The following is a 60948-nucleotide window of genomic DNA, read 5'->3' on the forward strand; positions in this document are numbered from 1 at the left end:
CACCCGGCTAATGCAGTAACTCCCCCATTATATCCTGGAATGCAGGGAGGGATAAGCCAATTTACCCCAGGGCAGTGGCCTGGTTCTCCGATGCCCGTATTAAGTCCACAGGGAGGGGAGAACCCAGTTTGGACTCCTAATTGTCACACACCCCCCATCCCGTCCTTAATGCCATACTCTCCGGGGGTTGATGAGAAAACAGGATGTTCAAAGGACAAATTGGATAGTGCAAGGAAGAATTTAATAAACCAATTGGGTGAAGAGGAACAGGTTAAGCAATTTCCTCTAAGAGAGACCCCGAATGGAGTAAATGCCCAAGGGGCCCCAATTATAACATATGTACACGAACCGCTAAGGGCAACGGAGGTTCGGGCATTTAAAAAGGAAATGAAAAACTTCATTGAGGATCCATTAACAGCTAGCGATCAATTGGATTCCCTATTAGGACCTAACATATATACTTGGGAAGAAATACAAAATATAATGGGTATTTTGTTTAGCCCCGAAGAGAGAAATTTAATCAGAGTAGCCGCCATGGCAGTGTGGGAAAGAGAAAACCCTGTGGTGGCGGGAGGGAATCAAGATAGAGGAGATACTAAATATCCCCTGGTAAAGCCAAATTGGAATAATAATGAAGCAGAGGGGAGAAGAAACATGCAAGATTTAAGATCAATAATTATAAAGGGGATGAGGGAAGCAATACCAAGAACTCAGAACATGGCTAAAGCCATGGATATAGAGCAGGGAAAGGAAGAAGCACCAGCTACATTTTTGCAACGTCTCAAGGACGGAATGCGAAAGTATGCGGGGGCGGATCCTGACGATGCCCTAAATGTACAGATAGTTAAAATTCAATTTGTAACTAAAGCATGGCCAGACATTGCAAGGAAATTACAAAAGAGAGAGAATTGGGCTACAGAATCTTTAGAAGTTTTGTTAAAGGAAGCGCAGAAAATATATGTGAATAGGGAAGAGGAAAAAGTAAAAAGGGACGGACAGAGGACAAGTCGAATGATGGCTATAGCAGTAAGGGGGGCTATGCAAACACAGCCCGAGCAAGGAAGGGGGCGGGGCTGGGTGCCACACGGACGAGGGAGAGACGATACCGGACTTAGAGGGAAGCTCGGAATGAGAGGCAGAGGCGGAGTTAACCGAGGAATGATGAGAAGGGGAACAATGGGAGAAAGAGGAACTTGCTTCCATTGTGGCAAGACAGGACATTTTAAGAGAGAATGTCCCACTCTGGCCGGGGAGGAGCAAATTAACCGATTGATGGAGGAAGATGAAGATATATATTAGGGAAGTCAGGGGCCCTTCATTAGGAGTTCCCGCCGGGAGCCCTTGATAAATTTGGAGGTGGGAACCCAGGAATATACCTTCTTAGTGGACACTGGAGCATCTCGCACCTCTATGTGTGTGATGCCAAAGGAGGGAAAAATTGATGATCAAGCAAAAATAAAAGTTAGTGGGGTAAAGGGGGAAGCTTTTAATGTGAAGCAGTTAGAACCAGTGAAAATAAGATATGGGAAAAATGAGATCCGGACTCTAAAATTATTGTATGTGCCTGAAGCAGGAATTAACATCATGGGAAGAGACCTGATGTCTGCCTTGGGAATTACAATAAGCTTTGACAAAAGTGAAACAGTTTATGTTCTAACAGAAGATAAAGAACAAAAGATCGACCCTTTAGTGTGGGTGCAACCGGGAAATAGGGGCGGGTTAGAGATAGAGCCTCTAAAGATAAAATTGAAACCCAATAGTGAGGTAGTAAGCCAAAGACAGTATAATATTCCGATGGAAGGAAGAAAAGGTCTTCAACCAGTGATAGACCAACTAATAAACGACGGATTATTAGAAGGAACTATGTCACCTTACAATACCCCTATATTGCCTGTGAGAAAACCAGATGGTACTTACAGGATGGTGCAGGACCTGAGACTTTTAAATAAAATAGTAGAAACCAGACATCCGGTGGTCCCAAATCCCTATACTATCTTGAGCAAAATACCTGTAGAACACCGCTGGTTTAGTGTAATAGATTTAAAAGATGCTTTTTGGTCCTGTCCTTTAGACAAAGACAGTAGGGCTCTATTTGCATTCGAATGGGAGAACCCTTTCACTGGGAGGAAACAGCAGTATCAATGGACAGTGTTGCCTCAAGGGTTTACAGAATCTCCAAATTTGTTTGGACAAGTATTAGAACAGACCTTAGAAAAGTTTAAGTTACCAAAAGGAATAAACATGATCCAATATGTAGATGATCTTTTAGTGTCAGGCAAGAAGAAAATAGATACCGAGGAAGGAACAGTGGCTTTATTGAATTTTTTGGCCCAACAGGGTCTGAGAGTAAGTAAAGGGAAACTTCAGTTTGTAGAACCAGAAGTAAAATATTTGGGACATTTAATTAGTCAGGGCTCAAGAAAGATCAGTGCTGAAAGAATTCAAGGGATTATAGAACAACCAAGGCCTAAAACGCAAAAAGAGTTGAGAAAGTTTTTAGGATTAATTGGATATTGTAGGTTATGGATAGAAGATTATGCCAAATGGACCAAAGGATTATATGAACAGTTAACTCAAACAAAACCATTTAAAATTGGGTGGACCAAGAGGTTGGATGAGGACTTTCAGAGACTTAAGCACTTGTTAGTCAGTGCCCCAGTCTTAAGTCTTCCCAATTTAGAGAAACCATTTCACCTTTTTGCGTCAGTGGAAGGAGGGACAGCCCTGGGGATTTTGACACAAAGTTGGGCAGGGCAAAAGAAACCAGTAGCATATTTGTCCGAAAACCTTGACCCTGTAGCTCAAGGATGGCCCACATGTATTCAAGCCATAGCAGCAGTAGCGTTATTAGTAAAGAAGAGTGAGAAAATCACAATGGGAGGGGCGCTAATTGTAAGCAGCCCACATCAAGTGAGAACATTGTTGAAACAAAAAGCTGGGAGGTGGTTGACTGATTCAAGGTTGCTAAAATATGAGGGGATGTTACTGGATCATGCTGACTTAGTCCTGACAACTGACTCAGCATTGAATCCAGCCCAATTCCTCAATAAAACCAGTTCATCTGAAAGTGAAGAAATTGAACACTGGTGTAGTGAAATAGTAGATTTAGAAACAAAAATCAGGCCAGATTTACAGGATACCCCTTTGGAAAAAGGAGAAAGATGGTACATTGATGGTTCTTCACGAGTGGTAGAAGGGAAAAGACAAAATGGATACGCTATAATCCAGGAGGGCACATGGGCTCTTCTAGAAGGGGGGAGATTGCCAAACCATTGGTCTGCACAGGCAGCCGAATTGTATGCCTTGAAAAGAGCTCTCATATTGGGGGAAAAATCAAATTTAACGATTTACACCGACTCTAAATATGCGTTTGGAGTGGTGCAGACCTTTGGGAAGATTTGGAGGGAAAGGGGATATGTGACAAGTCAGGGAAAGGACCTGATCCACCAGCAATTAATCGAGAAGGTGTTATCAGCCCTTGCCCTGCCCCATAGAATTGCTGTAGTGCATTTGAGAGCACACCAAAAGGGAGATGAGGTTGAGAAGAAGGGAAACAGGTTGGCAGACCAGGAAGCTAAGGAAGCTGGTATGAATGAAGTTATTGAACAAATTAAAATTATGATTCCCCATGTATTTGAAATGAAGGAGATACCAATTTTTAATGAGAAAGAGGAAAACAAAATTAAACAGATGGGGGGAACGAAAGATGAAGATGGGAAATGGTGGTTACCAGATGGGAGACAAATTCTCAATTACCCCCTCATGAGACAAATCTTTGAAAGACTACACGAGGGGAGTCATTGGGGAACTCAAGCCTTGATTGATGAAGTATTAAAAAAATATGCAGGAGTAAAAGTCTATACGGCAGCACAACAAGTAACTCAAAAATGTATAATTTGTCAAAGGGTAAATAGAAATCAATTAAGGGAAAAACAAAAGGGAGGGAGGCCTTTAGCGCTCTATCCTTTCCAAAATATACAAATAGACTTCACCGAAATGCCACAAGTGGGAAGATATAAATATTTGTTAGTTATTATAGATCATTTGACAGGATGGGTAGAAGCCTACCCATGTTTTGATGAAACTGCTAGAACTGTTGTTAGATTATTATTAGAACATATTATACCAAGATATGGGATTGTTCAGAGAGTTGATAGTGACCAGGGAAGACACTTCACGGGGAAAATTACTCAAGGAGTGGCTAACGTATTGGGAATAAAATGGGACTTACACAGTCCATGGCATCCGCCCTCTAGTGGGAAGGTGGAAAATATGAATGGAAAGATTAAAACAATGTTGACAAAATTGTATTTGGAAACAGGAGTGAATTGGATAAAAGCGTTGCCGATAGCCTTATTTAGAATAAGAACACAACCCAGGAGGGATGTGGGAGTCTCACCTTATGAAATGTTATTTGGAATGCCACTAAGGAATGCTGGGATACGAATGGGGAATTTACCTAGTAAAGACAAAGGATTGATACAATACTTGCAAATACTGTCCCAGACTTTTGACTCTTTCAGGAAAGCGGGCTATTTAATACAGACTCCTCCATTGAGCTTCAAAGTACATTCCATTGAAGTGGGAGACCAGGTGTGGATAAAAACTTGGAAGGACGATTCCCTAAAGCCGAAGTGGGATGGACCATTCCTGGTGTTGCTGACCACAGACACTGCCATCCGGACGGAAGAAAAAGGCTGGACCCACTACACCAGAGCGAAGAGAGCCAACTTGGAGGAGTCGGAAACTTGGAAGGCCTTTCAGAAGGAGCCATTGAAGTTGGTGTTGAAAAGGCAGTAATTCTTCTAAAGGAAAAGGCCCGTGAGTTCTTGGCTTGTGACCAATGTGCTGGTTCTGTTCTTGTCCGTGTGAAGCCTGCTGCTGTTCTCATTGTCATTACTGTGTGCTTTGCACTCACTGCAGGATCCCGTGTGACATTGTGATAATTGAACAGTATCTTGAGGAATATTTTTCCTATACCAATCCTTCTCACACTGAACTCCGTATCACACCAACAGTACAACAAGCTATTGACAATCCTTTTTATAACCACTATCACCAAGGGTCTCTTGACCCCTCTTTTGATATCTAGTACTCAAGATGAAAATCCGTCCGGAACAGGTCGTTGGCCGGTCATATGTTCCCAGAGTACGTCAGCCCCGATGCCCATTTTTCAGAGGACCTTCGCCTGGACAGGAAATGGGATTTTGGGACTATTGGGCTCCTCGACCATCTTGCAAGTATTTCCTGTTGCATTTTCTAGGCATGACAATAATGATGGGTGTGTTACTTTTGGTGGTGTGGGGAGCATGTGAATATCAAAATAAGGAGGGAATAGTAGAGGATTTCTATGGACCTTCCTCTAAACAGAATCGCTCAAAAAGAGCGATCATTCCATACTTCAATGGGGAAAACTGTAATTCTCAAGGGATATGCATCTACCCTCACAATACATACGGAGAAGCCAATACACAAGTTACCTTAACTTGTTATTTGAAAAATCCAGCTGCAGCGTGTTTAATTACATGGCAATTTTTGCCTGCAAAATACAAAAAGGCAATCCAAAATGTGAGAGGTATTTCACACCCGAAAGAGAATGGCTGCTCTTCACATATTAGAATAAGAATCACAGAAAATTCTATAGGTTGGTATCAATGCATACAATACCAAAAAGGGTTACCAAGGTGGCGCAGTGGTTAAATGCAGCACTGCAGGCTACTGCTAGATCAGCAGGTCAGCGGTTCAAATCTCACCGGCTCAGGGTTGACTCAGCCTTCCATCCTTCCGAGGTGGGTAAAATGAGGACCCAGATTGTTGGGGGCAATATGCTGACTCTCTGTAAACCGCTTAGAGAGGCCTGAAAGGCCTATGAAGCGGTATATAAGTCTACTGCTATTGCTATTGCTATTACCTAATAAAATGAAAAAAACAGAAGTAACTTCAAGAGCAAGTATAAAATTTCCCCCGGTTAGTGAGTGGTTTTTAACATTATTGAGTTATCAACAAGAGATAGGAGGAGACAGCTCTCACCACCTTACAAAAAGAGAGATAAAAGAGGACATTTGCACAGCCTGTTTACAAAAAACCAAACAAGGCACAAAAATTTCCATGACCTTAATATATTATACTATGAAGCCTGAATGTAATGGAACTATAATACCACCATGCACACATAACAATACACAATACAATCAGTGTTATACATCAAATGGGATACAATGTTATGAACCAAAGGCGGTAGGACCTATAACAAATAGCATCTATGTTTATGGCTATAAAGGAGGATCATCTAATTTAAGAGATCAATTTATTCAAGCACAAAAATCATCAGGGTACATAGCCCATAATGTTTCAAAGGGAATAGCACCTGTTACTGTTTGTTTTGATGCATGTTTAGCAATTGATATAGGGCAAGGAACAGGATCCGATGGAGTAACCTGTGGAGGACAGTCATGGGAACAATCATATATCCAAAACCGTAAATATCTATTTACTCGCTCAACACTTTCATCGCATGGAGGCTATACCCAACCGAGTGTATATTGGTACACAAGTGGCCGAGGACCTAATAATTTCAATCTTTCAATTACTCCGGCCACTACTGATTGTCAATCCCATCACTGTACACCACTCTGCCTTTCCGCGCACGTAGCAGGTACTTTAGGCACCCGATACTATCATTATGGTATTGGTATAGATAAAGCAGGAAAGGATCCTTATGGATACATCATTGTAAAGACTGAAGCAACAAAATTGACAAATCAACCTGTAAAGTTTTTTTGGAGTTATGAGCAGGAGATTGCTAAACTTAATGATCTACCTACACCTCCAAAAGCAAAAAAATATGTTTATTAATTTGGCTCAAGAAGTTGCTACAGAACTTATGTTAAAAAATTGTTTTGTATGTGGAGGAACCACTATGGGAGATCGCTGGCCATGGCATGTACAAGAAGCAAACTATACTGAAATAGCACAATGGAAAGGGAACTTCACCTTTAATAACAACTTCAATGAAACCTGGCAAGTTACCTCTCATATAATAGGTCACATATGTTATACCAGAAATAAAAATAATCAGATTAAAAGAAATAAACCTATGGGATTTTTAAAATGTTCTAATGAGTGGGAAAATAGCACTTGGGTTTCACAAACTAATATGACCAAACCTGAAAACTCATTGCTGGAAGTAACTAAGTTACGAGGACTTTCAGACCCTGAAAATGATACTATTGTGTGGAATTCACCTGATGGGTTATATTGGATATGTGGTAATTTTGCCTATAATATGTTACCCGCAGGGTGGTATGGGTCATGCATCTTGGGGGCGATTCAACCATCATTCTTCCTAATGCCTATAGAGAAAAAACAAAAATTGGGAGTCCCTGTATATGATACTCTTGAAAGACGTAAACGTACAATAAATCTTTCCAAAGGGATAAAAATAGGTAACTGGAAGGATGATGAGTGGCCCCCTGAGAGAATTATTGCATATTATGATCCTGCGACGTGGGCACAAGACGGTTCGTGGGGATATAGAACGCCTATATACATGATAAATCGCATTATTAGATTACAAGCTGTATTAGAAATAATTACAAATGAAACTGCATTGGCATTAACTAAGCTTGCAAAAGAAAGTGTATTGTCAAGAACTTATATTATGCAAAATCGTTTAGCCTTAGACTATTTGCTTGCTGCCGAAGGCGGAGTGTGTGGTAAATTTAATCTTAGTAATTGTTGTATACAAATTGATGATTCTGGAATTGTGATAGAAAAAATAACTCGAACTATGATACAAACTGCACATGTTCCTGTACAAACTTGGAAAGGCATATTGGACACTGATGGTTGGCTTGGAGGTATTTTTAACAATTGGAAACAAGCATTGTTCATGGTTGGTATAATTTTTATTGGATTAATGATGCTACCATGTTTAATTCCCATAATAAGAAATGTTGTCACCTCCACGGTGGGAAGCATAATACAAGCTCAGCAACATGAAAAGTCAATGATGGTATTAAAAGAAATTGGGGATCAGATCCAATTATTGGAAAGTATGAATACATTCCCTATGGAAAGTACAATAATAGAAAGAGAAAGGTTGAAAGAAATAAGGGAAAATATTAAGAAAATTGCCATATAAGAGATGGGGGAATTGATGGAATGAAATTGAAAAAGAGTTAATATTTTGTATGAACACTAGAGGGAGCCAAGAGAGAGAGTTTTAGAAGAGAACTGTATAATCATTTAATTGGTTAAAGAAAAACAATGTTAGAAGTTGATTGGTTAAATGTCATAATTCTATATAAGGTAATAGTTAGGGCGTTACTGTCGCTGACTGGTTTGTGACCGCCCCGATCAGGCTAGCTGATATGGGAGTAGGAGGAGTTAGGGAGGGTATAACTGCTGTCTCACTTTCATTGTGGGTGTGGCTCTCCTTTGTGACTCAGGTGAAGTCAGGGTGAGACCCACCAACGCTTTGCAAACCGTTTTCAAATTAGCTTTGATTTTTGATAATAAAGAGAATTTTATTACTCTACTCTACTCTATTCTTTTAAATTCTGCAAACACTTCAATGTTGGTGGAGAAGAAGAGATGGGCTGAGGGAGGGGCTTGTTAGGCTTTTTATAACCTGTTCAGTCCCACCTCTGTTTCCTGTTCCTGTGTAAGAAATGTATTCTGATTGGTTGTCAGACTCCCATGGGTCCATGCAGGGGCTACTCTCTAGGCTGTGTTTTGAAGGCAGGTTTGGTTGAGTTCTCAGATGCCATGTGGTCAGTTGAGTAAAGGGCCAATATTATCATGCTTTTACTCCCATCCCCCTGGAGCTGCAGTGGAGAAGTCTTTATTATGTAAAGAGACTAGCTTGGCCTTCTTAATGGCCCATTGATAAAGTGGGGATGGGCAGGAAACTACAGGCAGCTATTCTGTCTTTTAAAACATGTTTCTTTCTTTTTACATCCAGAGAAATATTCTGCCTTTTCAATATTTCCTAGGATATTTCATTTTTCTGGGAAAGGGCTGGGTGATAACTTTCTGCAATACCAATAAGGGACAAATATTGGTTTTAGGAACAAATCTATTACCAGCTCGTGATCTGTCTGTATTTTGCGCCTCAGGCACAGTATCCCTATTTTAACACATCCCCACCCCCATGGAATCGGAGATCCTGAGGGCTGGTAAACTCATTAAAAACTACAAGCCCCAGTATGCACCACAGCATCGGTACACCCTAATGACAAGCCTCGTGAAAAGACACCGGCGCATATAGAGTTATAGCGCTAAGACTCAACCATGGATTACAATATATTATCGCCTTTAGAAGCCGTTCCTTATAGATGTGGATCCCTGGGGAGGCTGACTAGAAAAAACGCTTTTAATGCTGCAAGCCGTCCAGAGTGGCTTCGCAAAGGAATCTAATAAATGAAAAAGTATAAATAATGCATCGAGTAGCATCGTATCTTGCCTCCTGGTTAAAATGTATTACAGATTAATACATAATATACCGCCACTTTAAAATGGCAATCATGGAGAAAATCTATGCGGTCGTCAGGAAAAAGGACTCCGATGGCACGTAAATTAATGTTGTAAAGCACATAAGACACACGAGTGTGTGCAATTCGGCACGGACGACCGATTTTCACGTTCTGGGCGTGGAACACGAGGTTGGGCCGAGGAAGTCAAAAAGGCTGCTTTCGTTTGAGGCCTTTGACATTGCAGCGGCTTCAGCGTCTAATTCGAGAAAAGCATTGCCTAGTAGGCTGCTTTAATTTTTTTTTAAAAAGCATTTCCTCAAGTAATTCCTAAGCAATCCCTTCTTGGTTGCTGTCTTTGAGTTTGCACGAGAGGGCGGGGGGGATGGGGGAGAGGGAGAAGGTGGGGTTATGAAAGGAGGGGGCGGCAGAGGGAGACCCAATGGGCCAGTGGCTCTTCCACCCCACAGACGGGGGTCTCAGAAGGGAAGGGGGAGGGAATCAAACCCCAGGTCAGCGTTCCCCAAATTTCATGGGGGCAGGAGGGGGACATTGAACACTGGAGGGTCACCAGAGAATCAATTGTTTCTAAAACTCCAACTTTTAATTCACTGGGGTGGGGGTGTTTAAGAAAAGATTGGACAGCCATCTGGCATAGGATGGCATAGGATCTCCTGCTTGAGCAAGGGGTTGGACTAGAAGACCTCCCAAAGTCCCTTCCATCTCTATTCTGATTCAAAATAAACCCAAGTCCATTTAAGATTCTAAATTTTAGAAGCATCGTTTCACGATCCTGTTCCGAAGGAAGGCTAGAGGAAAAGGAGAACGAGCGAACGGTCGTTTCTCAGACGTTTTTCTGTTGGCAGACAAGGTAGATTTCCACTTTTTCCTACGTCTATGCAAACCACGGCGGTCCTCCTGATCGGAAAAGCCCTTTGATCGAGATAGCCGAGCGAGACTTACTCCGCAGCCGCGTTGAACTCGGAAGTGCAAGAAGCCTGGCGTTGCAAAGTCGCAAAGAAAGCCAAGCGGCGGCAGAAAAGCTTTGCGGGTATGTTTGGGACTGGCCAGCTATAACGGAGGGTGGAGTGAAAGCCTGATACAAATATCGCCCGGAGCCCCCGGCCAAGAAGGTTGTAGGATGCTCGCGGTCGCAGCCTGGGCGTCACGAGACGTGGGGAAAACCCCTGCAGGAGTTAATCCTCGTGACGGTGGGAGCTGGGTGGGGAGGGAAGAGGCGCTTCTGATCCGTGCGGTCAGAAAGCCCCGTTAGGCTTTATTGAGGGGGGGGGGGGCGCGGCGGAGGGCTGCGCCTTTGAGTCAGTCTTGGTGACCATACAGAAAAGCCCCTCAAGATTATAATTGGGGGTAGGGTGGGGTGTCAAGCTTTTGGAAGCGACTTGCTCGTGTCTCCTTCCTCCTATACGTCCCAAAGGTGCTTTATTTTAATTTTCCAAGAGGCAACTCGACTTTCTGGTTTTACTTTGAAGACGTTTCGCTTCGCATCCGAGAATCTTCCACAGTTCTGACTGGATGGTGGTGGGGAATGGAAAAATTTATACTCCTTGCAGACAGCTCCTCATTTGCATCCTTGAGAGTCCTTGTGGCCACCTGGAGGTTTATCTGTGTCCTCAGGGTCACTGGTGCAAATGAATGTGGAGCCTTCTTGGGACTGTTGAAAGGACTCTGTGGTAGACTGGAGATAAATGATCTAGGGTTTAGAGTGTGTGTGACTGGCCCAGGGTCACCTGGTTGACTTTCTGCTAAGGAATCTGGTTAGACTAAATTGATATTAGTATGATTATTAGACAGTCCAAACAAAAAAAAAATGTGAAAGTTACTCTTTACAACTCTTGCTTCTGTGCTCCCCAGTCTAAAATTGCTAGGATCACCTCATGGAGGTTTAGCCCCTTAATTGCTGCCTGCTTATCAAGTAAGGGCTGTGCAACTTGGTCCAGATCGCCAGAGCACCTCCCCAGCTGCTGGCCTCCTTCCCCTTTTCCTGCCAATCATTCTTTACTTAGGATGGCAGCACAAACACACAGCCCCAAAATGTTCCACCTGAAGCCTTCAGCCTTGCAATCTGAAGGGAGGAGTGTCTGTGTTGTGGTCCCAAAGAAAGAACTGTGTGTGTGTGTGTGTGAGAGAGAGAGAGAGAGAAATCCGATCCAACCTCCAGGAGTTATCCAGAGCTGCCAGCAATGTTCTTTCCGTGCCCCCCCCCCTCAAACACACACACACACAACCCTCCCAAGGCAGCCACATCCCTTCACTATCCTGCTTTCCAGCTCCGTCCTGTGCATCTATTAGGCCTCCTGACCCACCAGTCAATATCACGTGGCCTTAAAAGGCAAAAATGTTAACTATCTTTTCTTAACTGTCTTTGGTGAGAAGTCTTTTGTCCTAGCATCCCTATAATCCAGAGGGAGGTGTCCTAATTATGATTTTTCTTCGCTTTTCCCTCCCAGTAAAAATGATTTCTGCAAAGCAGCTGGCTGACCTTGGCTACAAAACATTTTCGAGCTCCATGATGCTTCTTACTCTATATGGTGGCTACCTCCTGAGTAATGGTGTATATCAAGCATATCAGAGAAATAAGCGACTGAAGGAACAAGGGATAAGTGCTGATGATGCTAAGCAATGAAAACATCTCATATGGAATGGAAGACTGGTGTGCTTTATCAGAAACCTCTGGGATTTTCTGCCGTGAAGAATGGGAATTTCAAATTGTGTTGAAAAAGTGGAAGTATCTGTTTGATTCTAGTCATTTGATTCTTCGCTCAGTTACTCTCAATCCTACAGTAGAAATTGTTAAGCAACCACATTAAAGATTTATTTACAGATAATTTACATTATTTCTTTCTGGCCTTAAACCCGCCCCCCCCCCCTCAAATAGAATCATTAGACCAGAGTAAGGTTTTCATTCTTACCCACTTCCTGTCCCAATTTTAAAACAATGTCTATTTCACATCTCAAACAAGTTGTTTCTTCTGGCATAGGGAATAGCTTAAGTAGCTCTTGAAAGATGTGAATTTCTTGGATGGTTTATTCCCTGACCATTCTTCAGTTGATTATAGCTGGATCCTTCTATTCCATCAGTCCTTTAAATCTATGTGCTACCTAGCATGCAAATGGTTTTGCTATCCATTTCCATTGCACCAGAATAAAAATAAAAAGTAATGAAGAAAATTATATTTAAACAGTCTGAGAGCCAATATAGGATCATCATCCACAGCAGCAGAAGCTCATGCTTAGGTTTAGATCAGCAATCATACCTACTGAGACACAAACATGAGCTATTTGTTTTTCAAAGTCAAAATAAGTTCTTTTTCGTCACTGAATCTTAACAACAGCAAGCAATGTTGTCAAGACCACAGTGAAAATTACCTTTTTCAATAAAACAAAATCCATAGATCCTATTCATCAAGGATTTTTTAATCACAGAGTAAACAATAATATAAAATGATAATTCAGGGGATTTCCAAAGCCCAAGTCCTATCAACACTTCCCCATCTTCCATCTTCTTTGAAGTACCATTGAATAAAAGGCAAGTGGGGGCAGGAGACCCATCCAGTCCCTGTGAGATAGCCATTGCATCCCAGCAGTATCATACAAGATTGAGGTTCATCCAGGGTATCACTTTTCTGAAAACATGGGAACGTTTACAACTTAGCTTTATGGGACAATCACCAACAAACACTGGTCATCCCTATCTATAATACTATTGCCGAAAACTACTCGTTTTGTAATTTTTAAATGAACTCAAATCCAGAATTGGTACGAAAAGCAGGATTGTGTAAGAAATCACAATGAAGACTTTGGAAATGCTGTACCACTCAAGGAAAATAAATGTCAGCTTCATCTTTCTTATCACTCGGTAAGATGACATGAAGAAAAAAATATTGGTCATTGATATGCCATGCTCTAATAAGTAAACCGTTCACTCTATCTGTACCACAATCCCCAGGTTGTTTAGGTGTAGCCCAGTAGATCCTAGAAGAAATATGGATTGATAGATCGTTGTCCAAAAATTCTGGAATATCATAAAACAAAGAATCTGTTGATGATCAAGCTTAACTCCCCCCAAAAACCCCACCTGAAGCCTACTTTTTCTCCTCTTACATATTTCAACAAACATTAAATACAAAATGGCTTATTTTTTTAAACATTAAAGTTGAAAAAGGTTTTGCACTAGTAAACAGCTTCTTCATCCTGTGCAAAACTGCCTGTGTTGTCCTGTTTCAGATTCGTTGGAGGGTTTGGGAATAAAGAGACAGTTGATTAAAAATTTCTTGTAACTGGGCATTTCTAGATAATTGAGTTCAAATCTTTGGATTGTGGAGCAGCTGTCCCCTGTTTTTATTCTTCTGCCCATTGGTCACTAGTTACATGGCCATTGATCCGATTGTGATCATTGCTTGAAGTGTTAATAATTCCTTTTCTGTTGTTTGATGTCCCACCATCATCTTCAGAGCTGCTCTCCACATCGCTGCGCTCATCTTTTGATACCTGATAAAAAGAAGCAGAAATATACCACAAATAAGGACTTTAAAAAAATAGCTAAAACAAGCTCATATACAGTAGATACGTTCTTTAAATGGTATGGTTTAGACATTTAATTATGGAACTAAAGAACTTTTTAAAAAACCAACAGCACCAGGAAGCTAGATGTCCTCAGAAATAACCTTTCTTTGAGAGCAAGGTTTGCCCAAAAAATGAATTTTTTTTTGAGGGAGGCAGAATCATAGAGGTACATGCTAGTTTAGATCATTCTATTATAGTGAACAGAGCAGATAGCATTAATTATAGCTAACAATCAAAATGTTAATATACTAGTAATAAATGTACTACTACTAAAAATTAGCCTTAAAAAATAAATAGATTTAATGTTCTTAAGTATATTTAAAGTATCTTTAAAATAGCTGATACTAAAATTAAAGGCGTCAGATTGATTTGCCTAAGATACAGCGTTCCATAACCTGCCCGACAAAACATTTCAGATGAAAGAGAGGATACTCCAGAATTTATCTTGAAAAAAAGCAGTATCATAAGAGAAGATAGGTAATTTCTAACCATTATTCTGAGTTGAACTCATCTCTTTCACCGTAGGGTATTCAAACAAAGTTATGGAAAAAATAGCCCATCTCCTGACACTTATCTTTTCCCATTTCTATATTAAGCAAGAGTCAATGAAAGAATCATGGGAACCGCAGAGCAATGTTGCCATAAAATAATCAGATACAAAGCAAATGAGAAAAGACTGGCCTGAAACAGAGAACATATCTCAGCTTGAAATACAAAAAAAGCAAGAAGCTGTAGAATAATAAATAACTGTTGAAGAATTTGTTAATGACAGCCTAGAACTACAGAAAAATATCTGATAGTATTTCTATTCTTATCATGTTTGTATTATCAGAATACCCTGGAGTATAATTTTTTATTAGGTATACATGATCAGTTCATAATCAACATGCATTAAATTGGGAAAGGAAAAAGAACTCAACATCCACCAAATTTACTGTATTTTTCAGACTATAAATACTACCGCATTTTTCGGGCCCGTTTTTCACAAAAATGGGAGCATTTTTGCCTTGTCCCAGTCCTGAAACCTGCAGTGCGCTGCTGGAGGCTGAGAGAAGGCAAAAAAGCCTCTGTTTTTGTGAAAAGTGGCCTGTTTTTCACAAAAATTGGGGCATTTTTGCCTTGTCCCAGCCCTGCTGAATGAAGCCTGCAGAGTGCTGCTAGGGGCTGAGAGAAGGCAAAAAAAAAGGCTCTGTTTTTGCAAAAAAAAAAAAAAAAAAAGTCAGTTTTTCACAAAAATGGGATGCGGGGGTAGGGCTTCGGGAAGCCAAAAATGGCTGTATTCTATGTATAAGATGCACCAATATTTCCACATTCTTTTAGGGGGGGAAAGGTGTGTCTTATACTCCAAAAATATGGTAATTTAAAGCTGAACAGAAATATTCTGCAATAAATTCACAGCTATCAAATTCACAAATCTGAAAATAATTTACATGATAGGATATATTTAGCATGATCAGCTCCTGGCTGACCCTGGTGATGAAGAAGTTGTCTCTTCTTCTAATTCTCACTATAATATCACTTTGATAATTACTTTATCTCAAAGAAATTGCAAAAATGTGAATAACTGAGACAGTTAAGATAAACTATAAGACACCAATATTTTGATATAATAAAGATAAACACAATAAAGAGACCAAGAGAGACATTTAACTGAAATGGAAACAACCTGAATAAAATAGAAACATTATGCATGCCATTTATTTTCCTGAATATCATCTTTTATGAATGAATTTGATAGTCCTTATTGTAAATGGTGCCATATGATGTAAGAAAATGTAACCTGCTAATAAAATTATAATGTCAGTTGTATCAAATGTTGGAGGAAATAGGCTTTGCATTCCAAATAACTAAAAATGATCTAAATATAGCAATGTTTCCCAGTATAGTAATTCAAAAGTGATTATATTGCACTGAAAGAGGGAAAGAAAGCAGAATTCCATAAGCCTCATAGTTTTAGCAGTTGGTTTGCCACAAGGTGGCAATATATCACTGCTGAAAGAAAAGGAAAATCATTAATTGAGATTAATAAGCAAGGCTGAACTGCTAAGATCCTAAAGAGCCAACAATGATTTTATATTATCATTTGAACACTTGCCAAGGGCAGGTATACCTCTGATTTAGTAAGGCTAAGAAGGGTAGGATATGTTCAGACTAGCCTCACCCCGGATTACTGTTAGCCAGGTGTATGCACTTTGAACAGCCTAAGCAAGGCACATAAAAATCAGAATAAGGCCCTACCAGTGGCAAGTTAATGATTGTTTAGGCCAATTGGAGAGACCTACTTGAGCTGTAAATATCCTGCTCTTGCCTGACATTTTTTGCACAAGAGAAAATAGAAAAAAATGGACTGTGATCGATTGTTAATTTATGAGTATTGTTTTCCTGAAGCAACTGTAAGAAAGCTATTGGAAAATGCTTTAAAGCATTTATATTCTGGATTTCTGTGCCAATTCCAATTACAAGCTGTCCCAATTTTAACTTTTAAATGCCATGTTCCCTTGGTCCAATGTGCTGAGGGCATTATGATAGTTCCCACACCTTCTTATATCATCAGGAGGAGACCTGGAATTGTGGGCCCTATACAACCTGTTAGATAAAATCTCATCTTCCCAAGATGAACAAAAGTATTATTTTGAGAAGCAATGAGATGACTAGGATTTTATATTTTGCACATTATAGTTTTTCATCATAAAGCTTATCTGATCTAAAATAAAATATTTTAACATTTTACTGTGCCTGGCCTTCCTAATTACTTTTTTTCTTTAAAAAAAAAAGATTTATTAAATAAAAATAACTTTAAAATCAATACAACAAATAGTTACAGAGGTGAATAATACTGAAGATTATAACTTTCTAGTTTAAGCTTTGATTTTCCTTCAAGCGGCTTTCAGAATAATAACAATTTAAAAGAGATGTGTGAAGCAGTTTCCACTTGACATTAGGCAGCTCTGAGATTTAATTTCGGATGATAGCATTTAAAGCCCAGAAGTGGAGGGGGAAGGTAGCCCTCCCCATTTCCCTTACAACTGTAGCAGAGATGGCACTTACATAAAAAAGAAGAGAGACAGCTTCAGTCTGGTACAGAGAAAAGGAATGAAAGAGGATGGAGATTACAGAGAAGAGTCCACTCCTGACTAGGAACCTGATCAGGAGAGAAAACCAAAGAGAACCCCCCCCAACTTGGAAATTATTTGTAGCCATTCAGCAAAAATACACACATACACTTTTAAATTAGTAACTATGAAATAAAATTAGAGAAAGCAAAATAGGAAGATACAAACAAAAAATAAAGATAATATGAATACACAATTCAGAAAAATCATCCAAACATAAATGTATTTGTAAAAATATTGGTTTCTGAGACTATAGTCCAACACTCAAATCATAAGTCATTTAGATTCCTGTATTAAATGATGAATTCAATGATTGTAAATTGTACAATCCCTTTCCCACATTACAAATAAGCCCTGTCCTACATTACATCAGATGCTTAAAGCTTTTTTTTTAATGCCGTGTTTAGCTAAACCACCTCTCTACTGTATCAGGAGATTTAATGTATAAAACCCCATTGTCTCTGCTCTCACTTATTGATCTCAGGAAAAAAGAAGTAAAACTACTGTCTCAAGGAGCTGTCTCCAAAGCAAGCAATTTTACAGGTTGCAGATGTAAAGAATCTCATTTTTAACAGCACCACTGCAGACACAGTCCTGAAATAGTCACTATACAAAGGGAAGGAGGGTTCAGTAGCAAGATGTTTTGGTTTGTTTATCAGAAGCTTTATTTCCCTCTTGTATTCAGACGTAAACTAAGTGTGATTTAGGTATTCTCATGGCACAAATTCCTGAGAGATTATCTTGAAATGAGAAATGTAGTTTTTACATAGGCGATTCTTACATAATGCTTCAATAAACTGCACTGTGTTTATTATTATGGAGATAATATTTCTCTCTTCTCATAAAAGCTTTCAAAAATATTTTCTTTTTCTTGTACATTAGCAGTTATGGTCCTTGTCTCATCAGCAAGTAGATGAAGTTTTCAGATTAACTCTAAATCTCTTCATTTTTTTAATAATTAGAAGCATGAAAGAGAATAATTAATCTGGAAGACTTCTTTTTATATAAAAGCAAAAATTTCACACAAGATAAGCATGCATTGTGACTTTTCAGTGAGAGTCCCCTCCCTCCCCTGATAGTATAAAATCTGAATTTAGAACATTTTTGCCATGTAATCTTCATTTTTTAAAAATTTGATCGTGGCAGCTGTTTGGTATAATAGCAATAGCACTTAGATTTATATACTGCTTCACATTGCTTTACAGCCCTCTCTATGCTGTTTACAGAGTCAGCATATTTCCCCCAACAATCTGGGTCCTCATTTTACTCACCTCGGAAGGACCTTGAGAATCGAACTCTCAGAGTGAGTGGTGAGTTAGCCTGCAGTACTGCATTCTAACAATTTCACCACCACGGCTCTACATGATGTCCAATGTATAGTTTGTAATTTCACAGTATTTGACACCTTGGAGCTTGTTTTTCACAATCATTATTTTAAAAGCTTGGTTTGAAAATATGTAAGAATCCAAAGGGGAAGGGGGAATCGATAAGCACTGTTTCCAAGCAAAAGACATAGCTTCAGTGACTCACATAACCCAGCATAGGTTTGTAACTCTTTCTATCAGCGCAACTTGTTCTTTCTAGATAATTGATGCTACAGAAAACATCAGGTACTCTAATTACATAAGCTTGCCTTATATTAACTCAACTTTACACAGACCTCTAAGCACGCAAGGAGAAGTGGCATCTTTCCCTGTCCAAGGAGTGAGCACTAGGATTGCATTTCCAAAAATGAAACAGAGAGAATGCAGCAAGGAGTTCAGGGATAGCTGAAGGAGTCTCATCCCCCTTCATATGAAGTTAGCCATAGCCTGCATCTGGTGGGCTTGGCCCAGAATATGAATAAAATATCACCAGTTATCATTCTTTTACACAATGTTTGGAGGACAGCTGATTCAATTCCAGATTATTTTAAAAAACAGAATTACTCAATATTTCCAGACTGTAATGGTTTCATAAGCAAGTGTCTATACATTTTATATGTTATTTATATTTCATAATACATTAATCAATGAGGAATCCTTCCCCATGATCATACCCTTGCAACTACTTATGTCTACCTTTCCTGCCCCCATTTCCTTTCCTAGTACAATAAAGTACAGTGAAAACCAGGTATTTTTAATAAACTCAACTTGGGTCCCACATACATGACTAAAAGGCATGAAAAACTGATCTGACTTGCAAAGTAGTCTAGATGACACAATCTAGCTGACCTTGATGATCTCAAAAAACAAATAAATGTACAAGCCCTACAAGTTGAACCTTGTTTACACTTGGATGAAATACTGTCAGGAAATATCAATGCTGAAGATTAATATGCGAAGTTGAAAAAAAATATGGAAGAAAGCTGTGGCAGACCATTTCTATTGTGTTGTCAAGAAAACAATATTAATGAACCTTAGTATTTACTAGAGTCATGTTTGTCTGAAATAACCTTTGCTGAGTATTACAATACAGAATATAACTAAAGTATGCATTATAGTATAATTTAGGATGGCAACCTTCAGTGAGGTGGCAACCCTCTTTCTTCAGAGTGATCGACTCAAAAGACATTGTGAAGAAAACGAAAGCCATATTCATTTTTGTGGTAATGAAATTAGTCATGCATACCTTTCCTCGTGCCATAGCTTTGTAGGCAATGCGAATGATGAAGTAGGACCATTTGATATGTAATACTTGTATTGTTAAGAGAAGGCCATTGAACAACCACCAGGATGGGTAGGGGCCAATTAGTTCCCAGCTTTCAAACATAGTAGTATTCAGTATCCTAGAAATCAAACAAGAAGAGGTTTGCATTCATTGTCTTAATCTGAACTTTAACAAGACCCAAATTCTAGACTGGAAACCAGTTATCTAAATCAGGGAAACCTCTTACCCATTACATCCCCCCCCCCAAAAAAAAAAAGAATGAAAATGCTTCAAATCTCAGCAGGTAACTCTGAAGAGATACAAGTTTTCTCTCCACTTTGTTTTCCCCCAAATCTGGTGAATTGCTTACCAATTTCTTAGATAAGAACAGTGAAAATGGTCTGATTTATTTTGTTAAATGATTTTCAGGATTTGGAAGTCATAAGTCTCACAGAATTAGAAAAGTTGTTTAAGATAGGTAACTATACAAATCTTTTAAATAAATAAAAAAAATTGTGTGATCAACCTATAGTAGGCTTTCCGTTGCCTAGATAGCTTCAAAAAGAGCCACACAGAAAGTTGAAGAGGAAACTAATGGAGTCAGCTTCCTTTTGTAGAGGGAGCTCGCGAGACTTGGCAGCTCCTCTCCTGCCAGTCTTCACTAACTACGTTTGCCTCCTGATTTTTTTTTGAGGAGACCTTTTTGCCAGGAGAGGGAAACATTAGCCCATTCTTTGCAATCTAAGGTGAACCATATGATATTACAAAATACATAGCAAAAGAATAGCAGAGCTACTTCCCAGTGGTAATCTAAGAGAAATGGACTCCATTAGGAAATCAGGGGATTAAAATAAGGGTAGTGAAAATTCACTGCTTTCCTACTATCCACTAATGGCTTGCTTAGTGATATAGCAAATAATATGGCCTAATCATTAAGACTGGCACATATAGTAAAAAAAAAAATCCTTATATGCAAATACCCAGAGTTCCAAGAAAATTAACTAGGCAATAGAATCTAGTGCACTCCTTTCTAAACTCAAGGAAAAGCTTATCATCGGAACTGAATATTGAAGACATATTTCTCTTCAAACTAAAATATAACTATCTTGGGCAAGAAGCAGGTCTTCCAAGGATTCAGTGCAACTTTCTTGCCTGAGGACTTCTCGTCTATCCGGATTTAAACAGGAGGCAGGAATGTTTGGTATGTTGATCAAAACTAAAAAGCACCACCAACAACAACAACTGAGTCAATTTGGATCCATCTACATGTAAATTTAATTACTCCTCAGATCAACATTATTCTCGAGGAGCAAATATTATTCAGTGGAGCATGGGGTGCCTTGTGAGAGTTCCTGGGAGGCCTAGTGCCCCAGTTCATACATTGCTGTTCTTATGGAGAGCATGTAGCGACATCCCAGAGTGGGCACCATTTTAGAGTGGCCACAATTCATTCCCCAAATGGCACCTGTTTCTAAGACAGTGCCATGCGGCCTCTGTACTGTATCCAGAGGCAGATCAACTGCTTCCTGAAGATCTATGGAAAAAGTAAGTGGACTGAGCCATGATGGGGGTGGATGGGGAGAAGAGCATGAGACCCAGCAGGGTAGGAAACAAGCCCAAGGCCTGAGGCTATCCTGTAGTGCAGAATTTGGGGATGGGGGGAGTGTAGATGGACAGTTGCTAGATCATTCCTGTACTCCAGTGACGTGCGGTGAGGTTTATACCTGGTGAGGCTCAGCTGGGCATCCTTTTGCGAAGCAGCTCAGCAGGGTAGCGGTCGGCCTCGGCCCGGGGAGGGGGAGAATTTGCATCGCGGGAGCAGCCAAGCGCCCGGGTCTGCAGCAAAGGTGCTTGGCGGCTCCCGCGATGCAAAGTGCCCTGCTGCCCCCGATGCCGCCGTCCACCCGCTGCCCCGGCCTGCGGCCGCTGCTTTTCCAAGCTCCGCCGCTGGAAGTCCCGGATCGCCTCTGGGGGAAGGCTGAGTGAGAAGCGGAGCGAAGCTTCTCCACGGCCTCCCGGCACTACGCAGAGGCTCTCGCAGGAGTGCGTGCCAGCGGCCGGTGGCCCGGAGCGGCCCCGGCTGCGAGACAAGGCAGCGCTTAAAGCAGCCGCTGCTGCCGCCACTGCCCCGCCGGGCGAAGGAGGGGTGGTGGCGGCGGCAGCGGCTGCTTTAAGGGCTGTCTTGTCTCGCAGCTGGGGCTGCTCTGGGCCGCCGGCCGCTGACACGCGCTCTTGCGAGAGCCTCTGCGCAGCACCAGGAGGACGCGGAGAAGCTTCGCTCCGCTTCTCACCCAGCCTTCCCCCAGAGGCGATCCGGGACTTCCAGCAGTGGAGCCTGGAGAAGCAGGCCGGGGCAGTGGGCGGGCAGCAGCATCGGGAGCGGCGGGGCACTTTGCATCGCAGGAGCCGCCAAGCGCCCAGGTCTGCAGCAAAGAGCCAGCCTCCTCTGGTTCTACCACAAAACCGCGGACGACAAAATCGCGGTCGACGAAAGCGCGTATGTGACGTCATCACAGCGCGACGAAAAAGATCGAAAAAGATCAAAAAAATGTAAAAATAAAGCTAAAACCTTCCCCTAACCCCCCCAAACCTAACCCTAAACCTAACCCTAAACCTAACCCTTAACCTAACGCTAAACGTAACGCTAACGCTCTAACCCTAACCCTAACCCTTAACCTAACTCTAACCCTAACCCTTAACCTAATCCTTACCTTTATGTGAATCGGCTTGCTGTAATTTAATTTTTATTTCAATTTTTCGATCTTTTTCGTCGCGTTGTGATGACGTCACATACGCGCTTTTGTCGACCGCGCTTTTGTGGAACGCGCTTTTGTGGAACGCGCTTTTGACGGGTCACGACCTCCTCCTTCTCGCCCACTCCTCTCTCCTCTGAAGCACGCCCCGCCCAACGTAATCGTGCTCAAGAAGACATGATTCGCTGCTTCCAGATCAGGAGGCGGGAGAATTAGTGCCTCTTTTGCATCTGAACTTTTTTGCCTTTTAACTCTTTTTTAACTTTTAGAAGGCGAAAAATTCCCTATGGAAAGGAGGCCCCCGAGTTCTCTCGCCTCCTGCTTTGGTTAACACTAAGCAGACACCAAGCCACTGTGACCTGGAATCTGATAGCAACTATCTTGGCTTTAATTATTTTTTAAAAATATTTAAATTTCTTTCTTTTTCCTGAGGAGACTGGTGAGGCTCCGCCTCCCTTGCCTCTAGTGACTGCACGTCCCTGCTGTACTCAGTTGTAAAAGTGGGCAGATTGCCAGGGGTCAAAATTTTATTTATATGATCTTCAGGCAGATGTCATAAATCCTTTCATTTAGCATCTTCATAATTTTGAATGGTCACAGAATGATCTTAAATTGAGAATTACCTGTAAAACTATTACTAAGAACAAAGACAAAAGTATACATCCATCTTCTAAAATCTGATAACTGGTTAACAGTCTAGCTATAATCAACAATAGAAAATCCACCAGATCAGTAACTGAAACATCTGTCTTGTGGAGTCATCTAAGGGCACATGGATTCTATATCTGTTGATGAGCTCATATAATTATTAAGGATTTAATTATTTGTTAAATTCGTAGAAGGCACTAATTCTCTTTTTACAAGAAAATGTATTGGAGCTACTACCAAGTTCCAAAACTTACTGGCCCATTTTCCTGAATTTCCCATTTTTACTCAGAATGGTAGCACAGCAATATAAGCATCATTGAACATGAAACTACAAAACCAGTGAGACTGGACAAGTGATAAAAGCGTTTTATCAGGCCTTGTGGAGTGACTCTGTAGCCCGAGATAACTAATAGCAAGCTTCATAAGGAAAATGTTTCTTTCTACCTTCGGCTCACAAATTATAGGGATTCCTGTAAGAATTAATCAAGGCTAAGTGGAATTCTTGAAACAATACAGTAAAAAAATCAGGAAGAAATCAACAAACCATATTCAATTAATTCAGGAATTAGTAACCTTCACAGATCCTACATGCCCCTAGGTAATAGTTTAAAGCTATTATAATTTTCTGTGAATGATGAAAAGAGTAATATTTATATGTGGAATAAGGAATTGGAATATTCAGTTCCAAAATCAATGGGTGACAGTTTAAAAAATGTAAAATAGGACTTCTTGTGACTAAGACTTGAAATCAATTTCTCAGAAAACTTTGTGTTTATTGGACTTCTCAAATATGTATTTTTTAAAATGAGTTTCTGTTTTGGCACTGTAAGATATTTGATGACTTTTGACCACATAATTTGGCCATGTTCTTCCATGACTCTCTTCTGGTCCTAAATCAATGTATGTTTGCCTGCATGCATGTACAATAAACCCCGGGGGTGGGGGGGTATAGTAGTTATATAGGTCATGCTGAATTATACTCCAAAATTATTAAATTCAACATCTGGATTTATCAAGTCTATGATTCAATAAAGAGAATTATCCCATAGATGGAAAAAAATTTACACTGAAGTTAAGAGATGTATTCTTGATTAATGTTTGAAATGCTTTTATATTTGAAAACTGAGAAGACAACTTTCTATACAGCTTTGATTTAATATTATTGGACAATTTTTAATGAAAATTTTATGGATTTTTATATATATATTCTCTTAAAATTTAATTTTCAGGATCATTAAGTATAATTTTAATTGAACCATTATTGACATATTATTTTTCTGTTTGTTATATTTCACAAATAAAAATTATACAATTAAATAACCTGTTTACTATTTCTACCTTTGAGAACACTGCACTATTAAGTCTTCACCAAACCACTTCCTTGATCTTTCCAATGTATATAATTTACAGCTGGGTGTCCCTCATCATACTTACCAGACAGGAAAAATCCCCAAGCGGGTAATAAGAAACACCACACCAAATAATACAAAGGTGGCATCACAGAGTCGCTGATACTTCGCATAGTTGAACAATTTTGCAAGCTTGGAAAAACAGAAAGCATTAAAACAACTCTAGCTACATATCTAACAAAATTATCATTTAGAAAACAGATTCTACTGATTTTCTTTTTTAAGAGAAAAAGTAACTATGAATCTGATTTTCTTCAGAAAAAATATAAAATAGCCCAATATTCTTTATTTTCAAAATACAAGTTCAGAAAGAACTAATAGAAAACAACTATGGCAAAGATCAAGAACTCTCAAATAACAGCCTCTCAAACTGAGAAGTTTCAGGCCTGGTGTTATCCAGTAATATCAGTCAGAATCAGTTACTAGTACAGGCAAGCCTTGTTTAGCAACCATAATTGGGACTGGCAACTTGGTCATTAAGTGAAAGCATGACTGTGTTTATCATTTTTTCCCCCAATTTTTTATTTTATCAATTTCATCTATACATTCACAATTATATGATCTCATAACTGTTATTAATAATATGTATTTATAACAATTTTTCCCCTACAGTTGGCAATATACTTGAAAATTGCTTTCTTACCATCCCATAGATCCATCTTATCTTACAACGGTCCTACTTCTTCTTCCCTCCCTCCCTCTTTCCTTCCCTCATTTCTTCTCTCCTACTCTCCTTCCTTCCCTTCCTCCTTCCCCCTTCCCTCCCTCGTTTCTTCTCTCCTACTCTCCTTCCTTCCCTCCCTCCTTCCCCCTTCCCTCCCTCCTTTCTTCTCTCCTTCTCCTTCCTTCCTTCTCTCCTTCCTTCCCCCCTTCCTTTCCTCCTTCCTTCCCTCCTACATTCTCTCCTTCCTTCTCTCCTTCCTGTGTTTATCATTTTAACTCAGCTTTATTTTGCTTTACAGACCTGCAAAGGCCATAAATTCGAGGACTGGTTGCCAAATTGCCTTTTCATCACTGCAAATGGCTGTTAAATAAAGCAGTGGCTAAATGAGGACTACCTGTAGTGACAGTATATATTCTAAACAAATGCTCCTTACGTATCAAAGTATTTGCTGTTAATAGTGATTGACACGGAGGGCAGGGGTAGTTTTTGGCTGCTTTTACTGCAGGTTCACTCAGGAACGCAATGCATGCGTGTGCTGTGCATGCATGTGCAGCACTATAAAAATGCTTTTGCGCATGCGCAGAAGCAAAAAACAAGATGGTGTCGCCTATGGCACCGCCGATAGAACCGGTTCGGGGGCGTGGCAGGCCGAGTTACTACCTACTCAGCTGAACCAGTCCGAACCAGTAGAACCCACCTCTGATGAAGGGTCATTTAAGCATGTTTAGATGATTATCTATTTGTATCCCATCTTTATTATTTTTACAAACAACCCAAAGTGATAAACATATCCTACACATCTTCTCCTATTTTCTCCATAACAACAACCCTGTGAGATGGGTTGGACTGAGAGAGTGACTGGCCCAAGGTCGCCCAGCTGGCCTTCATGGCTAAAGTAGCACTTGAACTCCTGATCTCTAGTTTTCTAGCCTGGTGCCTTAATTACTAGGCCATTCACAAATTATTTCTAAAGGGCACTCTTGCCTTAAATCGACTACTTACAAATAATCATGCTATGTATACATAGTATAGCACATTGTTTTAATGTCTCTTTTTTGTGAGGGAAAAAATCTCATAAAAATTAATGGTAAGGAAATCAATACTGTAGACTGAATTATGGTATTAAATAATAAAACCTGGAGTACTCACTTCTAATAATATATCTGCTGCATCATGGAGACATAAGACCAAAGTACCTACTCGCACCATATGGTTTATGTAGGAGAAGATAATGAGTGCAACAGTAGCCACATGATGGACAAACATCATGAAGAAATCCTGAATTTAGAGGAAACAGGATAGAAATAGCTATAATGATCAAGGAATTAATGTACTCTGACAAAAAGAAGCATTCAGAATAACCCAAGTTTGAAAAGGTTTTATGGCGTGCTAACTGCTGGATGGCACAAAAATATACTTTCAAGTTAAGACTAATTACCAAGAGCTGGTTTTCAAATCTTACTCAGTTATACTCTTAAGAGACTATACTGTTTCCTTTAAAGGTATAACAGAAGCCCTGACTAGTTTCCAAAGCGTGATTAAGTTTTCAAAGCTCTTTAGTATTTTGTGGAGAAAAAAAATGACTTTTAGGTAGTTTCTCTGCTGCAAGGAGTCAGAAAACAATCCTAATCCCAGAATATAATTATTTTCTCTTTATCAAGGCAGTTAGTTTGAAGAGGGTAGCATTTCATTTTATGGGAGAAAACCTCTGATGGAAGAGCGGGACTATTGATCTTTCTTTAAGAGCCCACCAATCTTACTTGTGGAGTTTGTGTGAATGTTGGATAGCCTTCCATAAGTTTGTCCTGAAATAAGTGTCCAACATTAGAAATTCCTTCTGAAGAAGGAAGACTGCTCACAACCTTTGCAATTTTAGTAATGTTAAAGAATGAGAAACACCAATCCTACAACGCTCATCTTAAATCAGCCTCCCTGATTTAAACTTATTGATTTTTAAAAAAAAAAATTAAAACATCTACGGTAGCAGACATTTTCTGAAAAAGAATTAAGCAATTTATTTAGTGCTACAGCCGAATACTCCAGATGTAACTTTTAGAATTACTGCTTTAGCCAAATTGAGATATTTTAACCCTTCTGAATTGTGGTGTAATCTGCTATAGTATTTAATCAAGGACAAACAGTTGTATTGCTATTATTATGGTCAGATTTTTTTCAATCTAACTAACTAAAAAGGATTCCTTTAGGTGCTTAGAAAAAAACTTGTTTCTTACCTTTCGTTTAATATCAGTAAACTGTGAATACATAAGAGACGTGTAAAAGGCCAGTTCGATGACATAATAGTAATAAATGCCAGCTGTTATCGGCTGAAAAACAGAAAAGTAATTTTATTTGCATGGCTCGTCCAACATAGATTGGTCCATTAGTTAAGGCATCAAGCGAGAAACTAGGAGTTCTAATTCCACTTTAGGCATGAAAAACCAGCAGGGTGACTTTGGGTCAGTTACTATCTCAGGATAGTTGCAGAAAAAATAGGAGGAAAGAATATTAAGTGTGTTCACAGTCTTGGTTTATTTATAACAATAATAAAAGTGGGATAAAACTAAATAAAATAAAATCTCCATTAAAGGAACATTTTATAAACCTAAGCTTTGTTTATTATATTTTCCAATTAGAAAGCTATTTACTCTGTCTTATTCTTATCTGTGCAAAAACTGCTATCAGTCTTTAAATAGTGGGAGGTAGGATCACAACCATAATATTCTTCTGAAATGATGTTAAGATGTAAGAAAAATTTATCTACTGTATTTTTCGGAGTGTAAGACGGACCGGAGTATAAAATGCACCAAGATGTTGAAGATTTAAATTAAAAAAAATGTTTTTGCCTTCTCCAGCCGCCAGGAGCACTCTGCAGGGCTCCCAAACCCTCTGCATGCCTGATTTTTTTGTGAAAAATGGGGCATGCAGTTTTGGGGAGGCCTGCAGAGTGCCCTTGGGAGCTGGGGAAGGCAAAAACACCCCATTTTTGCAAATAATAGGCCCGTTTCCCCCTCATTTTTGCCCCTCTCCAGCCCCCAGGAGCACTTTGCAGGCCTCCTAAATCATCTGCACACCCATTTTTGTGAAAAATGGGATGCATGGGGTGGGGTTTCGGGAGGCCAAAAATGCTGTATTCAGTGTATAAGACACACCCAAATTTTCACCCTTTGGGGGGGGGGGAAAGGTGTCTTATACTCCAAAAAACACGGTATATCATAGATGACAAAAGCAAAAAAGCAAAGCAGCATCTTCTTTCCTATTAAAAGCTCTTGGTGAGCAGGTGAAAATTGATGTTTGCAATGCCTTCCCCACAGAACTTCATGATACAGGATGAGCATGGCAATAGAGATGTTGCTCTACTTACGAATGGGTTATGTTCCTAGAGGCTGTTAATAAGTTCATTTTGTTCACAACAAGCATTAAAAACAGGCAGAATTACTCTTGGCTTCCTCTTGTCTCTCACACAGAATGTCCAAGTAGACATTCTCCTGATGATGGTGGGGCATTTCCCTACTGAAAGCCTCTCTGGGGGTATTCAGGAGAGATGTGGGCATGGTGCACCTCAACTTGTTTTTTTACTTCACCACCTGATCAACTGTGGACTCTGCAGACCAACCCACTCAGATTGGTATTCAAGCAGGTATTCCTCACCTTGGTGACCCTCTCCCCGCCTAGGGCGCCCAGACCCTCTTTGGGGCAAGTCCTTGTCCACTTCCGCCCTCATGAGCTGACATTGGCTCCATGACCTCAGATGTGGGATGTAGCTGTCTTTCTCAACAGATGGTTCATGCAACAGTACTGCCAAGCATACGTATGAAGTACATCATAAACTAACCCTGTCCCACCGTCTCCTGACTTCTGGGACTTTCTAAATTAGAACTGAGGACATGTTTGTTCATATCAGCAAAAGTTCACAACTCAAAAGTTTGTAAGTCGAGTAATATCTGTAGAGAGCATTTACCCCTTTCAGAACTAACTGAAATAAAGCGGAGGGAGGCACTTATTTATCCTCATCCCTGAAATATGTGTTTCAATGCTGACTAGGGAGCAAAATGATGTCCAAAAAAATTGAACTCAGCCATCTCTAAGGCAATAAAGGATGTGAGAATAGGAGATGGAAGAATAACAGGAAAATGGTTGGAAGAAAGAATGTACTTGCATATCTTCCTTAGCTCATTAAACACAATATGCCTGACTAGTAATTAACAATGCTTGTTTCATTTAACTGAGGACCATGAAAAGAGGCATATTAATGTCCTGTGTTTGCTTTGGATGGCTGAGTATTCCCTTTCAAAACATATTTTAAAAAGAAAATACCAAGCAGCATTCAACATCAAAATTTTAATATTTTCTTGAAATTCTTCTGCACGAACAATTTTTACGTGAGTTGTTTGAGTGAATGATATGAAATGAAAACGCCACTAGTTAAATGCATAACCCAAAGAAAACCTCCAGCCCTATTTCCTCTAATTTAATGAATCATTCAGGGAAAGGAGGCAGTTCCATTAAATCTAACCTTATATCATTTGTGTTCATTTGCATTATTTGCACAATGATCAAATTGATAAAACTATTTGCAGCCAAACTTCAATTTAATGTATCTTTAACTCAATGGAAAAAGGGACGCGGTGGCTCAGTGGCTAAGAGGCTGAACTCGTCGATCGGCAGTTTGGTGGTTCGAATCCCTAGCGCCGCGTAACGGAGTGAGCTCGTTACTTATCCCAGCTTCTGCCAACCTAGCAGTTCCAAAGTATGTAAAAATGTAAGTAGAAAAATAGGAACCACCTTTGGTGGGAAGGTAACAGTGTTTTGTACACCTTTGGAGTTTAGTTATGCTGGCCACATGACCACGGAGACGTCTTTGGACAGTGCTGGCTCTTCGACTTTGAAATGGAGATGAGCACCGTCCCCTAGAGCCGGGTACGACTAGCACATATGTGCAAGGGGAACCTTTACCTTTAACTCAATGGAAAGCCCTTCAATTTGATGGGTGAGTTATTAAATAGGGAGGCTGGATGAAAAATGTATGCTTGATATTAGAGGTCCCCTAAACCAAGATGAATTAAACCAGGGGTTGGCAACCTTAAACATTCAAAGAGCCACAAATGTCCTAAATGGAAGCACCCCCCCCTTCAATTCTGGAGCCAACTCCGGTTCCCCCACCACAGAGTCTCCTCCTAGTGCAGCATCCTTTTTCCTCTGCCAACTGGAAGTCTGGTTCCCCCTCCATAGAGTCTCCTCCTAGCGTGGCATCCTTTTTCCTCTACCTATCCTAACTGAAAACCCTATCAATTTTGGAGCTGATCAGCAACAGGGAGCTACAGAAGAGGGATGAATGTGGCTCCAAAGCCATGGGTTGCTAGCCCCTGTATTAAACCAGATATCAAATTCTTATATAGAACTATTCTCTCAGCTGTGTTCCAAGCTCAATAAAGCCAAAGCTCTTCATAAAATGTCAAACCCCATATTTTAGGAGTATAATTCAGTATCACATTTACATCTGTAACTACTGTATTTTTTTCAGCAGCATGTTAACACACACTATGTGCACAATTATTAGGTAAGATGTATTTTGGAGGATTAATTTTATTATTAAACAACTACAGTGTTCTCGATCAATCCAAAATGTTAATAAACCTCAAACCTGAATATTTAAGAAAGTAAAAGTGAGGTTATGGCTTTCTTAGGAGAATATCTATGGGTGCACAATTATTGGGCAACTATTAGTGTGCAGAATTATTATGCAATGAAATTAAAAATTTCCCATCTCACTCATTTATTTTCATCTGTTAAAGTGAGAATAATAAACAAACGACTCAAGATTTACAAATAAAAATTTCTGACAGTTCAAAAAAGAATACCAGTGACCAATATAGCCACTCTTCTTTTCAATAACAGTCATAAGCCTTCCACTCATGGAGTCTGTCAGTTTCTTGATCTGTTGACTGATAAACTTTTTGTGCAGCAGCAACCACAGCCTCTCAGACACTGTTTAGAGAGGTGTACTATTTTCTTTCACAATAAATCTCCCTTTTAAGAAGGGCTCACAAGTTCTCAATAGGGTTTAGGTCAAGTGAGGAAGGGGGGGGGGGAATGTCATTATTGTTTCCTCTTTAAGGCCTTTACTGGTTAGCCACGCAGTAGAGTACTTTGATGCATGCAATGAAGCATTGTCCTGCATAAAAATCAGTCTTCTTGAAAGATGCAATCTTTTTCCTGTACCACTGCTTGAAGAAAGTGTTTTCTAAAAACTGGCAGTAGGGAAGCTGAGATCAGTGTAGAGATATTCTAGACGGTGATTGTCAAAAAGTTATACCATGTATGGTCTCTGGGAAGTCGGGGGGAGGGAAGGGAGGTGGGGATCTAGGGGGAGGGGGGAAACATAATATGTGTTAAACTTTAAGGTACATGATTGCACTTGTATACTGTGGCTTTTTAATGTTAGTGTTAAAACAGAACAAACCGAATATATTGGAAGGTAATAGAAGTATACCGAAGGGAGGAGCTGAGTGAAAGAAGAAGGAGGGTGGAGAGAGTGAGAGAGAGGAGGAGGAGAAGGAAGGGAGGGAATGGATTAAGAGAGGGAGTGATAGGGTCAGGGTTAGATAGAGGGGGAGGGGAAGTAGGTGTAGAGGGGTATGTGAGAAGGGAGAATGAAAGTTGGAGGGGGTTGAAAGAGGGTGTATGGTGGGTCAAGGTGGTATATTCGGTTTGTATTGTAGGGGACACTTTCTATATAAGTGAGGGTTGTGGTTATTACTCAATGTTATATGCCCTGGTTATGCACAGTAAACATGTGATTGTATAGAATGAAACGGAAATAAAAATATTATGCCAAAAAAAACCAACAACCTGGCAGTAGGTTTGGGAGTTGATTTTGAGTCCATCTTCAACCCAAAAAGGTCCAACTAGCTCATCTTTCACAAGCCCATACCAGTACCCCGCTTCCACCTTGCTGGCATCTGAGCTGAAGTGGAGCATCTAGTCCGTCAAGAATCACTCTCATCTCATCAGTCCGCTAAACCTTTGAGAAATCTGTCTTCAGATATTTCTTGGCACAGCTGTTTCAACTGATGTGTCTTGTTCAGTGGTGTTCGGATTTCAGCCTTCCTTACCTTGGCCATGTCTCTGAGGACTGAACATCTTATACTTCTGGGCACTTCAGGTAGGTTGCAGTTCTGAAATATGACAGCTCTGGAGGATAATGGGTTCCTGGTAATTTCATGTTTGATTCTGCTCAAATCTTTGGCAGTTAAGGTGCATCTTTTTTTCTCAACACGTTTCTTGCAACTGTTGACTATTTGCAACAAAATGTTTGATGGTTCTATGATCACGGCCAAATATCTTACCAATTTCAAGAGTGCTGCATCCTTTTGAAAGACTTTTTACAATTTTTGACTTTTCAGAGTCAGTTAAATCTCTTCTTTAGCCCATTTTGCCTGAGCAAAAAAATTGCCTAATAATTATGCACACCTTGATATAGTGTTGCTCTCCTTAGGCCACACCCTCCCTTGTTACACAAATACACATCACCTGATCTGCTTATATTCACTAAGCATTTATGTTTATACAGCTTGAAAGTGGACAATATGCATACAAAGGATGATATGGTCAAAATATTAACTTGCGGAATAATTGTGCACATGGTGTATACCATAGCATAAAATCAAAAGGAAGCTGTGGCTGGACAACAACGAATCATGTTAAGTTAAAGAGATCTCAAATTTCTTACAGTGACAATACAACACACACACCCCATAATAATCTGCATTTATTGCCCCTTTTTTGTTTACATTCTAAAATTAGGAGGAGGAGCAATTAATTTCAACATGATCTAGATTTAAAAATATATTTCAGGGTTGAATTAATCTTCTGTTGAGACGACATAGATCTCCTTCCCCTGCTTTCATTACAGATGGCCCTTGGCAACTCCATCATGAAGAATGTAGTCATAAAGTGCCAACTTACACCAGCAATTGCAGTTATTAAACGAATCGCATAAAGCTTGTACACTTTGCAATGTCAAACTTTATTTGCAATTATTTTTGATTTCCTGCCAGCTTCCTCTTGACTTTGCTTGTCGAAAGTCAGCAGTGAAGATTGCATATGACATACATGTATCCATAAGACATTGCTACCCATCACAATTGCCTCCCAAATTGTGATCACATCATCGTGGAGATGTGGCAATGGCCGTTAGTCTCCTTGTTCAGCAAGATCATATTGTTGGTCACTAAATGAATGGTTGTTAGTTCGAAGACTACTGTACATGGAGTTACTTTTTCTTCATTTATGCTCAGTTTAAGCACCATAATGTATGTCACTTTTTCACTCTAGAATCACTGATGTATCTTTATTTTTTATGTTGTTACAGTTCATTAATTTTAAAAAATGAACTAATTAAAAATATATATTGAACCACAGATTTACTGTAATGATTAATATAATAAGTCACATATATTTTAAAATCAAATATGTCCAAATTAATGTGCTCATGCATCATGGTACACTGTAACTACTTCATGACACTCATGAAGCTCAGTATCTCTATCAATGTTACAGTGACACAGTGCTAGCTCAGAATTTTAGTGGGGGCTGGGGAAATGTTGGAAATGACATATTTATAATCAGCACAAATGCAACAGCACCTAAACCAAATTATCTTATAAAAGTATTTATGTATTAATTTAATTTATATGCCACCCATCTTTACGATCAAGTGAGTACAGTAGTTTACAACACCATAAAAACAACAATATAAAACATTAAATTAGCATTATATTGGCATTGCAACAAATATTATTAAAGAAAATGGATACCTGAAAAGGATAGCTATACCAGCATTGTTGTATATCCCACAACCAGGGTGACTACAATAAAAATAAAAATAGAGTAATACAGAGCATTCAGGATTTCAACATCTAAATGGTTGCTTCAGAAAGATGTTTTGATTTCTTAGTTTAACTCAGATTGGAAGTGTTTAATTATACTTAAATATCAAGTTACTTATTTCCTTTAAATTATCCATTCAGCCCTATCAACAAACATTACATTTTTAAAGGTATGACATCTCCCATAATCGGATAGCAATGATATTTTCACCAAATTTTAATATATTTATATAATAAATTATATCTAATCTCAGCATTTTCTTTAAACCACCAAAGAGCAATATATAAGTATAATGCTTTAATAATGAATTACATGCAGATACAGTCATACAAGACACTGGGAAATCTATATGCTTGTGTGCTATAGATCTATAAGGAATAATGTATTGCAACTCTCAAACAAATCCTACTGGTTCTATAATAAAAAAATATAAATGAATTTCTATGACAAAGCATAACTGAAAACTACTTTTCCAGTTCTGTTAAAACAATTAAATAAAAACTGAGCATCCAAATAAAAACACTAGGGAAAAGCACCAAGTATCAACTCCTGCAATTAAGTTATTATCATTTCATTAAACATAATTTAAAGATGTCCAACATACTCACCGACCAAAGAAATCTGAGTCCATATATAAAAATAGATAAATAAAATGTAAGCCTCCACCTAGAATTAAAAAACAAGAATATATGGCATACAAATATTGATCTAATAAGAGCAAAAAACCTGTTATATAATAAAGTAAATCTCTTCATGCTAAGAGAAAATGTTTGCCCAATCAAAATTTCAGATTCAAAATGTCTTTAATTTTTGAAAACTCTTATTATTTATCAAACAGATTTTTATAGTGCACAGAAGATGGAGAGTCCCACTCACCTATGGTATATATCTTGGGGAAGTAGTCAATGAGGAAGAGAGGCAGAAGCCATAGAGGCAGCAGGCAGGAAGGCAAAATGCTCAGATACTATAGTGATACAAGCCATGCATTAAAAAAGTGAGAAAATAAATTTAAGTAGGACAGAAAAGACAGAGACAAGAGTCTATAAAAAAGAATGCTTAGGAAAATAACCCCAGACAGTAAAAGGCAACTTGATAAAAGACACAAATCCTGCAAATAAATAGTTAGATGTTTTTATAGCTGTAAATTCTACTGAATAACTAAGAAGAGATAGCATTAACTAAGATATACCACAGTTTGGATAATGTGGAAGAGATCCAGATATAGGATTGTGTCTTCAACAGTTCTTTCTGTTGAGGGTGTCTTTACCACTCTAGGTATCTCTACTGGTATAAATGTTATAAAGATACTATTTTTTATATTATGCATTACTAATTCTATATTCTGAAATTCTATTTGATCTATTTTACTTTTAAAATAAAGAATTCAAACTCTTCACACAAACCTACATGCTCTCACAGAACTTTGTAAGGGTGCTTGGTTTATCCTGGTTCCTCCGGTGACGAAACCAGCGCTGGATTTTTCGGACATCCCAATCTAGTTGTTTGGACAAACCTTCTAACCGTCTTGCATCTGGACACTAGGAGATGATCAAACAGGTATAAAAAGAGCTCTCTTTTGTTTGGCTTATCACATTTCTAAAATAGGTTCTGCCCAATTGCCTTTCAGTCCGCAACCTGCTGGATATTACCTGGAACTGTATGTTTTGCTAGGAAAGGCAAACAGAGGAAATACTCAGTCTGAGAAACAAAGTCCTTGCACAATTATACCAGAAAAACTTCCAACTATTTTCAAAAGCAGGTAGTCCTCAACTTATGACAATTGAGCCCAACATTTCTGTTGCTAAGCGAGATAGTTGTTAAGTGAATTTTGCTCCATTTAATTACTTTTATTGCCACAATAAGTGAATCACTGCAATAGTTAAGTTAGTAACACAGTTGTAAAGTAAATATGGCTTTCCCATTGACTGTGTATCAGAAGGTCACAAAAGCTGATTATGTGACCTGGGACAAGGCAGCCATCATAAATATGAGCCAGTTGTCAAGCATCAACATTTTGATCACATGATCATGGGGATGCTGCAATGGTTGTAAGTATAAAAATGGTTATAGGTCACTTTTTTCAGTGCTATTGTAACTTTGAGCAGGCACTAAACTAATGGTTGTAAGTCGAGGGTTACCTATATATTCAGTACTGCTGAAGTCTTTTCTTCACAATTACAGACACTTCTCCAAGTAAATCATTCTGATTACTGTACCTGCAATTTTCTCAGCAAAATCTGGATGTAATACTCAGGCAGAGGTATGGAGTTTTTGTTTTTTGGGCGTCTATGGAAGTGGGTTTCAGGTCTCTTGTTGCACTAGATTAAAATCTTATTTCTCCACTAAGCAAAAATGATACAGGGCAATCCCAACTATGATATATAGCATAAACAGTATAAAGACTATAGATGTGCAAAAGAAGCACATGTATTTTGCATGTTCCACATAAGCAGGAAGCCTACACAAAAAAACTTCCTATCTTTCCCCCTCTATCTAATGCAGTTAGAAATCCTTATTTTAAGAATAATTAGTTATTAAATATTTACTAGACTCTTACAACATACATATATACAATATGAGTCTGACATTGAGGGAGGGCAGAGAATAGGCAGTAACAAAAAACAAAAGAATAAATTAAAGGAGTGAATTAAAAGATAAAAGTAATTATTTAGACCAACTTAAATTAATTTTAAATAATTTAAAAGCTTACATACTTCTTCCATACTACAATTCCACAATAAGAAAAGAATACCAAATCATTTTATATCATAGCACTTGCCCCAAGGAACTAAATGCAGAACAACTTACTTTAGTGATGGATGTAAACACTTTTTCTAATATTGCATTAGATTGAGCTCTGCGTGGTTTATTGTCTTGAATGTCAACATGCACAGCACAGGGTTTGGCAAGAAACCTGGGGACCCAATTCCAGAGAAACAATCATACACAAAATACTACCAATATTGTGAAAAGGTAACATGAACATTTAAACATTCTCAATTACATGCTGGACATCACAACAATAGCTACATGGTTAAGAGCTCATCCACATGAAATTTAAAATGTTAACATTTGAAAATGTTTTATTTCTGAAGATTTTAAAACTTGTAAAATTTTTCTAAAGCCTAAATTATTTGATTGAAATGTTACGAACCACCGCTTACACCTAATCATTAATTAATCCTTTGATTCATCATGCTATCTACTTGACTACTGTAATGATATACAGTGTAACAACCATTTTAAAATTCATTGGCCAGAGGGGAGAAATCCCATAAACAGCCTTTCCAAGTAATGTGCTCTACAACAATGCCATTGATAGTGGGAAGATCCAAGTGAAGCAATTCTATCCAAAACTATGTAGGGCATTTAAACTATAAAGTTGTGTCTGGAATATAAAGGAGACCCTATAATAGTCTGCAGAGGGCCCAAGTCTAGCTGTAATATTTAGCTCCTGCTGCAGTTTCCAAACACATTCCAGAGAGCCTTTCCCTAAGATATATCCAATGTCATCTTGCTTTCTGCTTTTACTTTCTGCTGCTTTAAGGTGGGAACTGGTGTAATTCTTACTGCTGCCCTTATTATGTTTTGGATTGGCTTTAACCTAATTGTGGATGTTTTAATTTTTGAACATATAGATTGCAAGCTAGTGAGTCGTTTTGACTGCAGTTAACACAGATGTACTGTTCCTTCATATATGCCTAATCCTATTTTTGTCTATTCTTCTTGAATAAAATATACTCTAAGTCAGTGATGGCTAACCTTTTCTGGAGTGAGTGCCCAAAGCATGTGTGCATGCGTGCACCCAAACCCCCAAAATGCAATGTGCACACACACCTCTTGCCCCCGTACACACGTGTGCCCTGCACATGCACAGCAGACCCCTAATGACCATCTGGCTGGCAGGAGGCACAAGTGCATATGAGGTGGAGCTGAACTAATGCGACAGCTCGCATGCCACAGAGGGCGCTGCATGCCACCTGTGTTCGCCATCATGGCTCTAAGTTCTTGTAGTCCACTCATGAAATTCATCCTACCTGCTTTCAATAATATCTACTAAAACACGTTTGCCTCTCTGCACTAAGACATGTAGATCTTGTTTGTTTCCTATGCCCTGTGAATTTGTATAAGAAGAAAGGAATCTTTTGATCATATAACTGGACTATTCCTTCTTCTGCTTACATGCTCTTTTTTCAATGCCTTCATATATTGCCTATTCTTCCAAGCCCCAATTCTTGACACTGTACTGTTTTCCAGCATCTCCCTCTCCCCCACCCGGTTTTTCCACAGGGTTGTTTTAAAGTTTCCCCCACCTCCAAAATAAGATTTACAGGGCATCTTCCAAAATATATTCTTTCTGGTTTTCCTGAGAGATTCTCTTGCTTGAAATTCTACACTTCAGAAATGCATTTTGGCAAAGAATCCAAACTATTTATAAGGGCATCATCTCCATAGTCAGTTGTTTATTTCCAATTCTTCTTCCTGAATCCTATTATTTGGCAGGGTGAAATAAATAATTAAGATACACCTTGTGCCTCTGTTTACTTTATCTTCCTGCCCAATGTATCAGTGTCTTGAAGTGTCTTCAAGGCTGTGTCATTTGTTTCCACATGGATCTACAGGAAGAAATATTTGTCAAAAGCCTTTGCAGAATCTTCAGGGAAGATTTCCTTAATCACCAAAGCTTCTTGTTCTTCACCCAGGAGTCTAAAAACATCAATGGCGAGGCCCTGGAATTCATTCAGTAATAAACCTCCTAAGAGGACTGGACATTTATGTTACATTCTTCTGCTTCTCTGCCCGGTTGCTTGATTTTCTCCTTTCTTTTTTGTAGGATTGTTATCCCTTTACAAGCCATTCCTATGACTGATTCATTAATTATCCATCTCCCCTGATAAACTGAATGCAGTGGATAATAGGGTATTTTAGCAGTGTGTGTGTTAAAGCAAGAATATGAATAGCCAATGAATGAAAATGGATTAGATAAAAAATGACCAGCATGAAGAAGTACCGTATTTTTGGACTATAAGATGCATCAGAATATAAGATACACCAAGATTTTGAAGAGGTAATTTTTTTAAAAAATGTTTTTGTACTCTGTAGGCCTCTGTAACCCTCTGCACGTGTTTTCTGTGAAAAACTGGGCATGCTGAGAGTTTGAGAGGCCTGCAAAGTGCTCTTAGGGGCTAGATAGAGCAAAAATAAAAGAGGCCAGTTTTACGCAAAAATGGGCCCATTTTTTTGCAAAAATAACCAGGGCATTGCATAGGCTTTGGGAGGCTTGTAGAATGCTTCTGGGGTGGCAAAAACAAGCAAAACGTGACCCGTTTTTCACTCGTTTTTGCCCTCCCCAGCCTTCAGGATCACTTTGCAGGCCTCCCCAAGCCTATGCACGTCCATTTTTGTGAAGGGGTGGGTGGGTTCGGGAGGCCAAAAATGCTGTATTCAGTATATAAAACACACCCAGATTTTCACCCTCTTTTTTGGGGGGGGGGGGAAGGTGCATCTTATACACCAAAAAATACGATATGTTGATTAAACAGAGACAATGGACTGAATTCCAAACAAATATATGCAGGAAATATGAAGGGAGGAAGGGGAAGGCCAAGAAAATTGCAGCTGGATGGGGCTGATGAAATCCTCAAAAAAAGCAATGAATAAAAAGAATAAAATAAAATAAAGAATAAAAGCCAATTTATGAATCAGTACATCTTTTTAATAGTAATATTACTAAAAATTGCAATTGAAAAGAAAAAATTTCAAACTAAAAAATAAAAAAATAGAAGAAAAATAGTGAAACATCTTTTTTAACTTTGATCAAATAAGCCAAGTTTATATTCCTTGTTTTTACTTTTAAAATTTTTAATCCTTAAATCTTTCAAAAGTGTTCTAGATCTAGAACTTGGTTTTTTTCATGTTTTGTTACTTCTCATAAAATTCTTCAAACCTTTAATAAGTTTCTTTTGTAATCCCAATATAGGAAAGTTATCCAAGTCACTCTTTTGGTTTATTTTAATTACCATATTTTTCAGAATATAAGATGCACCTTATTCCCCCCTAAAAGAGGGGGGAAATTTGGGTGCGTCTTATATACTGAATGTAGGCCCACACGCCCATTGGCCCCCACCCTTTGGCCTCTGCCTCCCAGCCAATGGGGAATTTTAATTGAATTTGAATTTTACTTTATTTGTATGCCGCCCTTTTCCCTGAGGGGACTCAGGGCGGCTCATAATTCAAGGGAGGGGGGAAAAACAAACAAAGTTACAGAACAAAAAGACCATACACAGCTAAAAACACAACAATCATACCATTCGGAGTGGGGCTGCAAGTCTTTAGCCCCAAGCCTGTCGGAACAGCCAGGTTTTAAGGGCTGTGCAGAAGGCCTGGAGGGTGGTGAGGGTACGAATCTCCACGGGGAGTTCGTTCCACAAGGTCGGAGCAGCCACAGAGAAGGCCCTCCTCCGGGTAGTCGCCAGTCGGCACTGGGCGGCTGATGGAATTCGGAGGAGGCCTAGTCTGTGGGATCTGGGGGAAAATGGGGCTTGCAAAGGCGGCAATAGGCTATGGCAATCCCTGCAGCCTGAAACAGCTGATGATCAGGAGGCCCATGCTGAAATTGAAAGTGAAACTTGCTATTTGCTGCAGGGAGGCAAATGTCGATTTTTTTTCCTATGCTAATCAGGCTGTTTGCTGCAAGGAGGTAAGTCAATAACTATAAATGCCTATAGAAGGTTCAATTTTTAGACTTATTTTTTAAAGACTTCTTTATTATTGTTCTAGACAACTTAACAAAATGAAAAAGCTTTTTAAAATAAATGCTTGATCTGAAAAGGCCCAGTGCTATTTATCGTCTTTTAAACAGCAGAGAATAACATATACTTCCAGAAAGCCACATCAATTTTAACAGTTTCTGTACAAGTATAGTCTGAAATGTAACAGTGTCCTGTTGTCTAATTAGATCCTGACTTAGTCATGTTTGGAGTAGATCTATTTAAATAATTGAGAGCAGTTATGTGACTACATTTAAGAAAACTTTCTGGTATTAATATACTGCCATAATGTACATTTCTCCCAATTCTTTGCTATTTCTATGGGTTAGGCACACATGCACACAAATACACAACAAACAGTGTATATTATCTGTACTGTTTTCTGTTTTTGCAAGGAGGCAAATTGTTGGGAGGCAGAGGCAGATTTCCCCCCCTTGTTTTCCTCCCCAAAATATAGGTGCTTCTTATACTCCCAAAAATATGGTATTAAGAAATCAACTAGTTTCATTTATCCAGTGTAGCATCCTTTTCCATATCATTCTTGTAACCTGTCATTTTTAAATCCACTTTCAGATTAGTCTTCTTTCTATAACATCTTTTAAACATAGTCTATCTATAGAGGCAGACACAATTAAGATTAACTTCTGGTTGCCCCAAAATATCATTTAGTAAGTTGAAGGTTATGATATTTTGCTCCATTCTATTTTGTAAGTCAAATTCAAGTGTTGTTCTCCTTTAGTTGTAACCTTAGTTCCTTCTGGTTCCCTCTCATGTCTAACCTTCAAAATATCATCCTACCATGGAATTCTCCTTTGACATGGAAACGTTTTATTATAATTAATTCCAAAATTTTATTTCAAATCTGTCTCAACCTGTTGTCTGCTTGTCACATTCCAAAATCAAAGTTCTAATTACACTTTTGCTGTTTATTTCAAAAGAATTTAAGTCCTTAAACTTGCATTTAAAACTTCCCTTCATAAGGATTGAAGGAAACTCACTCAGTGATTCAAACTTGTCAATAAACAGATTTCTAAAATCTGAAAAGAATTTAACCAGTAATTTCCAAAAGTGATTAGAAAAGAAACTGTCAACTGTGCAAACCCATTGACCTTCTGAAAGGTGCCAACTGCAATTTGAATGAAATATGCTTTCCCTCATCTCTCAGTAATCTAAATCTATCAGGGACTGTTGTCTTGCAGTTTCTTCAGGAGGACCAACTATATGGAGTACTTGTGGGCGACCTCAAGTAGTCTCCTTGTCCAGAAAGGTGTGAGGTTTCCAAAAGATGCCCTCATTAATTACAAAAAGGTGAGCTATTTGCCAGCTCTTCATTCTGCTGTGGCTTTATTGGTTCTGTCTTCACTGGCTCTGTTTTCAGTTTACAATTTCTTCCCTGGAAGTCCCTGTATAAAGCAGTATATCAGTGTAATGAGAGCAAAGATTCTTTGCAAGGATAAAAGGTATGGAGAGATATAGCAAAGTTTGTTCCTATTATTTCCATTTAGTTCATTTTCTTTTGTTATGCCTTAATTTTTGATATACTATTTCTTACTATGATTTATATAACATTTCTTAACCAAAAAGGGAGAAGCATGATGGAAGGGACATATTTGAGATTATATTTGTAATCTTTTGGTTAGAATTTTGGTTAAAACTCCTAGAACAAATTTCAACAACCTCAGATATATTAATGATACCACAGTGATGGCTGGGGGCAAGAAAGACTTAAGGAAGAAAGAAGTGCAAAACCTGTTCTATTGCTCAATATAAAAAAATAAGAGTATGTTAACAGGCAGGCCAATCCAACGCATATAAGTAAAGAAGTAACAATGAACTTTGTCTTCATAGGCTCAAAAAATTATATGGTGACTCTAGCCATGAAATAAAGAGAAGTTTGTTTCTTTGGTAAAAGATAGACTTTAGTGAAAGACAGAGTTTAGTGAAAACATTAAAGTGCAGAATCATTACAAGGTCAACACAGCTATACATCATCAAGGCCAAGGTTATTCCCAGTTGGAATATTTGACAAAAAATGGGCACCACCACAAAAGATTAAATAAAAAGAAGCTTCCTTTTTATGTTCCTTTTTATTGTGGTGAAAGAGAAATACAACAGCAAAGCTTATATGTTTGGGATATATAATGTGAAAGCAAAAGTCTAAAGTGTCTTAAGCATAGTTGGAAAAAATGAAAGTATTCAGGAAACTGGCTGACAGGAAGTAAGATGGTTTGCTATTACCATTCACAACACAATCATAACCTTACAAGAACTCAAAGAAATAGTTACTGAGACAATCTTCATGCACTACAGACCAGCATCCAACTATAGTTGGACAGATATCTGGTTTAGTAATCTTTTTTAATTAGAGTTATGTATGTATGTATGTATGTATGTATGTATGTATGTATGTATGTATGTACGTACGTACGTATATGAAAATACTCATTTTTAGTATCACAATTGAGCTTGTTTTCCTGAAAATAAACTCCTTAGTTTTCATCCCATCTGCAAAGTCACCTTAGGTTGTTGTTTACCACAGGGAATCAGAAATATTTACCCATTGGACACTAATCATACAAAGTTCTATCAGCAGGTCTACACTTTCGATTTTCTCTGCATTGACCTGTAAAAGAATGGACTGCAGCATGTTTTATAAGGGTCCCGGCCACTACAAAAGCTGTTTCAAGCTGTCACTGCTGAAGGAGTATCTGTACGTGTATTAATGAAGTTTCTCAGTCATCCAGGTAGAGTTGTCTGGAAGTTGAATAATGGCAACTGCACTTATTTTCTTGTTGGTGTGAAGGGTTTTGCTGCTTATTTAAAATTGAAGAAGCTACTTAAATAAGCAGTGAAACTTTTTGAACCAACAAGAAAAGAAATCCAGTTGCCATGCTTCATCTGTACATGTATTTATTTTCCACAGCCAAATGTAGCCAATGTATGTATTGCTAATAAGAATAAAATAGAACGTAATTATTTATTGGCCAAGTGTAATTGGACACACAAGGAATTTGTCTTTGATGCATATGTACAGTGTACATACAGTGGAGCAAAAAAGTATATAGTCAGCCACCAATTGTGGAAGTTCTCCCACTTAAAAAGATGAGAGAGGCCTGTAATTGACATCATAGGTAGACCTCAGCTATGAGAGACAAAATGAGAAACCAATCCAGACAATCACATTGTCTGATTTGGAAAGAATTTTTTTTTTGCAAATTATGGTGGAAAATAAGTATTTGGTCACCTACAAACAAGCAAGATTTCTGGCTCTCACAGACCTGTAACTTCTTCTTTAAGAGGCTCCTCTGACCTCCACTCATTACCTGTATTAATGGCACTTGTTTGAACTTGTTAGCAGTATAAAAGACACCTGTCCACAACCTCAAAGTATCACACTCCAAACTCCACTATGGTGAAAACCAAAGAGCTGTCAAAGAACACCAGAAACAAAATTGTAGACCTGCACCAGGCTGGGAAGACTGAATCTGCAATAGGCAAGCAACCTGGTGTGAAGAAATCAACTGTGGGAGCAATAATTAGAAAATGGAAGACATACAAGACCACTGATAATCTTCCTCGATCTGGGGCTTCATGCAAGATCTCACCCCGTGGGGTCAAAATGATCACAAGAACAGTGAGCAAAAATCCCAGAACCACGGGAGGGACGGGGACGGGGGACCTAGTGAACTGCTTCAAATGCATCTTATTCTGAGACGGTATGTTATCAAAAAGACTAAATGAATATTCAGTGTTAATTTCCAAGGCAGGGATTCTCTCAAGGGCATCTTTCCCTTTGTGTGAATGTGTGGGAGGAGAGGATAAAAGAAAGAAAATCAGAGACCAATCAGAGAGAGGAATCGGGGCCTTTTAAATAATGTTCTGTCTTCAGAATTTTTTTCCTTGAAGAGGTTTTCATGGCATTTGCTTTCTTTTCTTTTTGGCAGCTGATATAAATCTTGGCATGTCTTGCAGTTTTGGATTTTTAAAAAGCTATTTCGGGTAATCCTTGATTTATGACCATAGTCGAGCCTCAAATTTCTGTTGCTAAGTGAGACATTTGCCAAGTGAATTTTCCCCATTTTAGAACCCTTCTTGCCACAGTTATTAAATGAATCATTGCAGCTGTTAAGTTAGTAACACAGTTGTTAAGTGAATCTGGCTTCTCCAAATCTTGACTTTGCTTGCCGAAAGGTTGCAAAAGGTGATCTCATGATCCTGGGACATGTGACCCTGGGACATATGACTTGCAACTCTCAAGCATCTGAATTTTGATCACATGACCATGGAATGCCACAATAGTTATAAGTGTAAAAAACAGTCATAAGTCACTTTTTCAACGCTGTTGTAACTATGAATGGTCATTAAACAAACCATTGTAAGTCAAGGACTACCTGTAATGAGTGCTTTAAGTTAGTGTGTGTGTGTGTGTTTGAGTGTTTTGTTTTGATCTTTATTATTCTTCAACAAAAATTACAAATTCAAATGAGCAAAATGAAAAAAAATATACAATGTGATAGGCACTTTAGTGCACTTACACACATCCTCTTAGGAATTTCTTTAATTTTTTAAATTAAATGTGAGGTCCACAGAAGTTGAATTAAAACTGTGAAAGTCAGTAGCTGAGACAAAAAATGATTTTTTTACAATCAAATTTAAACTTTTAACATTATAGGCTGAAATGAAGGCTGATCAATAACTGAATATCTTAACTGATTTTTTTAAAAAACCCATACTATAATAGCAATACACTTCATAGCACCAATAGTGTATCATGATCAGCACAGTTGCTTATGAAAATCCCAGTCTGTATTAACTGCCCCACAGAAATGATGGTTTTCTAATTTCCTAAGGAAGTTAAGGTCAACATGCAGATGTAGAGTTTTGCTCCCAGTTGGGCAATGCTCCCTGTTCTCCATAATAAGTTAAGAACAATTAACATTTTGCATTCTTCCTTAGTGGACAAGATCTAATTTAATGAGGTAAATATTTGCTATTTTTCTTCTTCTGTTTAAACAAAATGGAAATAGAAAAGAAATCTTAACACTTTCCACCAAACAGATTTTAGTAAAGACATAATATTGTATCTCAATAGAGAAATTCCAATTAGCTGTAAATAAAAACAAGAAGCAGTTTGGTGCACTGGCTAAAGTAGTGACCTAGAAACCAGAAAGCCAATTTCTATGCCTGCTTTAGGCATGAAAGCCAGCTGGGTGACTTTGGGCCAGTCTCTCTCTCTCCCTCTCCTAAAAAGGCAGGATAACAATTTAATCATTAAACTTAAAAAAACAATAATATATACATTTAAAAATGTAAATAAATAAGAAATACTCTTTCCCAAGCAGGAAAGAAACTTAGGGGAAAATAATTCCAAAAAGCAAGAGGAGGTCATGGGACATGAAGAATAAAATAATTGCAAGTTTTGTAGCATTCCCCTACATTTATAATTATGTTTGTGCATTAAGGGATCTTCCTGCAGCTTTAGAAAATATTTCGGTGAAGTTTTTTCCTACACCAAAAATATTGAGTATGCGTCATAATAAAATAACAAAATCTCCATTGTCCTAAGAGGGGGGGAGAATCTTTTGTCACTCTGAGTTACCTTACCAGCAGATTAGTAAAACCCCAAAAATTGAAGTTTCATAACAATTTCATATTATTCCCTTTCAATATAAGCAACACTATGTAAATGCAACAAAAAGTATAATAAGAAATAGTGAGAAGAAATTCAAATCATAAGCTAGAAACAAACAAAGAAAATACTGAACCTACTGTACACCAACACCATTCGCTACATTTCCACACCCTTCTATTCCAACCAAAGTGCTGAAGTTGCTTTCCCAAGATTTCAGTCTGATGACCGAAAACAATGGAAGGAAACAATATAGCTCAGCAAAGTTGTTAGGTATTAGTTGATTTAAGTATAGTATCTCTGTTTTATGTTGTTACTTGATAAAAGCCTTTCCTAAAATGTATTGAAATTAGTTTCAGGATAAATAGATGTTCATATTTGAAAAATTCAGCTGGATACAAATAACTATAAATTTTTAGTAATAAATGTACTTTTCAAAAGAAAACTGGCTTCAAAATTTTCAGTATTCCTCATAGAGGAATCTCTTTAGCCCTTTGGATATTGCTAAACTACGACTCCCAGGAGTTATTATTTGCCATGATGTGGCTAGGATTGCTGGGAGTTGCCATTCATGCCATAGATCAGTGATGGCTAACCTTTTTGCTATGGCGTGCCAAAAGCAAGGGGAGCGGGGGGGAGGGTCGTGCGTGCGCATGCCCACACCTATAATTCTATGCACTCTCCCCTGTGCATGCTTGTGCGACATCACCCCCTGCTCTTGCCGTGCAATGGCATAGTGGACCCGTTTTTTGCTCTCCCCAGGCTCCAGAGGCTTTCTAGGAGCCTGGGGAGAGCAACCCCCCCACCCGGAGGCCCTCCAGAGGACAGAAACGGCCCATTTTCCCACTTCTGGTTTGCGCATTGAGCTGTTTTTCACCCTCCAGAGGCTTCAGAGAAGGGCGAAAAATGGCAGAAAATCATGGCAGAAATCAGCGGAGCTGACAGGGTAATAATGCCTTGCATGTCGTCCTAAATGGCTCCACGTGCCACCTGTGGCACATGTGCCATAGGTTTGCCATCACGACCATAGATCATTCTTATGAGTGGGAAAAAATCATTGGAAACAGAAAACTACAAAATAGAATTCTAATCTTTCTCCTGGCATGCCAATTTTCTATATATACATACTAAATTTTTGATATGAATAAAAATAAGACTGTAAAAGCTGAAACAGCTGTATTATGAAAGTGTTATTACAATACAGGTAGTCCTTGACTTATGATTACAGGTAGTCCTTGACTTATGATTAAAATTGAGCCCAACATTTCTGTTGCTAAGTGAAACATTTGTAAAATGAGTTTTGCCCCATATACTTTTCTTGCTGCAGTTGTTCAATGAATTACTGCAGTAGTTAAGTTAGTAACATGGTTAAGTGAATCTGGCTTCCCCATTGACTTTCCTTGTCAGAAGGTCGTAAAAGGTGATCATATGGGATACTGAAACCATCATAAATAGAGTCAGTTGCCAAGTGTCTAAACTTTAATCACATGACCATAGGGATGCTGCAACAGTAGTGTGAAAAGCGGTCATGTTATTTTTTTCAGTGCCATTGTAACTTCGAAGGGTCACTAAACATATTGTAAGTCGAGGACTGCCTATATATTTATTACTCCATTTCTAAAAGTATAGCTTGATTTACATTAATAAAAATAACATAAAACACAAATAATTTATATGATAAAAATGCATGTTCAGTCCCAGACTAGAAAATGAAGTGATTGCCAATCCAGTTTAAACTACAGTTAACAGTCCACTTATAGCCATTGTTTATGAATCATTATAGCAGATAACTATTTGCCAATAAATGTTCTCATGTAAATCACTATTTCAAATAGTTATGAACATTTTATTCCAGGCGTATTTCGGGAACAGGACATTTTCAACAAAAAATAATTCCTACATCCAAAAAAAAAAATCGAACACAGGAAAGAACATAAAGGTATGGCAGTATCTCAGATCTCATAAACCAAACATTCAGACTGAGAAGAAGAACAGAAATGAGTTCAATTGTGATCTCTTCATTGCTTCCTTGCAGTCACAAAGTGGGTCATTAAGGCCCACGACTGTCTTGGCCCAGAACAGCACGCACCCATATCTTGAGGATTTAATTACTAGAATGCTTAACCCAAAACAGTGCATCAAATGCTCTCACCAAAATATGTCTATGAGCTGCACAGTTTTAGTTAAACTTGGGCTTTAAAACTTGGGCTTTAACAAATCATTTCATAAATTAGAGGGCTCTCTCTCTTCCCCACCATCTTTACATTCCTGTTTTATATATCTATCCTGTTTAATCATTTCCTTTCCACGCGGATTTTTCGGCACATATCTAATCTTAAAACACTAAGTTCAATGAAGAAAGAGAGAAAGAAAGAAAGCACATCTTCTGGTCTGCAAAGTATATAAAACATTTTTTTAAAAAATATTGACTTCACCTTCATCAATAATGAATGTTGAGACAAACAGAAATAAGTCTAGACATCTACAGGCAGATTCAGTTGCAAAGTACGACTGGGGGGGGCACTCGAGTTCAAATTCCAACTCCCCCCATGAAGGTCTAAGGCAGTGGACCCATCGCCCACAGGGGGGCAATTTGATTTTTAATGGGGTCAAGTTGAACTTTGCTTAAACCAAGTTAATGGCTTTTTAGGCTTCCTCAGCTGTGAGTAGAGTTCACTTTTTGAGTAAAATAAGAATTATAAGGGGGGGGCGTGTTCCAGGATTTTAGAGATGCTTAGATGGAGCATGGCCAAAATAAGGTTGAGACCCACTGGCCTAAGGTCATCTCCAAGCCTTCTTTCTCTCAGCCCATCTTCACCCTCCAGGATTGGTGCAGGGTAAGATAAAAGATGCCAGCTAGATGCGAACCTTCACCTCCACCCCCGCCTTCCTTTGGGATATCGAAACTAAGTAAAACGAAGCCAGGTTCATATTTGCAGACCTGGCTGAACACTCGGACCGACACCCTCAGAAGGGAATCCGGTAGCACGACCGCGTTTACGGACGTCTCATCGAAACCATTAGGGAAGCTAGTCATTCGGAAGACTCGCCGGGGTGCTTTGCTTAACGCAGACCCGACAATCTCATGACAGGCCAGAACGGACGATCGCTCCACAACCCCGGGAAGGAAGGAAGGAAGGAAGGGGGAAAAACCCCAGCCTCGCCTGGAGCCTCTGACAGCTCAAGAGGAGGAAGTCAAGAGTGAGCCGCCGCCGCCGCCCCATAACCGGATCCGGGAGGAGCGGTCTGTCGGGCGGAAGCCTGGCCCCCCGACCCAAATCGTCACCACCGCACGGGGCGGGTCGGCCACGGCCGCCCCTGTTCCTCATCCCACACCCGGCCTTGCGTCCTCTGAGGAGCCGCCGGTCACCACCTCCCCGCTTGTCGTTACCTCTCGAAGAAGTGCCTTAGGACCAAAAGGCCGGCGGCGAGCGGGATCGCCGCTAGAAGGTGACCGGCGCGGTATCCCTCGGAGGTCTGTCGCTCCAAATCGGCCCAAGTCACGTTGCCCGGAAACCAGAAGCGTTCGTTCCAAAACCAGGCTGCCACGACCGCCATTTTCCCACCAGCCCACCCCCACATGCACACACCCGGCGCCCGCCCGCCTGCCCGGGCTCCTGCTCTTTCCAGCAGCGGCGGCCGCCACCAGAATGCCTCGACTGCCGCCGCCGGCGCGAGGGGAAAAAAGGCGGTAGCAAACGAGGGGGTGGGACCTGGCCAGTCCCCGCCCATCTAGCTTCCCGAGAGAGGAGGTCAAAGCCGACGCCCCTTTCCTCACCCCCTTCGGTACCGTTAGGAGCAGCAGAGCGCATGCGCCTCATTGAGGCTAATTCGGCGGGCGGGAGGCGAGGAATTTTTGAGGCTGAGTGGGGGGTGGGAGGCGGGAAGAAAGCTGGGCTGAAGGATGGGGGCTGCGCTGACTAACTGAGGCGGCTGTGTGTGTTGGCCGACCCCCGTCTGAATTCCGAAGTTGCAACTTGGAGGGGGGGGGGAAGCGAGTTGGATAGCTTAATTTCTGCCTTTTACGGTTGCCGCTGTTCCACCCAATTTAATAAGCGGTTCCTCACTTCTTCATTAATGGAAAGGAGAAGAACTGGGGCTGCGTCATGTGACGCGCCGCTTTATCCTCTCCGAGATGACGAAGGAAACGTCTATTGCCCTGGCTTCAGCCAACCGCGTGGCTGCTTCAGTGTGTGTGTTCACCGTTAAGCAGACTAAGCATGTGTTAAGGGCATCAAGCTCAAAGAGGGCATCACAAAGTTGAAAAAGAAAAAAAAACTCTATAAAAAAAGATTTTTACAGTGTTTGTAAAGGAGGGGGTCACCAAGATTTGTTAGTGCTTAGGGCACCAGTGAGCCTTAATCAGCCCACTGGTATCATCCAGTCCACGCTGCAGTTCTTGCTTTAGAACCAATATCCAAGAGCACCAAGGACCAACTCTTTGCGTCAAATATTCTCTTCTATCAGAATCCACACTGCCCATAGATTGTAGAGCAAAAATCTGATAAGTGTTTCTCTATATGAATATGCACACGCCTGTTGGAAGAAATGTCCAGTTTCTCCCCCCCCCCCCTGGAACTGAACCCAGAAGGACATTTTTTCAAAAAACACCCTTTAAAAATATTTAGGTATAGATGGGATACTCACATCTGCTTTTATTAAAAGTTTTACACTACTCATCTTACTTTATTAAAAGAGTTGTGTGAGTCTCATTTTCCTTTTTCTTACGTGTGGTTTAATTCAAATTTTAGAAAAAATATTTGTAAGCTGAAGTAAGTTTCTTCTGCCTTTTTTTTTAATAATGCCTGTCTTTTAAGCTAGAAATGTTTCAGAAGTTTTGCAGATACCTTTAGTATATCCAATTGAATAGTTTGACTTTTTGTTTGCCACTAATACGAATCCCTAGTGCCGCATAACAGAGTGAGCTCCCGTTACATGTCCCAGCTTCTGCCAACCTTCCAGTTTGAAAGCATGTAAAAATGCAAGTAGAAAAATAGAAACCACCTTTGGTGGGAAGGTAACAGCACTCTGCGCCTTTGGCGTTAAGTTATGCCGGCCACATGACCACGGAAAAGTGTTTGGACAGCGCTGTATCTTTGACTTTGTAACGGAGATGATTACTGCCTCCTAGAGTCAGGAACGACTAGCACATATGTGCAAAGGGAACCTTTTTTTACCTCTTTTACCTTTTACCTTTTTAATATTGAAATCCTTCAAAACCTTACCCCAACTCCTTGATTTCCTGTAATAATAGTTTTGATAATTTCTTCCGGGAATGATAGCCATCAGTGCTATTTCTAATGCCCCTATCCTTCTCAATAAGTTTAATATTCAAAATAATTAAAAAAAATTATCCATTACAACTTGGTGTTCTGTAATTTCATTACATATGCTGTCCAACTTTTCAAGAAATGTATCTAGTTAACAAGGTTGGCAGTCCAGGGTTCAAAAACCTATTACAGATATCCATTTCATTCTTCTTTATCTTCTAGCTCCCTCTGGTGTCCATCTCTCTCTCTGATGTTAATCTTCCTTATTATAAAAAAACTGCAAACAATCACCATTTTCTGGCGGGGGAAAAATTCTTCTAATTAATTCAAAGCTATAATTTCAAATTTATCTGGACTCTTCCAGATTCTGCTGTTAACTTTCCAAAATCTATATTCTAAGCACCCTTATGCTGCATATCCAAAAAATATATTTCCAAAACTTTTAAATTCAAATTTGCACCACCTTCCTCTAAGACTCACCTGATAAATACAACAAAACCTTGCCAGTCTGAAGGATTTTAATTTCTCCAGTACAATAAAAAATCCCAAAATTGTTCAAGAAATGAAGAGTCAGTCAAGCTTAAATGTCAATAAAAGGCTGTTTTTTTCAGTGTGAACAATGCAATTCCAACCTCTAGCCTCTCAATTCAGAAGACAACTGCAAAACAGGCAGATGCTGTGGTCTACTCACAAGGAACAGCTGTCCAGATTGTCACAATCATAGGTAATCTCAGTGATCTACCTCTGGAGAGATTATGCAGGCCTGGATTCAGCATCCAACTACAATTCTTGCAAATGCAGTCTCACACCAACATGATGCCAGGCCTGCACAAGAACTCTCCAAATTTGTTTTTGTCTTTCAGTAGCATGACCCTGTCTTCATTTACAGTTCGTATCAATGCTAGGGAAAAAAACCTGGCAATTTCAAGATTTCCCTCTTGAACACAGTACAGACCAGATCTCATTCCCAATCCTTGATTTAAACCAGGGGTAGTCAACCTTTTTATACCTACCGCCCACTTTTGTATCTGTGTTAGTAGTAAATTTTTCTAACTGCCCACCGTTTCCATATTAATGGTGATTTATAAAGTAGGGAAGTAACTTTACTTTATAAAATTTATAAAGCAGAGTTATAGCAAACCCCTACCGCCCACCATGAAAGCTGGAACGCCCACTAGTGGGTGGTAGGGGTTGACTATCACTGATTTAAACAATCAAGAGGGGAGGAGATGGAGTGCAAGAGAAGGAAAGAGGAGTTTGGCTGGAGAAAAGGGGTGGAGGAGCAGGAAGCTGGGAGAGAGGAGTGGGATATACCTAGAAAAAAGGAGGAATAAAGGAATAGGATAGTAGAGGCTTCTATGGGCCAAGCCTGAGGGAGATAAGGGGCTAGGATATGGGAGGCTTCTGTGGGGCAAGCCTGAGAGAAATAAGGGGATAGGATAGGAGAGGTATCCTTGGGGCAAGCTGAGGAAGAGTTGAAAGGAGGCAAGCAGAGGAAACAACAAAGGAGCAGAAGCTGTGGAAGGAGAGCCCAGCAGCCAGTTCAAGAGAGAGTAAAAAGCGAGAAAGAGGAAGAAGGTCCAACCAGCCACCTGAATATCACCCCACCACATGACCAGCCTGCTGAGAGGAGGCTGATCACCACCCCATCACGTGACCCTGGCAAGTAGAAGTGCATCAGAGAGGGACCAGGGTGGACTGGGAGCTATACCAAAAAGGGCCAGGAGAACCCGGACACCAGCAGCCCTTCCGGGGGTAGTGCTACACATACTTAACTACTGTGGGAATTGTTGTTTTTCTTTAAGTTAACACAAAGCAATGGTGAATAAACTTCCTTGCATCCATCCTTCTTTTAGTGAAATCTGCTCATGTGGCTAGACAAACCTTATTCAGTCCTTGAGGGATTCCTTGTAACTCAGGTTGTTCACAATCATTTCTCAAAAACGTTCCATGTTATCAGTTACCATAAGTCAATATATTTTGTTATCCAGGATAACAAGGAATCTGGTAAACATGGGACAAGATGTTGGTATCAGTACAGCAAAGAATGAAATATGTTAAGATCACTAGTTAGGAAATGCTAAGCTGAAAAATATGGTTTTCATCTTTGACCTCATCTTACTCAAGTTGCATTAAGTTTTGTTAGACTTCACTTTGTGGTCTGTTGACTTTGCAGTAATCTGTTTTTAAAATGCCTTTATAAGGTTTTGCAGGATTTTGTTTCAGAAGTGTACCAGTACTTCTCAGTGTACTGGTAACAGAAAAACAAAAGTGGTGTGTTCCAGAAGTCCTTACCAAGTTGAAATAAAATTGAAAGTGCTTATTCAGGCAGTATCACAAGATTTGATTTGACATCTAAAATAAAAATAGCTTTTCCTTTTGCATCATCATCAATGTAAATGTTAAAAGCTGTAGTATAATTTAAGTCATACTCCAATCTGTTAGTTTCTTCTGCCACTTTTGGCTGCATTCTCTTGGCCAGGCTGCTATACATTTATTATATCCATTATTTTTCCACTTAGTACATAAGCAACATATAAATACTGGAATTATTAGGAACAAAAACATAGAAAACCACATAAGAAATGTGAAGAGGTGAAAAGCAGACGTTGAGAAAGAGAGAAATGTAATGTAATACACCAATTACAGGAAGTTGAATAATTTAGAAATAAAATAGCATCTGCATTTCTCGGAATGAATTGATGACTTATAGAAAGTCAAACACTGTGCCCTAGAGGTGTTGCAGAAAATTGCAGGCACCAACTTTAAAGTCAATGTGTGTGTGTGTGTGTGTGTGTGTGTGTGTGCGTGCCAGCAATGCAAACAATTAAATATTCAGAAATAAAAGGCAGACTGTAAATACTGCACAAAGAAAATACTGTCTGAGATGGCAACATACAAGAACCAAAACAAATTCTGCCCAATTCTAGAGCACAATTAATTTCAATAGTCACAATAACGTATGTTTTGTCACATTATCTTGACCCCTGAGAATGGGGGGAAGGGGGAGAATAAGAATGGAATACAAAGCTATTTTGATCGGGGGGGGGGGGAAGCTGCTCTCTGAGCACCAACCTTATTCTACTAAACTATTTTGCATTCAAAAGGTTACAAGGACTGTGGATATTTCTGCAATTTTGCTACAGAATAAATTCTAAAGGCAAGATAGCCTCGAAGTTCATAATTCTAGAGTATTGCAGAAACAAAAGAGAAAGCTTTAGAGCTTTATACTTTCAAAATGTATATAGGGGATGCCCCAATAATTTTTTTTAAAGAAAGTTTTTATTTTTAGACAGACATAGACAAACAAAACATAAAACATAAAGCCATCTTCAATTACATACAGGGTGTCGATTGGTTACAAGGTATTTGTGCATCCTTTCCATAGTTATCACTTACAATTTATATGAAATCACATATTATCAAATCAAATATATTTGTATACATTATTATCATTGTACCTCATTTATTTGACTATCACTATTATTCCTTCATTTTAAATGAGATATTCTAAGTATTGGATTCATTTATATTATAAAAATTCATTATATCATCTTAAATCTATCTAATAATAATAATAATAACAACAACAACAACAACTCCGCCGTTGCCGGTCCCAAGCCCGGATGAGAAAGGAGGAGGGTTGGGATCAGGTTGGCATCTGGTCCCATAAAAAAAAACCCGCCAACCCATACAATATGGTGAAAAAAACAAATAAGAATTCCATACCGCATCGGTCGTCGCGTGGTTAACAAGGGCCGCGGCAGATGTTGGGGTCCCTGGACATCCGTCGACAAGTGGGCTACAAGTGGACCAGCCAACAAAACGACAAAAATATAGTGCAGATGAAAATCGTGCCATAATGGCCTGTTACTACAACTCAGAGCCAGAAAAAAGAGGCTATTTAAAGCGAATGTATTGTAGGAAGTTATCATCCAGCCCTCTCCCAGAAAAATGAAATATCCTAGGAAATATTGAAAAGGCAGAATATTTCTCTGGATGTGAAAAGAAACATGTTTTAAAAGACAATAGTTGCCTATAGCTTTCTGCCCATCCCCAGCTAATGGGCCATTAAGATGGCCAAGCTAGCCCACTTTACATAATAAAGACTTCTCCTCACTGCAGCTGTAGGGGGAAGGGATATTACTCAACTGACCACAAGGCAACTGAGAACTCATCACAGCCTAGAGAGTAGCCCCCTGCATGGCACCATGGGAGTCTGACAACCAGTCAGAATACATTTCTTACACAGGAACAGGAAACAGAGAGGTGGGACTGAACAGGGTATAAAAGCCTAGCAAGCCCCTTCCTCAGCCCTTCTCTCTTCTTCTCCATCAACATTGAAACATGTGATCACCTTTTCTGGTCAGGGCTCAAGCCATGTGGCGCTGTCCAACAATAAACCATCTTTCCAAGCAGCCTCCATGTCTCCAGTGTCTTCTTCCCCACTTGGAGCTGAACCCAGAAGGACATTTCTTTCAACAGTATGAATTATGGAAACAACAATATCCAGATTCAAATGTTAGTGAACAACGACTAGCAGATCAAAGGCGATTATTATACGGAATAAAGTGTTTAGTGAAGTTGAACATGAGGAAATTCAGGCAAATTGCAAACCCCAAAAACAATATCACAAGCGGAAATAACTGATATTCAAGACACAACTAAAGACATTATAGTAGAACTCCCAGAAGAAGCTCTCGGGAAGGAAATAACATCACCACCACTAGAACCAGTTATCACTGAACCAACTGATGAACTAACTCAAAAACAAAAAGAATTGAAGGATAAGATCATGGAGCATTTTTCTGCTTAATGAGGAAAGGCAACGTTTACCATCACTAAAAACTGTGCCTAAGAAAATTTTGGCCCCTATCATGAAAATGGTTAATGCAGTGTTTTCAACAATTGAATCGGGATCCATCTTGGAAACAAACCAGTTAATGTACAGCGCAGCTGTAATAGTCACTAATGAACTAGGCATTAAAATCAAGTACCTAGTCACACAACAGAAAAAGCATCAAAGCCAAAGTGGAAAATCCGATTAGAACAAAAAGTCAAAAAATTAAGGGCAGATGCTAGTAACTTAAAGAACATGCATGAGCAACGGCTCAAAAAAATAATAATCATAGATCGGCTAATCAGAAGATATAGATTGGATACAAGAAACATCAATGAAGCTGTAGAGATTGTAAAACAGCAGATAACAGCAACAACTAGAAAAATTGAAAGATATGAGGCACGAATCATCCAATATAAACAAAATCAGCAATTTCGATCAGACCAATGGTGTTTTTATCAAAGTCTTAATGTGAATGGTGACACCAAAAGTGAAAAACCAGAAAAACAGGCCACAGTTGAATTCTGGAAAAAATTGTGGGAAAATGCAAAGAACTACAACAAGGAAGCAAAGTGGATACATGACTTTGAGAAAAGCATTGGCAACAAACAAATGCAAGTATTAGAAATAACAACTGAGATGGTCAAAAATCGAGTTAAAAAGGTAAAGAATTGGACATCACCTGGAAAGGACCAATTACATGGTTTCTGGCTCAAATATCTGACCAGTTTACATGCAATATTGGCCAGACAACTGAATGAAATTTTACAAAAGGGCCAAATTGATGAATGGTTGACAACTGGAAAAACATACTTGATTCAGAAAGATGCAACTAAAGGAACAACACCTGAAAACTACAGACCAATAACATGCTTGCCAACAACCTTCAATTACTCACAGGCATTATTGCAGATAACATGATGGATTATTTGGAAACAAACAACATCTTGCCAGTAGAGCAAAAAGGCAACAAAAGAAGGAGCAGGGGCACAAAAGATCAGCTTCTAATTGATAAAATGATATTAGAAAATTGTAAGAACAGAAAAACGAACTTGAATATGGTCTGGATTGATTACAAAAAGGCATTTGACTCACTGCCACATAGTTGGATCATAAAATGCTTAGAAACAACTGGCATTAGCAAAAATATTACATCCTTTACTGAAAAGGCGATGAAACAATGGAGAACTGAGTTGGCAGTAGGGAATGAGATCTACGGAATGGTTAATATCAAGCGAGGAATTTTCCAGGGTGATTCACTTTCACCTCTTCTCTTCATCATCGCAATGATCCCACTATCAGTAATCTTAAAAAAAATGAAATTAGGCTACCAAACAGCCAAAGAAGCTGAAAAATTTTCGCATTTACTAGATATGGATGATTTGAAACTCTATGGAAAGTCAGAAATAGAAATCCAATCATTGACAAACACAGTCCGAGTATTCAGCACCGATATTCAATGCAGTTTGGCATGGAAAAATGCGCCACTGTATCCATAAAAGGGGCAAAATCACTGCATGTGAGGGAATTGAAATGCCCAATGGCCAATTAATTAAATGCAAAGAAAATGAAGCCTACAAATACTTAGGCATTCTGCAGTTGGATAACATCAAGCATGGAGAAGTAAAAACTATTGTCAGGCGAGAGTACACCAACAGAGTTAGGAAAATTTTAAAATCTAAATTGAATGGTGGAAATACAATCAAGGCAATAAATACCTGGGCAATACCAGTTATAAGATACACAGCTGGTATAGTTAACTGGACACAAGCTGATTTGGACATTTTGGACCGAAAAACCAGGAAACTAATGACAATGCACTACAGTTTACATCCACATGGTGATACTGATAGACTATATCTGCCCCGAAAATCAGGTGGCAGAGGATTATTACAAGTGAAGCAAACAGTTGAAGAAGAAAAACATGGACTGGCTGATTATTTAAAAGAAAGTCAAGAACATCTATTAATCGAAGTAAAGAACAAAAATCTACTGAAGGCCCAACAGACGAAACAAGAATACAGAAAGATGTGATAAAATCAAGAATGGAGAGTTGGCAGAACAAAGCACTGCATGGCCAATTTCTGGAAAAATAAAAGATAAAGTGGACAGTGAACAAACTTGGTTATGGTTAACAACAGGTACATTAAAGAAAGAAACAGAGTCACTAATCCTGGCTGCGCAAGAACAAGCTATCCGCACAAAATGCCATTAAGGCCAAAATAGAAAAATCCTCTGATGATGCCAAATGCAGACCTTGCAAAGAAGCTGATGAAACTGTTGATCACATACTCAGCTGCTGTAAAAAAATCATGCAGACTGATTATAAATTGCGGCACAATTCAGTAGCGCAAATGATCCATTGGAATTTGTGCAAAATTATAATATTAAAACAGCAACAAACTGGTGGGAACATCCGCCTGAAAAAGTCACAGAAAATCAGATGGTCAAGATCTTGTGGGATTTCCGTATACAAACCGACAAAATACTGGCGCATAATACACCAGACATCACACTGGTTGAGAAAATAAGGTCACAATCATAGACATTGCAATACCAGGTGATAGCAGGGTCGCCGAGAAGGAACATGAAAAATCGCAAGATACCAGGACTTAAAAATCGAAATTCAACGACTATGGCACAAACCAGCAGTGATAATTCCAGTGGTAATTGGCACACTGGGTGCTATTCCAAAAGCACTGGAATTACATTTAAAACAGTTAAAATTGACAAAATCACCATCAGTCAAATGCAAAAAGCCGCACTGCTTGGATCTGCACACATATTACGAAAATACGTTACGACGTCCTAGGCCCCTGGGTGGGGCCCGACTAGTAACCCAATGCCAAATCCGGCGAAACAACTGGCCGCTGTGATACAATTGTATAATAATAATAATAATAATAATAATAATAATAATAATAATAATAATATCTTTATGTTATATTCTGTATCATTCTATTATTCCTGTATTTATAACATTCTCTAAAATCTTTCATTTCCATGTTTTTTTTTATCTAACCACTGATAAAATAGATCACATATCTTACAAAATTATCTTCCTGTTCTCTAATTTCAAATGTCAATTTACTCATTTCAGCTCATTCCATTATTTTGTGAATAACTTCCCCCTGCGTTGGTATTTTCTCATTTTTCCAGTTTTTAGCAAATACAATTCTAGCTGCTGTTAACATATTTACAATCAAATATTTCAATTCTCTATTGTATGTTTCCAGTATGATTCCCAATAAAAAGATCTCTGGTTTAAAGTCTATATGTTTTTGTATCATTTTTTTCCAACTGTGTGGATTTTAGTCCAATATCTTTTAGCTTCTATGCACATCCATCACATATGGTAATATGAACCCGGTATCTCATGACATTTCCAACACTTTTCCGATTTATTCTTGAACATTCTTGCTATTCTCATCGGGGATAGGTGCCACCTGTAAAACATTTTATGCAAATTTTCTTTATATGTTGTTGACATTGTCATTTTATAATTTTGAGACCACAATTTCTGCCAATTCTCTAAATCAGAGGTAGTCAACCTTTTTATACCTACCACCCACTTTTGTATCTCTTTAGTAGTAAAATTTTCTAACCGCCCACACCGGTTCCACAGTAATGGTGATTTTATGAAAACCTAATGAAAATGTTTTTAAATAATGCTATGACATTTTTTTAAAAAAGTCAATTAAATTAAATAAAAGGAAAGTGCTTCAGTATTGGACAAAACCCCTACTGCTCACCATGAAAGCTGGAATGCCCACTAGTGGGCAGTAGGGACCAGGTTGACTACCACTGTTCTAAATCAATCCCACGTCCAAAATTATCCCCCCAAGCAATTACAGATTTTTTAAACTTGTTCTTCTTCTAACTTAACCTCTAATAAGTATCCATACAGTTTTTTAATCACCTTTTCATCAGTACCTATCAAAATTTTATCTAACTCAGTCATTTTATCATGGAAACCTTCCATTTTAAGATCTTTATCATAACTAGAAATGTATTTGCGCATATGAAAACCAGTTCATCTTTATACCTTGCTGTTCCAGTTCTTGCATAGATTTAAGGTTCACTCTTTGCATTCAATATTTCACCATATCTAACTTTTGTTCCTTTTTGTATGTTATTGGATATGAAAAATGCTTCAATAGTCGATAACCAGACTGGAATTTTTAGATAATGTTGCTTTTTAATCTTCTCGCAATTTAATAACAAAGCCTCACGTATGTAATGTCTTCTAAAATACCCCTGCGTTTTAGTTTCCTTGTA

General features: G+C 39.0%; 1 protein-coding gene and 1 long non-coding RNA gene across 2 annotated transcripts; one reads left to right on the forward strand and one right to left on the reverse strand.

Annotated features, from left to right (window-relative positions):
* Positions 1–9741: 9741 nt before the first annotated feature.
* On the forward strand, positions 9742–12323 carry LOC116503130. Its single transcript, XR_004254657.1, has 3 exons — positions 9742–9756; positions 10340–10524; positions 11942–12323. It is a non-coding gene; the product is annotated as an uncharacterized LOC116503130 (long non-coding RNA).
* A 564-nt stretch (positions 12324–12887) lies between these two features.
* Positions 12888–50251, reverse strand: CERS5 (ceramide synthase 5). Its single transcript, XM_032209329.1, has 10 exons — positions 49952–50251; positions 36970–37075; positions 35569–35699; positions 34770–34827; positions 34089–34139; positions 27504–27596; positions 26422–26550; positions 24634–24740; positions 19781–19937; positions 12888–13982 (listed from the first exon to the last, which is right to left on the reverse strand). Exons 1-10 carry the CDS (start codon positions 50140–50142, stop codon positions 13833–13835), a joined length of 1173 nt encoding a protein of 390 aa, XP_032065220.1. The 5' UTR covers positions 50143–50251; the 3' UTR covers positions 12888–13832.
* Between the last annotated feature and the right edge of the window lie 10697 nt (positions 50252–60948).

Source organism: Thamnophis elegans, chromosome 2, assembly GCF_009769535.1.
Source record: "Thamnophis elegans isolate rThaEle1 chromosome 2, rThaEle1.pri, whole genome shotgun sequence".
Classification (NCBI taxonomy): Eukaryota; Metazoa; Chordata; class Lepidosauria; order Squamata; family Colubridae; genus Thamnophis; species Thamnophis elegans.

Excerpts from the sequence above, each read along its gene's own strand:
- CERS5 (XM_032209329.1), bottom strand. The coding sequence starts at position 50,142 with ATGTGGGGGTGGGCTGGTGGGAAAATGGCGGTCGTGGCAGCCTGGTTT. Across the intron at positions 37,076-49,951 it reads CTAAGGCACTTCTTCGAGAG|GTTTCTTGCCAAACCCTGTG; the intron begins GTAACGACAAGC and ends TTGGGTCCCCAG. Across the intron at positions 34,140-34,769 it reads GACTCAGATTTCTTTGGTCG|TCACCCTGGTTGTGGGATAT; the intron begins GTGAGTATGTTG and ends TTTTTATTGTAG.